General features: G+C 34.7%; 3 protein-coding genes across 3 annotated transcripts in view; 1 reads left to right on the top strand and 2 right to left on the bottom strand.

Annotated features, from left to right (window-relative positions):
• Positions 1 to 5,800, bottom strand: part of LOC129223029 (uncharacterized) — a 20,999-nt gene extending 15,199 nt beyond the window's left edge. Inside the window, exon 1 of the mRNA XM_054857595.1 lies at positions 5,556 to 5,800. Within this exon, the coding sequence (XP_054713570.1) occupies positions 5,556 to 5,601 (46 nt within the window). The 5' untranslated portion in view covers positions 5,602 to 5,800. The remainder of the gene's footprint in view (positions 1 to 5,555) is intronic.
• A 4,168-nt stretch (positions 5,801 to 9,968) lies between these two features.
• On the bottom strand, positions 9,969 to 33,509 carry LOC129217124 (uncharacterized). Its single transcript, XM_054851381.1, has 6 exons — positions 33,437 to 33,509; positions 19,016 to 19,063; positions 18,320 to 18,443; positions 17,742 to 17,869; positions 12,120 to 12,244; positions 9,969 to 10,208 (listed from the first exon to the last, which is right to left on the bottom strand). Exons 1-6 carry the CDS (start codon positions 33,507 to 33,509, stop codon positions 9,969 to 9,971), a joined length of 738 nt encoding a protein of 245 aa, XP_054707356.1.
• Positions 33,510 to 39,403: 5,894 nt separating this feature from the next.
• LOC129217132 (uncharacterized) lies at positions 39,404 to 43,660 on the top strand. Its single transcript, XM_054851394.1, has one exon. It carries the CDS (start codon positions 39,404 to 39,406, stop codon positions 43,658 to 43,660), a length of 4,257 nt encoding a protein of 1,418 aa, XP_054707369.1.
• Positions 43,661 to 60,587: the final 16,927 nt, after the last annotated feature.

A 60,587-nucleotide genomic window follows, 5' to 3' on the forward strand; every position in this document is an offset into this window, starting at 1 on the left:
GGGGAACACTGATATACACAAATTCTGCAAATTCTGAAACATACACTTTTTATGTAGATAGCTCATTTTACCAACTTAATCATATGCAGAAAACTCACAATAAAAACCAAAAAGTAACTTCAACAAATTAATAGCTTTTTATCATTATGTCTTGGAAAGAAATGTTTGAATAAAATTTATAGGTAATAATATGATAATAATCATTTTCTTGAAATGGATCAACGATATAATGACGTTCACTTAAATTTTTTACTACCATAATGCAATTATTTGTTACAAAAGTTTATAATTCGTTTGTGTCGGCGATAGTCTACAAAATAACGTTAATGCTTGGTTAACTATTTAAGCTTTAAATAAATCAGGAAGAATATATTTTAACAGATATTATTTTCTCGCAGCGGATATTACTAACGTTTAATATTACTTTTGGTTATATTTTTAAGTCTTATATAAGGGGCTATCTTCTAATATTTCGTTGGTTTGGTCCGAGCTATTGTTACAGTGCATTCCACTACAGTGTCCACTCTTAGACGTGCAATCGAATCTAGCTTTACGTCAGGTACAGTTTGAAACACATGTTTTCAAATGCAAGATATTAATTGGAGAAGTTCACTTGAAGCAGCTTCATGAACTTAGGAATCAGTCGTCAGTTGCATGAAGTATAATGCCAACCCCACTCTTCTGGGGGACGTTTAAAACCTAACCAAGTTTATATCTAGTGTTGACCCTAAAGACTCTGGTGGAAACCTTAAAAAGATGTTGACGAGTGACGTCTGAAGTTGGTGGAAGTTTTGATAAATCAAAAGTGGACTTAAGGGACATTTTTGCGATTACTTGCTTTTCACAAACTTTTATTCAAACTTGGTTAGGTTTTAAATTTCCAGCAGAAAAATGGGTTTGGAAATATATTTCAAGCAATAGACTGATCCCTAAGATCATGACAATTACCTCTGCTCAAAGTGAAATTTTCCTACTCATATCTTACAACTATAAAACATTATGTTACAAAATGTAGCTATCTTAAAACTGGTTCGATTGTTACAGTATTTCGGACAAAGCCAACAAACTGTTAGATGACCCCTGATAAAAAAAATTGTAGTTATAATAACTTAATGCTTTTTTTTTTTTTTTTGTTGTTGTTGTTGAATGCAACCTGTTTTTCAGAAACCAGTTGCAACATAGTCCTCGAGTTGTTACATTTCGCAAAACAACGGTTCACACTGATCAGTTTAATTTCCCGGATGTGACCTGTGGGCCGTAGGTTCGGCACCACTGTTTTATAATATTGTAAGAAGTGAAATAAAAAAAGGAATACTCCGGTATCATCATTAGTTTTCGAGTTGTAAGCGTATAATCATAATACTGCTCTTGCAATGTTTCGGACGGGGCGGGGGGGGGGGGGGAAGCAATAGGATTAGGGACTTTGTGTTTTTTTAGTGTATACTTTATATATTAACATCGTGAAAAAAAAAATCAGCTTTCCCCTATTTAGTTGGGACACGAAAAGCATATAATCATAGTACTGCTTTTGCAATGTTTCGGAAGGGGTGGGGAAGGGGAGGGGGTTAAAGAGGGGGGGGGGGTCGAGACTGTTTTATTTTAGTGTATACTTTTTGTATTAACATCTTGAAAAACATCCGCTTTCCAAAAAATTAGTTGCGACACGAAAAGCGCATAATCATAGCACTGCTCTAGCAATGTTTCGGAGGGGGTGGGAAAGAAAGCAAGAGGGGTGGAGATCGGGATTTTGTACTTTTTTAAAAGAATACATTACGTACTAACATCCTGCCAAAATTCAGCTTTCCCTTAATTAGCTGCGACACGAAAAGCGTCCAATCATAGTACTGTTCTTGCAGTGTTACGTAGGGGATGATGCGGGGGGGGGAGGAGAAAGAGTGTTGAGGGTCGGGACTTTGTACTGTTTTAAAGAATAAATTATATATTAACATCCTGCCAAAACTCAGCTTTTTCTTAAGTAGTTGCGACACGAAAAGCGTACAATCATAGTAGGGGAGAGGAGGGAGGATTGGGACACTTTTCACATAAATGATTCTTATTCATAATCCTCTAATTATTCATATATGCAAAAGCTCACATAATAAACTTGCATATTATACCTACATTTTAAAAATATACACAATGTTTAAACATTTTATTATTTTTACTTTTGACTAATTACAAATTTCAAGAATTTTGTCCCATTCCTCCCTCCTGGGTGGGAGGAGTGGGATATGAGTATGGGAGGAGTGGGACACAGACTGTGCTCTACTGGTCCCACCAACCATTTGTGGTGGAGGTAATTTCATGATAATATCTGTTTTATCTATAATGCTACAGTCATCCTGTTGAGGAAAATTAAAATTTCCCTTCATGTCCTTTCTCATAAATTTTGCATTGTAGCTTTCAGTATCATAAATGCTCTCCACCCTTGCAACATAGTAAACAATTGACCGTTTGGTAAGGAATTTGACAAGCACAAATTCATTTTCTCCTATGTTTGGTTTGTCCTCCATCCAATCAATCTCTTTTGCTATTTCCACACCATCATGCATATGAGGATAAAATATTTCTTCATCTGAAGTGTCGTGTAAAGAAATTGACCCTTTACTATCACTGGATTCATTTTTAAACTCAAATGTTTTTTAACTTTTAATTTTTTTGCATACAGGTTTTAGTTGATGCTTTTTTTTTCTAGTCTGGCAGCTTCTGCTTCTTCAATTTCTATCTTCTCTGGGGTATCTGTCAATATTTCTTTGTTCGCGCGTTCTTTTTTCTTTCCTTTACTTTTCTTCAGGGGATTCCTGGATTCTGCTTTGGGAAATGGCCGTATGTCTGCACTACTAAGCGACAAAATATGAGATGAGGATGGCATGCAAACAACGATATTAACAGGATTATCAGGTGGGTTAGATGGTGAAGGAAGACAACTACTGTTATTATCATTATTTACCGGCAAGGGATGGTCTGTAACATACGATGTCAAAAACTCTTCATCTCCAAACGGCTCGCTGTTAAATGGATATATTCCAGGTTTTTTAAACCCGGAAGTAATATTTTTTGGTGTAAATGATGCCTGGTAGGAAATCCGAACAAGCTTTGCTGTGTGGTAGATGTTAATAGTTTTTCCCAGATTATTTATCAACCAATCATTGCAAGCTGCATTATACCGGCTTTTAAATGAAGAATATAGCGATGTATCTAGTGGTTGAAGCCTATGACTGCACTGAGGCGGAAACGTTAACATAAAAACACCATTGTCTCTTGCCTTGTTGGTTATTTCAACTGTAACATGGTTGTTCAGTGTTAACAAAATTGGATTATCTTTTGAACTATTGGTTCGGTGAATTATATGGCCCAGTAACCTTTGGAAAGATTTCTGCATTCATCCAGCCCCTGGGATTGGCAAAGCCAATGCTACCAACAGGTGCTCCTTCCATAAAAATATCTTTGAAATTTTTTCGTGGAAAAATAAATACAGGTGGTACTGCATTTCATATTGCATTAATGATGCATAATACAGTTACAAGCTCTCCACGCTCTGCTGAAGTTGCTTGTCCTACTTGCTTATTACCTCTTGCAGCCACAAGTTTTGGTTGCTATTAGCTAATGTTATTATTAAGGGGGGTTTGCGATTTGCTTATTTCTGATGACATGGGGGAGGAGAGGCCAAAAATTGATAAAAACATGCTTACGTAATATTTGAACAGCTCCTTTACAGAAGGGACATATTTATGGGCATGTCCCATTCCTCCCTCTACACATTGCTTCTAAAAAATAACTTGTCACATAAACCATGCTGGTTTTTAGGCTTAATTAAATTGCAGATAAGCATACATTATATATATAAGATTACAATGATAATATATTATGTTAGTTTTACAAATTACATAAATAAAGAAATAAAACTAAAAATAGATTTAAAAACTTTCTTTGGAGGTGAGAAATTTAACTTTTTCCAATTATTAATTGAAACTTCCTGCTGGATAAATTGCAAGTAAGAAACAAAAAGAAGCTATAAACAGGCCCTCTAGGGGTCAAACTGACAACAAAATAAAGTGATTTATTTTGCCATAATTTTAGCTTCCCACTGCTCCCACTGTCCCATTCCTCCCTCCTCCCCCCTACTGTTCTTGCAGTGCTTCGGAAGGGGTGAGGGAGGGAGGAGAAAGAGTGGTGGGGGTCGGGACTTTGTACTTTTTTAAAGAATACATTATGTACTAACATCCTGCCAAAACTCAGCTTTCTCTTAAGTAGTTGCAACACGAAAAGCGTATAATCATAGTGCTGCTCTGGCAATGTTTCGGACGGGGCGGGGGGGGGGGGGGGAGCAATAGGGTTAGGGACTTTGTGTTTTTTTAGTGTATACTTTATGTACTAACAGACTGCAGCCTTCCCTAAATTAGTTGTGACACGAAACCTTTATTGAATGGGCTTAGTCAGAGAATTAGATGTTCATACCTCACAAGGTCAGTTAAGTATTTTTAAAAAGGGCGAAAATACCTTTTAATTTGGTGCTTAAAATGGGGCATAAATTGAGTATAATAAGCAGATTTTTTATATTTTCGATATGAGTTTTTCATTCGTTTCATTTTTGTGTGATAAGTATTCAAGATCAAGGGTCAGTGTTTTCATTTTTTTAAACATAAAATGACGTCACAGTCGACATCTCTCTACTCAATATGAACCTTTTACTCAAACTGAAATTGGTGAGCCATTTAGTGTTTTTGCTCAAAATTTTGAGGCCATCCTTTGCACAGTAGATTTTTTTCAATTTGAAAAAAAAAAAAAAAAAATGTATTGTCCTTGGGGATTGGCCACTTTTGGCAAATATTGCGTTCCGCTCCAAAAAAAAGGGGGGGGGGCAAAACGAGTCATACTATAGTACAGTAACACGAAAACACAGAAGCTATTGCTCTTATGTTTTGTAATTAAGTTTAAAACTTTTTGTATTCTGTGCCTCATGGCTGTTCAATGATTTAAGATATTCATTTCAGATTTTTTAACTATCATTTCTTGTGCTTTTTTCACCCAAGTGTGGTTAGATATATTTATTTTTGATTTGTAAAATATGATTTCTTACATTTCTCTACCTGGCGTGTATGAATGTTATGCACATACAAAAATTTAGAGCCTCAGGCAGAGGTAAGAGAGAATCAATAGGTACCCCCCCCCCCCCCGATAAAAAAATATAAAACACAGTCTTTTAAAATTGAACACAAATACACTGCAACCTTATTAAATTTATTGACTAGTTTTCCGTAAATGTTGCACAAAAAATAAATGTAATAATACTGAAAATGAAAACTTCCCTCGCAAAATGCAAAATGGAAATACAGTTTTTTAAAAACATTTCAGTAATAACATATTGTCTATACATAGGATTTTTATTTATCTGCAATACGGTCTGGGAAATATTGCTCAAATTTTCGCCTGTGGACGTTAAACGACTGAAGAATACTGATAAAATACCGATTACTTATTCAACTAACTTAATGCAAGTAATTTATTGCTGCATTATAAGTGTTTGGAAAAGATTAAAATACATAAAAACTTACCGGAATCTCCAAGTACTATGATATTTAACTTGCAATCCACCGCCATTTGCTTATTAATATTAATAACTAATAAACGAATTTCCGATTACATTTGGAATACTTCTTTACATGAGAATACATCAATGGAGAAACGTTTGACAGTTCGTCTCGCCGTTTGGATGACACACACCTCATGGTATCTGATAAACTGCGAGTTAATTCTTTACTTTACGAATCACGTGGCTGTTGCGGAGATAGGCTTTAGAGATCGCGATTGTCACGCACCAATGAGGAAAATTATCCTTGTATCAAATGAGTTCAGGAAGTTTTAGGGTTACTGTTATTGCTTTCTCGCCAAAGATGACTTAAAAGCATTATCTTATCTGAATCTGATCAAAGCTTTGAAAAGGTACTGGTCCCCAGCGGTACTCAATATTTTCATAGCCGGGGGGGGGGGGGCATTTGCCCCTCCCAAAAAGAGTACCTTAGATTCTTACGCTCCTTCCTAATGTCGGGGGGGGGGGGAGAGGGGGCAACTAAAAAACGCTTTCTTGTTGTACCCACGGGTGTAGAAGTTTTCGTGCATTTTAACTGTTTATAAGTAAACATTGGTACCACAATGAGAAGCATTAGAACTGCGATAAAGGAGCTTGAGAGACACTGCCGGCTGTAACATTTTCAGAATATGGTTATTGGTGGGTATTGCTACTAGGCACTAACCTCTTTTCAAAGACCCTCAAATGCTATTTGTAACTCTTCATTACCTAGCGTACATTTGCAGACGAGTTGTAAAAATACATGAATATTTAAGATTTTTAATATAAAAGAAGACAGCTTAAAAGTCTATGAGAAATGATTTACGGTTATTAAATTTTTTTTCTCTATTTCTTTAAACAAAAATAACTGAAATTTTATTCAGAATCACTGCAGTTTTACTGATTTCTCAGTAGTTTCTTTTTTTTTCTTTACTATCGTTGGTTTCACATAAATACATGGCATAAAATGGTCACAGATAAAATGGTTTTAATTTATCAGGTATATGCTAATGCTAAAATTTTTTGCATTGATAAAAATATCATTAAAGTAATTAGGTAAAAGGAATCCTGTCCATATGGCCATGTTGTACGTTACAAGCTCCTTCCTATCAAGTTTTTTTTTTTTTTTTTTGAAGAAAATCTGTCTGTTAGATCTGGGTTTATTTATATAGCACTCAAACTTCTTGATTAGTTTAATACTAAGTGTTTTTCTGAACTGTTCAAAATTGAACATCTTAATTTTCAATTCGAAACATGAAGTAAAAGGTGTCAAAGCCGAGATCTTTCAAATCATTTTTTTCTCAAATGGAATACTCAAGAGTTCGCTATACCATACTCACACATTTCGCTACATAAAACTCCCCTTTATTTTTTTTTATTTTCCAAAGGTCATTTTTTTTAAATGTTTATTTTAGATATTTTTCTGCTGTGCTAAGCGCAAAAGACGTATCTACAGTTGAGTTCAAAATAAGTAATTGTCGTTTAAAGTTATGTGCCTCCATGTATGAATTTGATTCAAATGCAACTTTTTCAAAATTAAAAAAAAAAAAAAATCACTAAAAAATGATCATAAAACATTGCAATTAGGTTAAGTATATGACAAAGAACCATCTGGCTACCGAACTCAATTTCCATAAAAAGTGCAGATACGAATTCGGGCTTAGTACGACAGTGTAAGCCTTTTTTAAATGCGGTGTTTTACCTTTTCGGAAAATGGTGCAAAAAAGAAGAAAACTCGCCTTAATATATTTTCAAAAAACATTCGTTTCAGAATTTTAGCATGCAATTACTTTCTTCGAGCTACAAATAGTACAATTATTCAGAACCCTCTTACTATATACTCCTGTTTGTGAAAATTGTAACACCACGAAGGACTTACGCGAGTGAGCTGAAAATTGCAGGAAATGTAAAATAGAGCATAATATGCAAATGATTAGAATTGCAGGCCGGTAGCGCATGCGTATGCTGAGCAGCGCCCTCTGAACGGCGGATCGAACCGAATATAAATAGACGGCTGTACCGAGGCGTGTATGATTATCGGTGGTTATATGCTGAAGTAAACGTTAACTGAATTTTTACTATACCTCTTCGACGAAAGGAAGCGAAATTTGAGGAAATTTCGGAGTTTGAACGGGGCAGAATCGTCGGCCCTCGTGAAGCTGGATTGCTTTATCGTGCAGTAGACACTCGAGTGTAGCGTAACAGCAGCACAATCATGCGTGTTTGGAAGCAGTGGATGAAAGAGGATCGGACAGCTCGAAAATCCGGGAGTGGACCCCGAAATGTGACGTCAGCTCGCGATGACAGACACCTGGTGCGTATGGCGCTGACGGACCGCACAGCTTCTTCTAGACAAATGGCAACAGAGTGGTCAACAGCTACAGGTGTTTCATTGCGTGCTTCATCAATTCGGAGACGTTTGCTGCAGCGTGGGCTGCGCGCAAGGATTCCTTTATACAGGATTCCTCTCACGCAAAACCATCGCCGCCTGCGGCTACAATGGGCCAATGTGCATAGGAGCTGGCGTGCTGATTGGCAGCAGGTCGTCTTTTCTGACGATTTCCGCTTCAAGTTGAGGCACCGTTATGGCCAAATTCGTGTCAGGCGCTATGGCGGTGAACGGCACATTCCGGAGTGCATTATCGAACGCCACAGTGGACGAACACCCGGAGTTATGGTTTGGGGTGCCATAGCATATCATGGACGATCACAATTGCTACGAGTTGTGGGCAATTTGAACAGTACCCGATACATAAACGAAGCTTTACAGCCCCAAGCTATTCCTTTCCTGCAAAGATTGCCAGGGGCTGTATTCCAGCAGGATAATGCCCGTCCACATGTCGCCAGGACTGTCAAATCCTACCTTGATTCGCAGCAGGTACAGCTTCTTCCTTGGCCTACATATTCCCCGGATTTGTCACCGATTGAACATGTGTGGGATTTCGTTGGGCCGCGTCTCGCTCGTGATCCTAGTTCTGTTGCTTCGACAGACAAACTTTGGTTGCGCATAGAAACGATATGAAATACTCTTCCGCAGGCAGATATTCAAGCTGTGTTTCACTCCATACCGAGTCGTGTAGCAGTTCTTATTGCAGCGCGTTGTGACTACACAAAAAACTAATTTCTATCTCTTTTTATTGTTTGTTTGGTTTGAAAATGTAATCATTTATTTGTACCATTACCACTCAACTGTGTATTAAATTTCATTCAACTATGATGCTGCCTTCATGGTGTTGCGATTTTCAAACAGGAGTTAACTTTTCAATCAGTTTCGTCAATGAAAATGAAACTAAAAGTAGGAAACAGTTTCCAAGAGAAAAATAATTTATTTTAAACAGACTGCTTAACCACAAACATAACAATACATTTTATAAAAATATATTTTTCACAAACACAACATAAATTAGGAAACATGAAAGTGAATAAAGTTGAAATTATTTACAGAATGAAAATTATGTTTTACCTGAACAAGTGTATAAAGATGAAAGTAAATGTTTTGTATTTTCAGAAGGAAACAATTTATTTATTTTTTGTCACAATATCAGCCAACACACACATCACTTCTCGTGCATTTTCCTGCGTTTTAGAGATTTTCCATGTATAATTAGGTTGAATATTATTTCTCACTTTTCATCTTGTAGTTAACTTTGTTGATAAGTTAAGATGACTAAAGGATCAATTTAGTTATGTTGACCGTTTAACAATGAAAACATGCGAGTATCATAGCGACTGTTATATCTATATAGCATTGAATATAGTTTATAGCAAAAATATAAACTATGGTTTTGAAGTCCTCTCTCTGGGTTTGATATCTTGAGAGCAATATCTGATCTAAGTAAATTATTATGGTTTCAGAAAATTTCTCGTAATTTCAAAATTGGCGCTCTAGTATTACGCCGGTCCCCAAAATTCAGTCACAATAACATAAAACTGCTATGAAATATTACATCATAATCCAACAATGAAGGTGACACAACTTAAAAGTTTGGGAAAACGTACTGATCACTGATTTAAAATCTAAATTTGATGCTTTTTCTTGCCAAACATTTCCTTAAAGTTAGCTATCACTGATGCGTGCTGGAGTAAAAATGATATAATCAAGTTACACAAAATTAACATTTTCTTGGAGATGTTAGGCCTTTGCTTCAGTTTTGTTTTAAAATTTAGCTAGAATAAAACGATATTATTATTTTTCTTTTCCTGAGCAACTTTAATTATAAAACACATCTTACGAGTAGAACTTCTTTCGTTACCTACTGACTTCAGCAAGTGAAATGGAGGGACGTGGAGCGATTCAAAACATCATTTGATCTTATCAATATGTAAAACATATGTTCATAACTTATGTTATAGAAACATCTAATAATTGGTTAAACATAATACTATCATGTTGCTTTTATCAACTACAACATTTTTTTTTAGTTTTATCAGTCTGCATTGCCTTATTTCGCAATTGGACCTTTCTAGTCTTTTTGAAAGACAGTTTCGAAAAGACTTCATCTTTAAACTGCTGAAGTTTAGGAGCTTTATTCACACACTGAACACCAACAGATCTCATCACAACTGACATTTTTGGATTCCTATCGATCTCCAACAAACCGCGTCGCTTTAATATCTTGCACAGAAGTGAGAAAAATACCTAAAAATGAAAAAAAAAAGGATAGCTACAAAAAACATAGTACCATTATATCATTACAAAAACAATACAGCCTATACGAGTACGTTGAGTTCAATTTCAAAGCAGAATTTCATATTCAAATAAATCTTCAAATCTCAAAATGTAAGAAGTAGACAAATACTCAAACCAATTTTTTACGCAAGCGGAGAAAATGTTGTTTTTTTCCTGTTCCTTGTTCTTGAGGAGTTGATTCATACGAAGAGTAATTCCATAATATTCGTTTCTGATTGATTTTAACTAAGAAAAAAGCACACAATTTAGTAGTGATTGCAAAAGCTTTTGGAAACTATGTTCGGAAGAACGTAGAGGTTCTTTTCACTGCCAGTCACAACATAACTTTTTCTCTACAAAAATAACTTTTATAGTGTTTTAACATAACTTAGAAAATAAAAACTGCTGATTAATTTATTAGAGAATGAAAATTGGAGATAGGCTTAGTGGTACTTGAAAATCACTTTTATATCTCCACAAAGTTATATCAGTCATCGGCAGCAAAATTTTTGTAAATCGGTTTTTTTCTTTTATAATTTGTAGTTACACCATCAGAAACTAATTGTTGTTGTTGTTACTAAAACCACTCGAATGACCGAGCCCGAGTAAAATTGCTGGTCGATTTAAGGCATTGAGGGACGGCTTCTGTTTTAACGAGCACCATTGAGATAGAAGTCCGAACTAGCTAAGACATCACGATATATAGAAGCACACTCTATCAGCATTTCGAAATTTAGAACGAAACCAGAAGCCTGGTTCAACTCCCCCAGAGGTACATATTAACGCGGAATTCTTTATGACCACGACACATTTAAAGTGCCCCAGTCACAATCGGTGGACACGGAGGATCTTCGACAGGCTCGCATCGAATCCGGAAACACCAAACACGAGCCTGGTACCTTACTGATCCGGTTACCTCGGGCTCAGAAATTAGTTTTAACCTTATTCTACTTCGTGAGAAAGAGGTGTAAGCTTATGATCACCCTTTTGCCTATAGACAGTAAGCGCAATGCGAGGTAGCATTTGTGTTTTGCTCAAAAGAAGTTACTTCACCCTTCATTTACTTAAAATTTTGTTTTTGACTTGTTTCGATCTCAACGGCTCATATCTGAGTCCAAGAAATTCAGTTTTGTGGTAGGCTTACCTTGAAACGTTTGTTACTTTCAATAGTTTTTATATTATGAGTAAAGCTTATTAATCAGAGAGTTATAGAGAGATGATTAAAGCTTATTATGAATCAGAACTGGTTTATGAGGGATAAGCTAATACTATTCCTCTTTATGCCAGTGAGAAGATTCAATTATAAATGTTATATGACGACTCTCCTTTTAAAAGTTCATAATACTTTTTGTCAATAGAAGCTTGTACTACATTGATTCAAGTTGTAGAGAAATTTCGAAAACCAGTAAGTTAAGTTATAGAAGTGATTTAGGAGTAAGGTTTCACTAAGTCGCAAAGTAATGACTAAACGAAATTTTTTGGAGGTTTTCATTATCCCAAGTTCTCCTCAAGTAATACCTCTCCATTTTCTTACCTAATTTTGTTTCAGTTTTTTTTTCTTTTTTTTTTAATAATAAGGAAACCTTAATGGGCAAGAAGCGGTTTATCAGCTCATTGTCTGAAAAGCATTTATTTCTTGTATTTTCTAGTCAAAATTTGTTTTTACATCAACTTATGTAACATCAAGAAAAAATGCATTGAATCTACCTTTCGACTCGGAAAATTGTTTTTAAGGGGTGAGCGGAATAAAACTTTTAATTTCTTTACAACAAAACGTTTTAACTGAAAATTGTGTATGCTTTCATATTTTTTGGAATGCATAGTGGAGCAATTACGGAAAATAAAGCGTTAGAAGCACCGTGCAATAATTGAAAAACAAACCTTTTCTACATTAATGTCTTCACAAGCACTGGTTTCTATTATTTCATAGCCATTATCTTTTGCAAACGATCTTGCGACTCTTTTGTTGACAGCTTTGGATTCCCTTTCTTCCGCTTTGTTGCCAACTGCAAGAGACAAATAAGGAAAGAAAAATATTTATCAATGCATAAAAGACAACGTTTTATACATTGGTACAGCGAACTAAGTGATTCAAAAGCAATAAACTGGGGATGTTTTTAAATTAGACGCCCGTTCTCTATAAAATAATACTATGGGAAGTAAATGCTATAAATTATGTTATATGTGGATGGATCTTAATACAAAAAAAAAAAAAAAAATTGAATTCTAAAATTTTGAATTCAAATTATGTTCTTCGAAATCACGAGTTGCGACAAGATCCTATTCATTGGAGATATTGTCTAGAAACGGCTCCTGTCCCCCCAAGCCTGCCCCTCCTCTTGGGCGGTTACGTGTGTATAGTTGCGTATGTGTAGGCTTGTGTGTCTTTGCGTAGATCTGTGTGTATGCACGTTTGCGTGTGTGTATGTGTGTGAGTGTGTATGTGTATGACATGGACGCCACCGACCAGGGGAGCAGCGGCTACCGAGAGGAGTCGCGCCTGCAGAGGACGGTGGGGTTGAAAAAGGAATCACAACATCACGGATAGTCAAATGATAACAATTAGCAATCGTGATTGCTCAAAAAAAAAATGAATTTAGAGCTAACACACTGGAGAAAAATGAAATGTACTAGAAAAAACCATTAAACAAAATAATCGTAGGCATCCTCACCGGTATTATGTTTTCATAGCTGTAATTGTAGCATATTATCCTGAAACAAACATTGCATTAAAACTTTCTCAGCTTTTTTGGTTGTAAATTTTATTTAACGGTTCTAATTTTACATAAAGGTTCACAATATTTTCTATTATTAGAAGCTTTATACTACGTAGATTCAAGTTGTAGAGAAATTTTATCAATCTTAAAACAGAGATCTCGAATTAATTTATGAGTAAGGCTTCACTAAGTAGCAAAAGACTGAAAAAGACTGACTGAAAAAGAAAACTCTTTTTGGGATTTAATTATTCCAAGTACCCTCTTCCTTTCCAAGTAATACTCCTCTATTTTCTTAATAATTTTTTTCTCAGTTTTTAATAATAATGAGGAAACAGCGTAATCTATCCCTCGCTTAAACATAACCGAGCTGCAATCAAATAACTTCAAATAAGCTTTGAGTATATCTTCATACTGGTAGCTAAATATAATTAAGAAGCCAGTGAGATACTGCTCCGCTTCGAAAATGTAAAGATAGCAACATCTCTTAATTTCAATTTTTCGATTGACACCACATTTGCGGACTTCGTTAATGTCTTCGTTAATGTTGAACATTTCAGAAATCTGGTAACCCTATTTTTGCAGTATATTCTTCCAGTGTCTTTACTTTGACTTGACTTTTTATTAAAGTTCAAAATGCAAGTTTCAGCTATGGATTCAGTTGTTCTTGCTCTGCTTTTTGCTCTGCCATAGTCCTCAAAATTACACGAAATAAATTGTATTGAATTCTTTCTCTCTTTCTCTTTTTTTGTAATGAAGACAAAAAATTTTCAAAAAAGTATTTTTTCCACATGAAAACAAGATCCTTTTTTTTAAATTTCCAATGCAGCAAGCGGTACAAGCATTATCCTTTCGCCATATAGAAACAAAAACAAGGGGGAAAATACCATCAAACAATGAAAGAAAAGGAACAGTGAACACAATGCAAAGCAAGCAAACACAAGAACGGAAAAAAATTAAGTGTTCAAAAACTAATGCATTTTCCAGAAAATATTATATCAGTGTTCTGGTGATAAAAACATTTTTGAGATCAGAAAACTAACACTTAAGAAAATAAACTCCAGAGTATGTAGGAAATTATCTTTGAAATCAATCTACTTTGAAATAAATATATAGGGGAAGACGGCCTATATTGGACCCACTAAGAACAAGAGGCTCGTGTCGCTAAATGTGAAGCAAAACAAAAATACAAAATAGGGTATCTGAAGTCAAATTTAATTAGGAACCGCCATAGATACTTGCATTTTCTGTAAATATGACGATAATTTAAAGAAAAAAAATATTTTTGACAAAGTTGCAAAAGTTCAATTAAGGAATATATGCGCCTATATTGAACCATGTGCTTCCTAAATTGGACCGTAACAGTAAATGAAAAATAACTTGCATTTGAACTGTGCGTGCAGTCTTTTTACAGGATTTGTAATAGAATTTCCTTTGCTTTAAGCTAACTTGGCGTAGTGTTGATGAGCTCACTGATAGCATTTCATACACTAAATCATGCTTTGCAAATATTGCAATACCAGTTGTTTTGGGGCGGTTTTTTGCTCTTTTTTTTTTTTTTGCGGCTTTTTCTGTTCTGTGTCTTTTTTTTTGTGGCAATGACGTTAGAACGTTTGCCAAAGTATGTTTCCTTCTTCTGCCTTCCATATATTAAGCAAAGGCAATATGTGTGCCACTTTAACAAAATCATCAATAGAATCGACGATCATAATTTCATGAGAACTAACCATTGATTCCTCGAAACTAGTATTAATTTTATCCGTACCTTGTTCTTGTGCATCTTGTACAGCTTGCACCGAACATGTAACATATTTACTTGGGTAGTCTCATCTGGAATACAAACTTCTGACTCGGTTGCTGCAAAGTCGTTGTCATTAAACACAATTGTACTAACAAGTCGAACTCTTGTTTTAGAGAATCCATTCACAGAATATTGACCGCGCTTGCAGTTTGTACATAAGAGTCACTTAACAGTTCTCTTATTTTAAATTGGTAATGGACCACATTGGATGTTCTCGCATCCACGTATCACAGATTCGATTGAAATATGTGGACAGAGGCTTGAAAAAGGCCACGTCTAAGGGCTGTAAACGATGCTTAGTGTGTGCTGGAAGAGGAAGCATTATTACACCGTTATCATTACCCAAGTTTGTAACATAGCCCCATATCATCATTCCTACAAACAGCTAAGGTTCTTTCCATTATTTTTTCCGCCTAAGAACCCCATTTCCCCTTTTATACATCTTCTAAAACCAAGACTGGTAGAAATTAACGCAACTTGTAATTAATAAAGAAATCAGCTAAAGAAAAAAAAAGGTTAACGAGGACAAGTTAAAAAAAAAAAAGGAATTTTATCTAACAAAACTAAAATTGATGCAACTAAAAAGAAAAGAAGGAAAAAAAATGAGGTTGAAGCTTCTAAGCAACTTACTTAACAAAAAACAGTTTAAATGCTTTAATAAACGTTAATTTATATTTTAAGTTATCCTAAATGCGCATTTAAATGCCAACAATAAATTATTTTCTATAAAAGAATTAAAAAATGTTTGTTTAAATTTCATGTTCTTAAACTGGACTACCGGTCCTTGTAAATAATAAAATAACCAGTAACAAGTAACGTGAACTAGCACAAATTTCTGCCAAACTGAAAAACTATACTTATCAAAACTGAAATTGAAGCTTATTGTATAAACACCTAGTTTTATGGGTGGCAGCTTCTAGAAAGAGTGCTTGAAAAAAAAAAAAAAATCAAAATGCATTTCCTGAATCAGTGTTAAAATATACTCAAAATAATCCTAACTACTGAATTAAGTTACACTAATCACTGATTTTATAATGTGATAAGTAAAAAGGCTTGCTTAATTACATACTCTTAAATTGAACCACCGGTCCGATATAGGAAAATATTTTCGGTCCAATAAAGGAAAACACGCCATTTTTTATTCTTTAATGTATACCTTGTCAACAAGTTTTTCAATCGTGCATGTAAATACATTGCTGTAATCCACAATAAATACTGTTTAAAATACTAAAAAAGCAATTTTCTCAGTTCGCAAATTTTAGTATTATTCTATTAGGTACAAGTTCTCAAAATAAGATCGAACAAGTTTTCAACACAAATCACATCGTAACTCAAGCTATGCAGATCGAAATGAGACGAAACTTTATCCTCAAAAGTTTCAGACACAAATCTTCGTATTTTCACCGGTAGAGTGTAACACAGAACTCTACACTAGATTATAAGCCCCCGGTCCAATTTAAGCAGTGGTTCAATATAGGCGGTTTTCCCCTACCTTTGCGATGTAAATTCTAATGAAAAACGCTTTAACGCACAAAATTAGCAGATTACTGCATACACGTATTTCAGCGCTGCAAGGAACTCTTTTTTCAAAACTCAAAACTCACCACTTTCCATTGAAAAAGGAGATTCCGAAAAACGTGTATGCAGTAATCTGCTAATTTTGTGCGTTTAAACGTTGTTCATTACTTTAAACTACTACTTTGAAGTTAAATAAAAGGAAATCTATCATATGTGAGCATTTTCCTTACTGAATATTAATTATCTTGATTAAATGGAAAAACCAACGTGAATAAAGCACAAATTACCGCAGAAATACAAGATATAGCTATTTCAAGGCTACAACGGAGCCTCGTCTTCACTGCAAACCAGCACACAACCAGAAAGTCGTGGGAGAACTGAACGTCAACCACGTGGACACCGGTATTTATTCAAAAAAGGTCAACCAATAGGAATTCACGACAGGAAACGACAACCAACCAATCAGCGAAATGCACGTCCCCCCCCATGGCGCGCAGCAAGGGCAGGGACAACCAATCAGAAGCCTGGAAACAAAAAGAGGTGAAGAAAACGAACAACCCGAAGAAGCAAATTACAAAAACTGCTTCCAAATATCAGGAAAAAATGGAGTGCTGGAAAAATCATTGACTAGAGAATGAGATTTTTTCTAAATATAGTAAGCTTCCCAAAAATCGAGGTTATAGACCGAAGAACATTTACAAATAATTCTGGCAGATGAAAAATCAAAACAGTGGCCAGAAGTCTAACAATGCTGAGCGATGGGAAAACGAGCAAGTTCTTTATATGTTTAACATAATTTTCATGCTCTTTCAGACGGTGCTTGAGAGCACGTTTAGTCTTACCAGCATAACCAAGACCACACCTGCAGGAAATATTATAAATGCCCCAGTTGCTATAGCAATCAATAGGGTGTTTTTTGCACTGATGAAAAGGCTCCATTGTGGTCTTAATAGCTATATACTGTATGTCTGTGTTAATTTGTGCTTTATTCACGTTGGTTTTTCCATTTAATCATATTGTAGTGCAAAGCTTATTTGATCTTTTTTCATTTATTAATTATCGTGTTTGGCTCTTCGAAATTGTTATTATTATTATTATTAATATAATAATAATCATTATTATTACTGTTGTTGTTGTATTAGTATTACTGTTATTATTATTACTATCTTTATGGTTAATACTAGTATTATTATTATTAATCTTACTGTTATTGTTGGTATCATTATTATTACCGTGATTGTTATTATTATTGTCATTGTTATTATTATTATTATTATTTTATTATCGTTAGTAGTAGTAAAATTATTATTATTGCTGAAATACTAAACCCTCAAAACCACTGCTGCCTATATTTTGCTATAGTATGTTCAACTTAAATGTGTAAAAGTCAAGCGTGATATATACAAGTTTAAATTTTTTCTGAGAACATACGGTTTTTATCGCAAAACTTAAAAAAATAAAACATTTTACCAATTAAAACCGACACTTCATCTCCACAGTACAGTTTAATTTCATCAATCCAACTTGTTAAAGAGTTGAAAGTTTGAAAACGTGTAACATCATATACTAAGCAGATCCCTTCCACATCTCTGTAATAACTGTGACGGAAAAATAAATTCAAATGTTAGTTCACAGCATGAAAATACAATAGTGAGTATTTTAAATGAAAAATATTTTGAGTCCTTATACACACTCGCAGAAATGGAAAACCTTAAGGTTTTAACTTTAAACAAAACTCATTCGCAACAGTTCTAACTCATTTAGCAATGGTAGTATTAGTTAAAGTTTCTTTAAAAAATAATCAGTTTGCTGCTTCATTCGTCAATGATAATTGCTCAAAATAAACCAAAACTGTGTTTTAAAATTTTTTGGAAAAACTTCTTCATGTTTTGGCATAAAAGTTTCGACAAGCATTAAACTCTAAAACAGTTTTATTAATTTTATAAAGTACTAGGGAGCTCCATTCGCCGCCTGTTTTTCCAGACGAATAAAGTAAAGGGGAGGCACACAAATTTACCCAAAGAAAAAAAAGAAGAGCGAAATCTTACGTGCGCGTCAAGCATCTGTATTTTTCCAATCCAGCTGTGTCAAAAAGCACCAATTGGACAAGAAAATCATCAACTTCTACGTAAACCACTTCCACATCGATATTGACAGTACATTCCTCAAGTTCTGAGAAAAAATATAATGATAAAGCATCATAAAATGTTAACTTTGGTTTATATACAATTCAAGTTTTCTTATCAACCTATACTGACTCGTAAAACTAATGTTACAATAACGCATTTTTGTTTCCTTTTCTAGAAAAAACTAAACTTGGAACATGTTTTGATACATGCAATTTTGATTGGCATAATTTTTAGTAAAAATTGCGTGCAAGTGCTTTAGAAGTACAGGAAATTCAGCTTGAACTTTCGTGTCCTTTCATAAAACTGAAAAGTTGAGTTTTTTTTTTTTTTGCAAATGTATCAGTGAGAAGTAAAGTGATGTAAGTCGACCTTTTCAAATTTTGAGTAAAACGCGTTTAAAATTGCGGTCCTACGTAGGCTTTCATTGAAAAATTACCATAAATTCATTTAAAATGTAAATGTTTCATACATTATTAATAAAGAGGTATAATAGTGATATAACTTAAAAACGCTATTAAAAATGAAATACTCTATTCGATGTTTGTATTGAATTTTTCTTATCACAACCTTTTTAATAATAATTACTGAACGGGAATAATTCTTAACGAAACTTACGATAAGTTCCAGAGGTGAATCGTTTTATCAGACTAGTTTTGCCCACAGCTGAAAAGAAAGAAAAATTTAAGTGACCAATGGGGGAAAATCGTAGAATGTACAGCACAAATCTCATCTTAGTCATTCGAATTAAAAAGCTATTCAATAAAAATAGTCTAGAATAAAAATAAAATTTTACGACTGGACTAGAAAGACTAGAAAAGTTATTTTCATTGCCGTTTCAATTGTCATTAAGGTAATAATTTAAAAACATCATTTGAACGAAATGGTGTTTCCTCTCAAATCGGCTCACAATGAAATAATTTGATCTAGCAAAGAAGCTTTGTTGTTTTATTTTTGAAGCTCAGTAAAAGTAAAAACTTGTGGTACTAAATAGGTCAGGCGCACTATAACAAACAAGAACCATGCATAAAACATACCGAACGCAGGACTGATGTGCCAAATGCACGCGTACAGAGCTGAAGACTGAAAGATGCGGAACAGGTAAAAAAGATAACACACAGCGATGAATTATTACACAAATATGATTTCACACAACATTTCAGTTTCTAAAAAAGGTTGATTCAGTTGTTCACAGTTACGTGCTCTGCAGCAGGCTCTGTAGCAGGTCCGGCATATCATTGGCGTCGTAAAATATATTTTTTGGAGGGAGGGGGGAGTGAAGTCAAATTTAACACTGCTAATTTCAAGTTGCTTCCAAAAAAAAAAAAAAAAAACAATATATATAAATAATATAAATAATTATTTCTCAGGTATGTTTTCTTGTTCAATTTTCCTCCAAGGCTCTCGGGGAGGGTAGTAAGTTATTGGGACCTTCCCTCTTGCTAAACAGAAAGGGCCTTGTGAACTTAGGAACCGGTCCTCCCCTTGAGAAAGTGTCGGTCCCTGGTTCATCTTTTTTCATTTTGATGTTCTTGCTTTTTGTGTCTTCAATTTTATTTAGATTGTTTATTCATGAATATGTTTGTACTGTTTTTGTTTCTAGCAGCTTTGTGCTTTCATTACAATACACTTTAGTATTTATTCTTTCATCTTTTTCAATGTTTTTGAATTTATATTTAAAATATGTTCTTAAAATGTATCTCGTGTTGTATAGGTGTATATATATATATATATATATATATATATATATATATATATATATATATATATATATATATATATATATATATATATATATATATATATATATATATATATATATATATATATATATATATATATCTGTGTGTGATAAAAATGAATTAATATTATCATATTTAACACTGAAGCCTCTTGATTAGCATATTATTCATAACGCAAACCGAACAAACCATTTCCACCAATGTAAGATACTTTTCCTAGCCAGCACGTGTGATAAAAATAACTATGTTTTATTTTCGTGTTGCAAAGACATTTTAATGAAGCTTTAATGCAAAAAAACATGATTTTATCGTTTTTGTGTATTTTGAGCTTAGTTATTTTATTTTATTTTATTTATTTTATTTTAAACCAATGATACCTTCGTACCTGCCATTTCTAGCTTAACCGGTGAAGGGTGTACCGTGGTGGTTGAGGGGGAGGGAAGGAAACTGAAGGGAAAACTCTTGAAATACATATACATATCGTACATACACACATACCTATACACACATATATACATATATATATATATATACATACATATACATACATACATATACATATACACACACACATATATATATATATATATATATATATTATATATATATATATATATATATATATATATATATATATATATATATATATATATATATATATATATATATATATATATATATATATATATATATATATACATACATATACGCATATACATAGAAAACACACACACACACACATATATATATATATATATATAAGGGGGAAAAGGCTTGAAAAAGTTAATAGGCTCGAGGTGCTATACTGGAACCGAGTTACTAGGAATAAATGACAGAGAATGCTGTTACATATATATCCTCGTATAAAATAAAATAAAAATATTAAATAAAAAGTAAATATACAAAAATACTTATAGTGAAAAGACTCTTGGTTAAAAGGTTGTATACATCCAAGTTGAAATGCCTGGTAACGACCCACTGTAAACATCCCCAGTAACAACATTTTCGAAAAAAAAAAAGAGGAAGAAACGGCTTAGTGAATCCTAATACGCGTATCTGTTTCTTCCTCCGATGTTTACAGAAAAGGATGAGAAGAGCCAAAAATCGGCTTTCATTTTGGAAATTAAGTACAAAAACAGGAATAATATAATATAATAGGGACGAAAAGAGTTACATTAAAAGGCATATTATGTAAAAGAGCAAACCGGTTGTAGCAAGAGTACTCGAGATACTACGACGGGCTTTCTCTTTTTCTCCCTTTTCTTTGAAATATAATAGTAATAACAGTAATAAAGTAAAATATATACATTATATATACAAAATTTAAAAAAAATAGAGGTTAATAATAGGATACCCTAGCTAGAGTGCTTGATAGCACGCATTTTTGAGACACACAATCATGTAAAGCAATGAAAAGGAAATGTCTTAGTGGGTTCAGCTTGAACAGAAACGCAAGTCCACATCCTTTACCAAAATACACCTGGAAGAGTTGAAAACAGACTGGAAAATCAGCTAACTTCTTGGAACTCGTAGTTGCGGGTAGTCAGTTTGCTAATTAAATTATGGATGGAATTTGAACCAGATGGGTGCGAAAGAGAGCTTGACGAATATTGTCGGGTATTGTGATACTATTGTTCAGCTTTAGGTGAAATTGAGATGTCAGAGGGAAGGAGTAAAGATAATGATCTGGAGTACCTATGAGACCACATGCACAGTTGGGAGATGGAATTATTTTGAATCGAGAGAGGTATGCTGGAAAGGGCCCATGCCCAGTTACAAAGAGGGTGTCAGATCTGTTCTTGATCCTGGTTTTTAAAGAAGGGTTTGGGAAGATGGCGTGTACCCTTCTGCCTGTTGTTTCACTTTGCCAACGTGTGTTCCAACTATCTTTTAGATGTTCTAGTAATTTTTGTTTTATGAAGGATTTTGGCACTGGCATATTTAGAATAATGGGAGCACATGGGTTGTTTGCTGCTTGTTTGGCTAAGAAGTCTGCCGCTTCATTCCCCACCTGTCCTGCGTGACCCTTAATCCAACTTAATGAGATATCATTCTGGCCTCTGAGTATTTTTGAATTTCTCTTACTAGGGGGTTTCGATGTATGGGGTTCAGCAGTGCTTCCAAGCAGGAGAGACTATCAGAGTATAGATCTGCGGCGGAAGAAGGGTGATTTGTTTGCAGATATGACAAGCCTTGAAAAATAGCCATAAGCTCTGCCTGGAATACTGTGTTTGAAGGATTGAGTCTTGCGGACCAGTTATGGATGCGGATCCCATCCCGTAGCACAGCATAGCCTGCTCCTACTTCACACTTTGTTTTGGAGACATCCGTGTATATCTCCAAATTCTGCAGTGAGGGAGTTTTTCCTTTCAAGCATATCTTGGGAAGGGTACACTGGATGCTTGGATGGCTATCCCACTTCTAGGCAGTTTCTTCTAAGTCGATAGGGCTGAAATTGTGGCCAGGAATTCGAATCGATTTGCTTGGGAGGGAAATTTTTGACATTAGAGCTTTTGACTTGATCGTCAGGTCTATTGGAGGGACTCCAGCGATAACATGGAGTGCAGCGTGGGAGGTTGTGCAGTATGCTCCAGTCACTGTTAGGAGAAGAAGTCTTTGTATTGTTTGTATCTTCTTTAACGCTCTGCAGTGCATCCAATTCGTCCAGACTGCCGATCCGTACAGAATTGAAGATTCTACAACATTTAAATAGATCAGCTTCCGTTGTTATTTGTTCATGCCCCAAGTGGGGCCAGCAAGACGTTGTAGAAGTGCTCTCTTCCTCAGTGCTCTCTTTTTTAAAAATTCAGCGTGTGGCACAAAAGACAGATTTTTGTCAACGATGATTCCTAAGTATTTGACTTCGTCCGCACGTTTTATAAAAATTTTTTTCCAAATTTTAGACTAGGTTTTTTCACTAAATTCCTTGGTTTATTGAAAATAACTGCTCTTGTTTTGCCCTCCGATGCCTTTAAGCGATGTTCAGTCAGCCATACGTGGAGAATTTGAAGAGATTCTCTAGCTGAGTTTGTAATTGAGCTGTTGTTGAACCGTGTACAACGAAGGCTAAGTCATCTGCAAAAGCCTGAACAAAAATGTGATCCGGCCATGGTTTTGCAAGTAAAGATGATATAACCAAATTCCATAGTTGTGGGCCACTGCAGGAGCCCTGCGGGCATCCCTTAAACTGTGAGGTAGAAAGGACTTCGTTTTGGGTTATCAAGGTAGTTTTTCTATTATTCAGGAAGCTGCTGCAAAGATTATAGACGCCCTTTTCGCATTCAGTTGCTGCTAGAGAAGACGAAATATCTCGCCACTGCGAATTTTCAAAGGCTGATTTTATGTCTATGGAGATAAAAATGGTTAAGAAACCGGAATTTATCCTCTGGTCTATTTCTGTTAAAAGGGAATGAAGTGCATGTTCAGTTGAAATTCTTGGTGTGAATCCGAATTGAAGGGGATGTAAAAGATTGTTAACCGAAAGAAAGCTTTGAAGTCTGTTAACAATGAGCTTTTCCAGGATTTTTGACAGAGTTGGAAGTAGCACTATAGGACGATATGAATAGAATGACGTCAGCGGTTTAGAATGTTTGTGAAAAAGAATTAAGACTCCTTCTTTAAGGCAAGTTGGGAAAAAACCCAGTCTGTAACACTTGTTCATGAAGCTTAAAAGAAAATTTGGGTGAAATTCGAAGAAATATTTCCAAATGTAGTTGTCCAATCCGTCTCTTCCGGGAGCTTTTTTCAATGAAACGTTTTTCATGACGAAGCTGAGTTCTGAGGAGGTAAAATCTGCATTTTTTACAGAGTAAGAGTAAGTGGATACATGGTTATCAGTGGCTGTGGGAAAATCTAGTGGATAAAAATGATGTAGGAGTTTAGTGTAAAAAGTTTTAGCGTCGTCATCGGTTGCCGTTCTTTCGTAAAGAAGAGAAGGGTGCACAGTGTTTCCAAACGCAACTTTGTACGGCTTGGAATAAGTGGAGCTAGAGGCTGAGCAAAATTTTCTCCAGGAGGCTCTTTTGGCTGTTCGGATGTGTTTTTTATACAAGGTAAGTTCCCTCTTATAGGAAATGTAGAAGCTTTGACGAGTGTCTGTCGCTTTGCATCGCTGGTACCGTCGTCTTTTGGAGAGCACTAGCTTCTTATGCTTTGATAGGTTATGGTCCCACCAAGAAAGGGAAGGTTTGGGAGAGTGAAACATTAATTTGAAGGACTGGAGTGCACATGATTGTAATATTCTAATAAATGATTCAGTGAAAATTTCTAAAGAGGCACAGTCATTGATAGGTGGGAGATTGGTGAAAAAAGAGGGTATTTGCGCTTTAATTTTTCGCTTGAATTTTTCTGGATTATACTTTGATGTAAAGCGGATAAAGCGGTGGAATGTCAATGGTGCTGAGAGATTCAATTGAATGTACTTATGGTCGCTGAGTGATTCATCGGCCAGAACTTCCCAGGTAAGCGTCAATGGCAAATTCCTAATAATAGTTATATCTGGCCAGCCTTCTGCTTTGTCTTTGGTGTAAGTGGGAGGAGCATTAGATGTATTAGCAATGCTTAGATTATGCGAAGAAATAGAATCTAAAAGTTCTCGGCCTCTAGAGTCTTCATTCCTGTAACCCCAGACTCGGCTGTGCGCGTTTAAGTCTGCTGCTATAATAATTGGAGTAAGAGCTACTTTCTGTAGGAGATCACTCAGAGGAGTAAGTAACAATGAAATATTTTCATTAGGTGAAGCTATGCAGAGATAGTAGTAGTTGTCGAGTTATTAATGCTGAGTTTTAGGGCTATAAAGTCCATGCCAACTTGTGTGACAAAGGAGGAAGGCAAGAAGGAGGGGAACACGATTGCTGCTCTGGAGCTGTCTATCACGGTTTGCGTCCAACTCCCTGGAATGCCTGCCACTGCTCCGTGTAATGCATACGGTTCCTGAAGGGCGAACAGTCCTATGTCGTGCTCTTTTGCCAAAAGCTCTAGAACTGACATGGCTGCGTAGCTACGGTGCAAATTTATTTGTATAATTTTAAAGTTGTTTACAACAGAAGAGCAAACATCATTGGCCTGAGTAGATACTGAATACATAACTAAGCTGTAGAAAAATAATGAGAGGAGATGAAATGGGATATTGCCTAAGATTCGTATTGGGTTATCATTCGGATTGTTTCAACTTTTTGCTTGTAAACTGAACAATTTGTATCATTAGCTGAGTGATCAGTGGGAAAATTAGCTTTGTAGACGTTGTTTGCCTTATGACAATTGCTGCACATCAGATGTTGACTATTGCAGTCACTGCCGTGATGGTTTTTTGCACAGTTTGGGCATGATGTTTTTCCCGTTTGACAGTTTTTTGTTATGTGGCCAAATTCTTGGTACTTGTAGCATCTTGTTATGCTCAGAAATTTTTTAATAGGGTGCATTTTCCAACCGAGACTCAAAGAACGACCTGAGATGAACTTGTGAAACGCTGAAGGTTGACATTGAACGACCCAATTTATCTTTCCTTTACGTCCTGTTAGACGAAACTGAATTTCAAAGTCTTCGTTTCCAAGGTCATATTCCGTTTGAATTGCTCTTGTTAATTCTTCTTTGGAAGCCTCTGTGTGCATTCCGTAGACAATTATCCTGGGCAATCTCCGACTCGGGATCCGAGTAATTATTTTTTCAGCGAGATACTTGTTAGAGTTGAGGGAAGTTAAGAGCTTAGAATGTTGCTCTTTGTTTGCAACGTCTACTGCTAGACCTCCGTTCCTTATAAATCTGGTCCGTTTAATACTAAGGCCATATTCAGAAGGATCGTGATTGGACGTCAATAAATTCATAAGGTCATGTGAGCTGATTTTTTCCTCAGTTGGGTACAAAAGAACTGTGTGCTTAGAATGGGCGGTTTCAGGTGAACTCCTCTGAAGGTATTCTGCATAGCTTGGCTCCTTAGAAGAGACTTGGTGAGTAACACATGGAGCATTGGAACCGTGTATGTAGTTTACTATTGTAGGAAGATCGAAAGTTGACGTATTTGCGTCTTTGATAGCAGGAGTTTTGTCATTTGACAGCTTAAAGGTTTCTGTTGTCATCGTGGAGGCATCGGTATGCGCTTGTGAAGGATGTGACTTGTCGTACTTATCCATTCTCTTGCGTAGGACTTCTACAATGGAAGTAGCTATTTTTCTCAGATCTTCGGGGAAAAAATTCTTTGTTCTTCTGCCTGCAGGTGTCCCCATCATCATCTGATGGAGACATTTCAGAAGTTGCAGAAAAGAGTGTTCCGCTGTAGGAAAATCTAAGGAAGGCTTAGTGGAATCAGAGAAGAGCTCTGATAAAGCAATAGGTTGGGCGAGAGTGTCTTGTAACATAGGAAGAACGTTTCTCGAGGAAGCTAAAATAGGTGATAAAGTTCTATTTAATTTAACCTTTCCTAAAGAAGTATAATTGGACTTGATTGGGGTCAATTTGGGCATAGCGGAGAACAAATTTTATAACCAACAGAATATCACTGTTTTTACTGTAGCGAGGGAAAAAACCGCAGGGAGCGCTGTCAACGTCAACAATAGAGGGGTCGCAATGAAAGGTGGAATTCAACGATCCCTTATCTGATGAGTGAAGAGGGAAAGATTCGTTGCGATGCGCTTCGGGGGTGGTGGGGGATGAGAAAACGTTACTCTGCTATAGCCTTAGGAAGGATAACGCTACGACTTCTGAAAACTTTCAAGAGGGTGGCGAAAACTAGCTGCAGCTGTGTGCGAAACTATGCTTGGAGATAGTAGGCTTAGCAAAGAGGAAACGCTGGCAAACCGTTTGCTTAGTTAGGCCTAGGTGCATGGAACGTTTATGGCCTGTTATGCTGGCTGAAATCAAAAATTTTCAAAATTTTTCTCACCAAAACGATGTATCCGTCGAACACCTCCAAAGATCTCAGAAACTTCACAGATTGCGGCACAAAATCGGTTAAATATAACAAAAAAGCAGGAGTTCTTCCGATACGCGTCTGCACTCGCTGGTGCCCTGAGTGGGAATCTTTGAGCTTAGTTAGCCAACTGAAGCATAATATTGATCCATTTCGAAATTATTGTTCAATAAACGTAGTTTTAGACAATTTTTGGTGATGTCTGGGAGAACTTCTCAGAAAAGAGATTCGGGGGGCATCAGGATGACGGATCTGCTTGCGAGGTAGTTAAGCTAATAACTAGCACCGCTTCAGCAGCTTCTTTGTAAAGTACATTCTTTGCTTCTTAGATTTCATTGTAGACATTTGCTTTCTTTTTGTGCTATTGAAGTTCATTTTGATAATAAATTATGTGTTATACGTGCATTATAGTCTTTTTTTTTTTGGAATTAAAACAGTAATAAGTTTCCCCAAAACAACGGATTTTATCTTAACAAATTCCATTTTTTGTGGGGGTTCGACTCTCAACTATTGGGGGGGGGGACGAACCCTCGGACCCCCCTGCCCGCGACGCCCATGCGGTATATCAACCTCCGGTATTTGGAGAGGACGCTATGTGAGTTGTGGTAGGGATAAATTGGTGCAGGTGGTACCAATTAATACCGGAATACGTGCCATTGCCTGCCATTGCCGCAGTTGCATTGAGGTGACGCGGTGAGCAACGCCTAGTTCGTAGAGGAGTATTTTCATAATGGAAGTTTTATTTAATTGCTTATAATCTGAACGCATTTCACTGTTGATTCCAACTTGGTCCGGCGTGATCCTGCTTGGCTCGAAAAAACTATTCGTGCTGTGTAGATTACTGTGGGGTCATTCCATGTCAAGTGATTCAAAATTAGTGAAATTTTTTCACTCACATTTTTGTATATCTTTGAAATTTGGCTCATCGAGTGTACCCTTCTAGATAATCAAATGTCCAAATTTTTAGATTTTTATCTCTTTTATTTTTTTTTTATTTATGAGACTGACTTTTTGGAAAAACCCTCTTTTTTTCATGGATACTAGAACATCAAATAAACGATAACTCAGCATCAAATATAGATAGAAAGACTTTGTGAAAAGCATTTTAAACTACATTAGTTGCTGTTTAATATGATGTGCAACATGACTAATTTCATAAAAAATTTCATTTTTGAAAAATTTAATTTAAATTTAAAATTTAAATTTCTTGAAAAACATATAATGATTTTTTTTTAATTCTCAAAAATTCTTGTATATTTTATCTTGGTTTGTGCAAAATTTCAAGTTAGAATCTCAGTGGGATCTTTTTTTTACGAATTTTTGAATAAAATTTGACTTAAGAAATAATGTTATTTTTCAGATTCTATTTAGTTAAATGTGTGGTTCTCTTACTGGTGATGATCTAGTGAGTAGTAAGTAAACATAACTATGCTTGAAATGAGCTGACATGAACTTGTACATTATTAAGTGCCCCCCTCCCGACACCACTAATTGTTAACCTTTTTTGTTTTTAACTGTTTTCAAAATGTAAAAAAAAAAAAAAAAAGTAAACTTTTTAAAAGGTAGTAAATGTTTTTCTTTTAAACAGGACGAAGCATACTCTCCTCCCGTTCCCACCCAAACAAACATACTGATTACTTTTAGCCCCCCCCCCTTTTTTTCAGACCAAGTGTTTGTTTTTCTATTCTAACTTCACAAAGTGCACTTGATTAATTCAATATCTAACAAGGAAAGTTATGATTCATTTCATCCCCTACCCGAGCACCAACCTTCAATTTTGGAGGGGGGAAAAAAGTGATTTGCCCCTAGATCATAGCCTTGTTGTTTTAATGTCTTTCCATTATTTTCGCATAAAACTGCAAATAAATCAAGGTATCTGATCACGTGTCTGTCACCACATAACTGTCTTTCTACAATACTGGAGTGCAGCTGTTTTTTTTCTTTTTTCTTTATTGCTTGTTTTCTTTTTGATTTCTGCTGCAAAGGAGAGTAATGCAACGAGATCTATCTATATTTATATTAAAAGCAGTTGTAGATCAAACAAACTTTGCTCTTTTGAGCATACCCTTCCATGTCGTTAAGATTCATTCAAGATTGCTCCCTCCTCACTCTATCGTCCCAAAGTTGCAAATGAGTGTGGCTCTATTCAGTGATGTTCCCATCAATTTTTCTGAGGGTAACTCCTAGTAATCCATTATACACAATATGTGTATGCGATCATATACACAATATGTCTAAAAAATGTTTGAGTGTATACGGCGTATATGGAGTGCATCTCTGGTTCTATTTACCTGTTACAGTTTTCCCTACTTTTAGTGTTTATACTTTTAGTGTTTAGTGTTTTAGTACAGTAGTGTTATAGTGTTGGCCTCCACTTTGTTTATGATTCCCCCTCTACGTTTATAAGCCTCAGTCACTACTGATGTTTTGCAGCGTTTGTTATGGGTACCAGCTTTTTTTTTTTGAAAACAATATTGAAAAAAAAAAAAAAAAAATGGTGGTGTGGTAGGGGGAGGGGAGGGGGGATTCTGACCAATCTACAAGTTTATGCCAGCTAATTTCAAGCATAGTCATGTTTACTTACTACTCACTAGACAAACGCCAGAAAAAGAACTAAATAGAATCTGAAAAATAACATTATTTCTTAAATCAAATTTTGTTTAAAAATTCATAAAAATATGATCCTAACTTGAAATTTTGCACAAACCCAGATAAAATACATAAGAATTTTTGAGAATTAAAAAAAAATCATTATATGTTTTCTTAGAAATTTAAGTTTTAAATTTAAATTTAATTTTTCAAAAATGAAATTTTTTATGAAATTAGTCATGTTACAAATCATATAAAGCCGCATCTGATGTACTTTGAAATTCTTTTTACCAAATCTTTCTACCTATTTTTGGTACTGAGTTATCGTCCATTTTATGTACAAGTATCCATGAAAAAAAAGGGGTTTTCTAAAATTAAAAGTCGCATAAATAAAAAAAATAAAAGAGATAAAAATCTAAAAATTTGAATTTCTGATTACCTGGAAGGATGCAATCGATGAGTCAAATTTCAAAGAAATACAAAAATGTAATGAATATAAAAACTTTGGATCACTTGACATGGAATGACCCTGTGTTGGATTTCTCTTACACTCCTATCAGACCAGTAGCTGTATACCTAGTTCGCTAACGGTTTGGTTGTTCTCACACTCTCCACATTTTCCAATGTTGTTAAGGTTTGTGGTCGACCAGGCATTTTTGTTTTCGGAGCAGTACCTTTGGCTTTAAAGTTTCATAACCAAAATTGAAAAATAGCTCTCATATCTGACGAAAGGTTATATCGATCAAAGCAGTTACCGAATTCGAAGTACTAGCCCAGTTGTGATTAAGAACCATCCTAACAAATATACTGCCATGAACAGGTAAAGAGCAGAAACTAAAAACATTTCCTTTTTCCTTTTTTTGGATTTTTGTCATCTATTGCATGTTCGCTTTTCTGTACGAGCTTGCTCATTTGGTTTTCGCAGAAAAAAAGCACGAAAATAGAAGTTTTTTTTAAAAAAAAGTAAAAAAGTCCATCATTTCCTTATTGTTAGCATTGAGTCCAAAATGCGTTTCTTCAAAGGTCTCGAATATTTATTTCTGTAGATACTGCCGTTTACTTGTCCACGAATCCTCCACAACATACGCCGATGCTCGAAGCGCCATGTCATTGATGCTTCTGCTAATGGCACATATACTGCTCTCGATCGATACTACCTCCACCACCGTATCCCCACCACAACTCACACTATGCCCTCTCTAAATACGAGAACTGGAGATACTGGATCTTGCACGTGCACAGCAGTAACAACTCACAGATTCTCATAAGAATGAGCCGTTCTCAAATGCTTTCATCGGTCATTGCATTTGTCGTTGCGACGCACAGTGGTTCAAAATGATAAAAAAGCGGAAAAAAATTCAATAACCTTGTATGTTCTCAAAAAATGCTTTGGAAAATTGTTAAAATTGTTGCATGGTAATATTTATCTTCATGCTTGCTGATCGTCTTCACTGCGAAACCCCGATTTTACGTCCCTCGAATCTACGTTATCCCCACATTTTACGTTTTTTGTCATCTAGTCCCAGTTTTTCCGTACACTAATAATATTAATTTAACCCGGATGAAAAGTTTGTTATTTATGAATTTCCCGCATTTTACGTTTTCCTTGGCAGTTAAAAAAAAAGAAAAAATGTTTTAAAATTAAGAAAAGTGTTTCCATGTGTGCATTTTTAAACATAATCCACTCTGTTGAAAGTTAATCCATGAAAACAGAAACGTTTCTGCTCCATCCGTAGCTGACCTTATGGACTTTTCGACCTCCAATGAAGATGAACAAGAAGAGGAAACACAACTCGTCTCTTATTTCAATACTGCATTTAATAGTTTAATAATAGTGAAAAACTATTTTCTTTATCATAAAGACCAGGAAAAAACTTTGCAAAGTGTTCCAATCCTGGAGGATGCTGTATTTACTTTGGATTCAATATCTCATTATTACTGACTATTTTCAACCTAAACGCCTGAATTCGTAACTTAATGTGTTAGAATATCTAAACTAATTATGTTTGATTCAGGCCTCTGAGAAACGTGAAATCGGGTTTTCTCTGCAGTTCAAATTCATTTCTTTTTTAGTGAAAAATATAAATTAAATCAGTAATATGCCTCACGCAAGAGTTATTTATTGCAATTGATACCCTCGAACAATATTTTCTGGCAATGTTGACAAACTGAGAACAGCTTTATACTAGAATGATTTCGAAAGGAAATCGAAATTTCAAACGCTTAATGATTTTCTACTTTCATTGTTTCATGGACAGAATGGTTATTTAACTTTTTATATAGAATTCTGTATGAGTTTTAAAAAATTCTTTCTCATATGTATCTTCTTTAAAGCCAAACGGGCCCAAAAATTGTTATTTTCAAGTTACTACTTCATTGCATGTAGAATAATGCTCCGCATTAAGCCATAGCAACGTAAGTCTATTTTTTTTTAAATCCTCTATATTTATTGATCAATGTTTCAAAAGCTCCAACAGTAAACAAACGTTTTTAGGCTCTCCTGCAAAGTAGTGAAACTATGTCATACGTTAGTCTGGTGCATGTCAAATTTGATGACTAATTTCTTTGATAAAAAAGCAATTTACCCCCAACACATCGTTACGAGTTATTTCATAACTTACTATATTGGTATTCGTAAATAGCGAAGATCAAACAAAAACATCTGCCACGACTGCAGTCGCAGGTGGTCGCAGCTAAAATGTTGTTGTTTATTTACAGGAAGGATTAAACTATTGATATATGTACATTTTAGCGCACCGGAAGCCGCCGATAAAAGTATATATCACGATACTTTTCATTATATTTTAAAGAAAATAATGTTTTTTTATTTCAAGTAGTTTTCAATTTTAATGAATTTTGAATTTTTAATTTCGATGTAATATGTATCCTAGAAGTGTGAAAAACCAATCAGAAATGACTTTTATTAAATTTTAGTCCTCCTTATTGAACGAATGAATTAAAACTGAAGTATAAGGCGTATGTCCGAAAAAAGTAAAAACATAATAGTTCAACAATCTCGGCTTATTTTTGTAAAAACGATTTTTTTTTCAAAAAACTCCCATGGAGTAAGTTATTACAACTCAAGGGCTAAGTAATTACGGCATGAAATATTTTTTATCTTAAAACTTAAAAATGGCTATTTTTTCCGCCCTTGAACCACTGTGCTAGTCGGTGCTACAGGTCAAAACTTTAAAATGTTGTGCGGCAGCTTTAAATCTTTCTTATGAGCTAAAATGTTGTGAAAATCCTCTTCGTGTCTAAAAATATGCTCAAAATGTGTCATTTATTTTGCATCCCTTAATCTCTGGCTTTGTGTGCATGAAGAGCGTTAGCAAAACGTTTGTAACGATATGCTCATAATATGGTTCATGTTTGCCCCCACATTTCTACTAATATTATCTTATGCACATTTTGCATAATCATTGCAGATCTAAAATGAAATAATATGAAACAGATTCAATATTTTATTAAATGGTTCAGTTAAACTATTATTTGAAAATTTAAGGTTTTGGGTGTGCATCTGTAGTACCTTTTCGTAAAATGTTGTTCCATTAACATTGTGGCTCTAAATCATGCGAAACTGTTCAGTAGTGTTTCATTGTCTCCTGAAATTCGACCCATTTCATTTTATATCCTAGTTTTACAAAAATTTTCACCAAATAAGTTTTGAGTTTCATAGTTATTAGTTGCTTAAACTAATTAATATAAAAAATAATTTTTCTTTTGAGAGCTTTTTTTAAAAAGCGTCTAGCTGAGGATAATATGATAGCTTTCGACTTGGAAAGAAAAATCGGAATCACTCACTTGAATCTCCAATGAGTATAACGTTAACACTCACGACGTCCTCTTCTGTGTATCCAGTTTGAAGCATTTCCATTTTTAGAATGAAAGCTTTATCAGTGCTAGGGAACCTTATCTTGGATGTTTAGATAGTCATACTTTTGATTTATCTTAGCGCGTAAATTCCCAGATCATTTTGCTTTATTACGCGTTTCGACTGAATTAAACTCTTTAAGAGTCATTTTTTTTTTTAAGCTGCACACTTTTAATAGTTGATGTCTTCAATTTTCGTAAAAATTTCAGGATTTGTTAGTGGTGCTGTGATAAGAAAAAGTGAAGTTTCTTTCTTTTTTTTTTAACTGATTTGTTTGTCCTTAAGTAGGGATCAAAGTTTAGGGTCGTGAGAAAAAAGAGCCAAATATATTATTGAATTGTTCCAAAAGCAATGAGTGAACCGAGCCAAATCCTTTAAATAAGGTTACTACTTGATACTAGGTACATTCTAGTAAAAATATTTTGGTGACTCACTCATGGCTTTGAGGGAAAAGGTCAACTGAAAATGCAATTTTTTAAACTTTTTTTTGCCTTGTTTGGACCTGGATATCTGCTAAAGCCGTGAGTAACCTTCGGAAATAAGTATATGATTAACTACTCCCCACAGTATAGTACTAAGAAAAATATAAAACAGCTTTCGTTTCGCTTGGATTTAGTAGCTAAGTGGTCTCAAAGTCGATGATTTTTTCAAAAAAATGGCCAAGTTTAGAGTCAATAACTTTGATTACGACTTGTCAACAACTTTGGGACACAGCTGTAGTTATAGTCTGAGTGGTGTAGTTTAAGGTCCAGGTTAGAAACCCATGACAACTAATCAACTTTTTCAATTACGCGGTCTCAAAGTTGATAATTTGAATCAACAAGAATAAAAGTTTTACATCAATTACTCTATAACTCCTGAGTCAATAACTTTGAGCAAGAGCTGTAATTATGCTCTACGTAGTGTAGTTCTGGACTCATGTCAGAAAACCAGGAGATCTAATCATCTTATTTAATTAAACGGTCTCACATATGATTATTTCAGTATAAAAGAGCGTTTTTTCACGAGTTTATATGCATGTTACTCAAAATCTTAAGAGCTCAAACTCACATAAATACTAGAACGAATCAACAGCCAAATGTACTTTAAGCTCCCAAAATTTCATGCTTCCAGTGTAATAAAATGTTCTGTAACCTTGACCACAACATGGTAATTTTTCTCTCAAAGCTGATCCGCCATTTTGGAGAACTATATTTTGGAGATCCTAGATCCTCAGGATTCCGATCTCGGAAGCTGAAAATTAGCTTCAGGTTAGTTTCAAAGACATCTCTACTCCTCTATAAAATTTCATCCCATTCGGGGATGATCAAGCGGGGACAGTTTGAAAAATCAGGTCAGCTGACGTGGAATCACTCTGATATAAATACTGTTACAAATTCTCATCCAGGATCTCCAGGCCCAGTTGGAAGACGTTCATAACTTTGCACGAGAGCGAATGAACATCGCGGCGGAGAAGATGAAGACCCGATACGACACAAGGGATACTGGACAGGAATTCAACGAATGCGACAAGGTTTGGTTATGGAATTTCATCCGACGTAAAGGTCTTTCACCCAAATTGCAGTCGCATTGGGATGGACCCTATAACGTCCTTAACCGACTGAATGACGTCGTAGTGAAGATCAAAAAATCCCCTAATGCAAAACCTAGGGTTGTACATTACGATCGGTTAGCCCCATATAATGGCCATAGTTCATGAATATTACGTATCAACCATGGTTGATAACATAAAAGTTGTAGCTAATTTTTACTTTTAATGTTTAGTAATATTTCTTGGTATTATTGTGTTTTCTGTGTATTATTGGTTATTATTTAATGTGTGTATTTGTGAACTTGTTATCAAAGTTTGGCACCCTTTTTGGGGATTGTACTGCCCGGGACGTGCAGTCCTTGGGAAGGGGGCAATGTTACAAATTCTGTAGATAGTAATTATTTTTGTGATTAATTTGTCGTAATCTAGCTAAATTTGACGTTCATTAAATTATCTTTCATGTAAAATTATTGTAGTAACGTAACCTGTAAATAGTTTCTTGTAATGAATATACAGCCCCCGTACATTCGACTGAAGTATACGTTCCCCTCATTTCTGAATGATAAAATTTGTGAATGGAAAAGAAATAAAATAACGGTCTACGATTTTCGAGAAGCATTTGGAATCTTGTGGAATATTTGAGAGTTCTCTTTCGGTGTGTATAAAAAGCCGTTACGCATGATAAAGAGTGAGTTTCGATTGAGAATTTGTACTGAGAGTGTATTAACTCTGTTTATTGCGAGGCATTTTGCTGTGTTGTTTTACGTATTTGGATGTAAATACGTGTGTAACCGTTGAGTTTACGGTGTTGATTGATATTTGCTTAATTGCTGATGATTAATTTAGCAGTTGTTACCGATCTTTCCTGTACATAGTGTAAATAAATTTCCTGTGTTTCCCTTAAAAACTGTTTCTTCATTTCAAGAAAGTGGAAGTCGCACCGGAACCTTTAACAATACTATGCACATTTCTCCGGTATCTTTTGTTATTGCCAAACTAAACATCTTTTGTTATTGTGTGTTTCTTTTTTCCTTGTTTTTTTGAGCAATCACATTGCTTATTGTTCTCACTTGATTGTTTTGAATTTGTATGATTTTTTCACCCTACCTCCCTCTGCAGCACCACCATCGACCGGCTCCTTCCGATGCTGCTCCTGTAGCGAAAACCGTCTCCAAGTTGCGTCCATATTCAACATACACACGCATACATATACAGACATATACACACACACTCATGCCTGCAAACAGACACAAACACACACGCACACACACATACAGACACACTCATGCCTGCACACAGACACAAGCACCCACGCATACATACACACACTTACATACAGACACTCATGCATGCATACAGACACAAACACACACGCATACATACACATACTTATACACACATATACTCATGCCTGCTCACAGACACGCACACACAAGCACGCACATACACACACTCATGCCTGCACACAGACACAAACACCCACGCATACATACACACTTACATACATACACACTCATGCCTGCATACAGATACAAACACACACGCATACATACACATACCTATACACACACACAGAAACTCATATACACACACTCATGCCTCGACACAGACACACACACACATACACTCGTGATTACAAAAAACATATTTTGAATTCAAAAAGCCATAAGTCCAATTATTATTATTATTTTTATTTTTTTGACTTTTTATTTATGTTTTTACCTTTGAGCCAAATTTAATAATTTGTTTATTTATAAAAGTTTATTACTAAGTAGTGTAAATGCTAATTGTACTGTAATTATGAACTCAATCTCCCCAATTGCAATCCTCTTTCTAAAATATAGCATTGACTTATGATCAGTATAAAGTCAAAATAACCAAAGATGCATGTAAATTGTCACAATGACAATTACATGCATCTTTGGATCTCAATCAGAGTGATTCCACGTCAACTGACTTAAATTTTTAAAATTTTCCCTGCTCGATCTCCCCGAATGGAATGAAATTTTATAGAGGTGTAGAGATGTCTTTGAAACTAACCTTTGCGAATTTTCAGTTTCCGAGATCCGAATCCTGAGGATCTGGGATCTCCAAAATGGCGGATCAGCTTTGTGAGAAGAACTGCCATGTTGTGGTCAAGGTTACAGAAAATTTTATTACACTGAAAGCATGAAATTTTGGGAGCTTAAAGCACATTTGGCTGTTGATTTGTTCTAGTATTTATGTGAGTTTGAGCTTAGAAGATTGTGAGTAGCATGCATATAAACTCATGAAAAAACGCTCTTTTATACTGAAATCATCATTTTTGAGACCGTTTTATTAAGTAAGATGATAAGATCTCATGGTTTTCTGACATGAGTCTAACACTACACCACGTAGAGCATAATTACAGCTCTTGCTCGAAGTTACTGACTCAGGAGTTATAGAGTAATTGATGTAAAACTTTTATTCTTATTGATTAAAATTATCAATTTTGAGACCGCGTAATTAAAAAAGTTGATTAGTTGCCATGGGGTTTCTAACCTGGACCTTAAACTACACCACTCGTACTATGACAAGAGCTGTGTCCCAAAATTATTGACCCATCGTGATCAAAGTTATTTACCTCTAAACTTGGCCATTTTTTAAAAAATCATCGACTTTGAGACCGTTTAACTACTAAAGCCAAGAGAAACGAAAGCTATTTTATTTATATTTTTCTTAGTACTATACTGTGGTGAGTTTAATCATTTTCTTATTTTCGAGGGTTACTTACGGCTTTAGCAGATATCCGGGCCCAAACAAGGCAAATTTTTTTTTTGAAAATTACTTATATTACTTAAATCAGAAATATTTTATTTTTTATATTCAAACGTTTTCGAATTCCTATACCAGCGAGAGTATATAAAACACCAAAATTGTTTATTTTTTTAAAAACTTACTGGTGGGTTTGGAGGTTAAATTATTGACAACACAAAAAATTGGGTTTCATTTTAACTGTTGCCTCCAATGACTTTGAAGTGACATTATTTACTCACCAAAAACCGACTTCAGTTAAACTAAGTGTAGTTTTAAAGGATTTTTGGAGGAAAGCGGTCCTATTGTACTTAGAATCTTTCGCACAATTGTCGATATAGTTTATATGTACATTTTAGATTGGTTATAATTCCCCAAACTCATAGCTTTCTTCCTCCAAATTTTCATTCATATCGCTATAAATATTTTATAATGTTTGAGTACATTTCACTTTTGAATAATATTTTCGCAAATCCAGTGCTAGATCAATAAATCCGCTAGAACACCTGTTTGTTCTTTTAATTTTTGAAGATTCTAATAGTTATATACATTACCAATGTATCTAATAACTTCTCATTAATTATTAAATGTATCACTTTTAGTTTTCGTATCATTCAGGTGGAAAATGAAAATATGTTAAAAAATTATTCCGATTAATTTCTATCCCTCTTTTGCAATTTTCAATACATCATGAGTTGTTTACTGCATGCTAAACACATGGGAGTACAAGGTTGTCGAACGCTACACAAAATCAAATATTAAACAAATAAAGTCTGGTCTTACTTTGTTAAGCAATGCAACAAACAACAATTAAAATCTTTTTAATCCAACAATGAAAACTTTTGTTTTAGATAACAACAAATAAATTTTAATAAATATTGTCAATAGAATGTAACATTAACTCAGTCCAGTCACAGTCACATAACATTAAATTCCTATGTAAATCTATAGTACTTCACATTGATTCATTTTTAAGGCATCTCCTGTGACTTCCACGATGGAGTCTGAAGGCATGAATTACTATGATATATTAAGAATTACCCCCGGAGCATGTCAGTCAGAAATAGAAGAAGCGGGAAGAAAACAAATGGAATATTGGAATCCAAGAAAAATTGAAATTCGCAGAGATCGCTTGCTTGCTGCTGCAGTTTTATTGGAAATAAGTAATGCTGTGAAAATATTAACAAATAAATCATTACGTCAGAAATATGATTTATTTTTAAAGACAGAAGCAAAAAGTGAAATAGGGGTTGAGAAAGAGAGTTTTAGATTAGTCTGTGGTGATGACGAGGATGTTTTGCTGATAACTGATCAGAAGGTACGGAGATCAGAACACACTGATATAAGAAAATTAAGTCATATAATCTTGGAAAGAGATGAGGAAGGATTTAGATCGACAAGAAGTGTTGGTTCACAGATCGGTTCTGCGTGTCAGTCAACACATGAAAGTGAAAGAAGACGAGACTATTCAAGGAAACGAATAATGAAAACAGGTGATAGGGAGAAAACATTAGAGCCAGAAATGCACCATAAATGTTATAGATCTTCTTCAAGCGACAAAGAGTTAGACGCTGCGACCCACAAAGAGAAAATGTCTCTGAAGAAAACCGCATCAGAATCTTTCACTGTATCCGATAGACATAAAGAAATGTTCAGAACTGGAGTTTTGGCTTATCAAGTACCGGATAAATCTCTGTATCCAAGGGATGGTAAATTGGAAAAAGACGAAATGAAACAAGTTTCAACTGATCTAAGGAAAGAAACTGATTACGTGCCACAATCAAGCAGTTCTAGTATGAGAAAAGTAGAAAAGGAAACTAGTTCTGAGCTAAAAGCAGAAAATAGTGTTTTAAAAGCGATCACAAAATATAGAAAGCATATAGAAGAGGCAAAGCAAAAAGAAACTGGTGACGTTCCAAAATTTATTAAATATTCTTTGAGTGATTATGAAGAAAACATTTTAGCAAATGGGGGGAAAAGAAAATCAGAAGAAACATTGAAGAAGCACTTTATCGAAGAATTAAAGAAAGGCGATAAAATAAAAACTGAGATTAATGATATAGTTTCAGATGATTCAATAGTTCAGGAGAGATCATCGTCATTACTAAAATCACACATAGAAATTCCTGAACGACACTTTGAGAGCACAAAACGATTAGAAACAATAAAAGATAGTGCTTTTCGTTCAGAAATACTAGCGTCTGACTCCCTTATTGATGAGGAAACCACCAAGTATCCATTACACATTGGCATTACAGATAAGCCTAGCGGTTTAACGTTGCTTGAAAAAGAAGCTCCCATATTTTCAAACGAAGCAGTTGATGAATCTATCACTTTCAAAGATAAGAAAAAAATTATGAATGGTACGAGAAGTGAGGAAGAATATTCGGAGAACGGCAAAATTTGTTCAAGGGATGAAGATAAAAAATATTTTCCTCTAAAATCTGCAGTTCGAAGTTGTTCAATTGAAAAAGGAACTTTAGACATTATGATTGCTAGAAGGGAGCAAAAAAGAAGTTCTGATCTGAACCTTAATAAAGACGTAAGTGGAGTGGATAAAGGGACTGTTTCCGATGGTGAACTAATACCAGAAGGAAAAGCTGGGTCAAAAGAACAAGAGTTTTCAAATGTAAGAAAACGCATGAAAGTTAAGACACAAGTGCCTGCAAAAATGAAGGTTATGACCATATATGAAGCTGGTAAAGTGAAAGATCGGGAAAATTTGGAACAACCAAAAGGAAAAATGGCACATTCTGAAGAATCTGAATTGTTACCACAAAAAGACACTGCAATCAAAGATATTGAATATAATGGGCAACATATTCGAAGGGACAGAGATAAAAGTTTTGGGAAAGACATACCTTGCACACTTAGTGATAGATTCATGGATGAAAAAGTATTTGATAAGACAAAAACAGATGAGAAATTCAAAAAGCCTGTTTATTTAAAAGAAAAAGGTTCGAGTGCAAGAGATTACACTATATCAGAATTTTACAAACCAGAAGAAGTGAAATTCTTAGACTATGAAAGTAGTAATTACAGGACGAAAGAATTTGATAAAGAATTTGAGGTTAAAGACACGAAGAAAAGAAGTGTTGCTGCAAAAGCTGCTGAAAAATCCGATTATGACATTAGATACAAACTAGATGAAAAATTATTGGTTTCTAAACACAAACTAAAGGATAAGATTGAAACTGATTCTGCTTTAAAAGATAAATATCGTCAAAAAATTGGTTTCTCTGGAAAAATTCAAGCAACTAAAGTTCCAAAGTCAAAAAGTGACTACAACATACTTTACGATGAGGGCAAATCCAAAACTAAAGTTCTTCCAGATGAAAAACAGTTGGAAAAAAAAACTATTGATTCAAGCAAGATCATGTGCAAAGACATACAAAAAATAAAATCCTATGATCCAAAACTACTAGAAATTGAAAAAGATGTTGACTCTGGAATCGATGAAATAATTTCAAGCACCGACTCTTTATCATCAAAATCGTATGTAAATGGAAAGAAATCCAGTATTTTTGAGGACTCCGTTTGGAAAAATGTTCATGAAAAAGTAATACCACCCAAATCAATCAAAGGAAAGGGTGTGCCTTTAGAGGAATGTAGTGGTAAGACAAAACATTCTGTTTCTTTGCAAAAAGTTGGAAAAGAGAAAGAAAAGCGGTTAATTTTAAGAAAAGAACGAGTGAGAGATTCTGAAAGTCCTAGCCAGTTAAAAATGCCTCCAGAGGTAGAAAGACAGATTGTAATAGATAAACGAATAGCAAAGGACGAAAAACAACCAAATGCTTCTAGGCTACCTTTCTTGTGGCCAGAAAAGTCTCCAAGTAGATTGACCCAGGAAAGAAAGTCGTTCTTGCCAGAACGAGGACGAGATCCTATTAACGTAGAAAGCTTTGTTGATTTTACACGTGAAAACTCTAAACATAAATTTGGGTATAAGATAAAACCGGAAGGAATATTAGTTGAACAATATTCGGATTTAGTGCAGTCATTAAGCGTGGAAGGCCCAAGATCGGTTAAAAGTTTTGAGACGGTGAAAGGTGGCATAACTGTGGCTACAGATGATCCTCATCAGCGGTTTTATGTAGATGATCATGTTGATGAAATAAGGAAAGATGAAGGAACTAAATTTGGTCCAACAGTAAGCCCTAGAGGCAGCAGAAAATGTGAAGAAGGTGTAATTAGGAAAGACACAAGCATGGAAAAGCTGAAACCGTCATCGAGAATAATGAAAAAGCATGAAATTCTGGAGCATGTTTCAGATGGGATAAGAAAAACTGTTTCGTCAGAAGGACTCGATAATGAAGTTAAAGAAGAAATTTTACGTAAGCTGAAAGATGAAGGTTTGCATGATGTGGAGAAAGATGATTTGCGTCGGGTGAAGAAAGAAGACTTTCAAAGAGAGGAGGACGACATGCATGGGAAGAAGGAAAGATTTCACAAGAAGGAAGATTTGCATAGAGAGAAAAAATATTTCGATTTAGAAATGCCAGAGTGCAAAGAAAATACTCGTTTATCAAAAGGAGTTAGTTATATAAAAAAGAAGAAAGACACAGAAAGATATGGAGATGACATTAAAACACCAGTTTCAGGGACTGAATTAGGTTATAAGAAGAAAACTAGATCAGAGGAAATAAAGGAATATAATGGGGATAAAACGATCGCGCTTAATTTATCAAAAGAAAAGGAACATATGAGACAGAATGATATTTTACATGATACGGATTTTAAGAAGGGAATAAGTAGGGACTTAACAAATATTGGTAAACATAAAGCAAAAGTACCCATAAAGAAAAATTCTCTTCAGAAAATGGCAAAAATAGATTTTTCAGAGGCCCATAAACACGCTAAAAAACTTGATATTGAACAAGATATTGACTACAAAAAACAGCAGGTTGATTCTGAGGAAGAGTCTTATGACCAGGAGAGAGATATTTTCTCTGGCGAAGATCATCATAAGAAGAAAGTGAAAGATTCGCAAACTTGGAACAAGAAAGAATTTTTGCGAGATCCTGGTACGAGTAAGACTTATTTCTTCAAAAAGCCTCGAGTTAAGAAAACGATAACAAAAGAATCTGAAGGCACCCTGAAAAACTTAGTTTTACTGAAAACACCACTATCTGAAGAAAATGTTAACTCAAAAGATATAACAGCAAAAAAAGATTGTTTGAAACAAATTAGGTCTGAAAGTCATGTAGATTCCCCAGATGAAGCTATACTTATTATTAAAAGAGCAGATAAGTTTAAAGAAAACAAATTTGATAATACATTAGATTCACCTAAAGATCATAAAGATACGATGCTTAGATTCAGCGGATACAAACGTGGGGAGGTGACTGACAGTCCAAGGAAATATGAGGAGAAGAAGCAAGAAAAAAAGGAGGTAATAGAATCTGAAGCTTCAGACTCGCCAATACCATCAAGTGAACAATATGAAAGGCTACATCGTCCTTTATCAATAGAAATATTTACTGGCACATTCAAAGAAAGAGGAGTTGACGAAAAACCTGTTCCTCTTCTTGAAACAAAATCAGAGAATGTTCTACTTTCACTTAGCAAAAAAGATTTAGGTAGTAAAAAATCTATTGTTACATCAAGAACATCTCACCCATGTGAATCAGGAGAATTTGAAGTTGGAAGTACTAAAGTTATCAAAATGGAAGGGAAAAAGCAGACGAAAAAATATAGTGAGCGGTTTAAAGTCGAAATGGTTCCTGAGGAAGAAAACAGAGACTTACACAAACATAGAAAACGAAAAAAATATTTGAAGAAAAATTACTTGGATGTAGATAGAGACCTACAAAAACAACTAAAAACGAGAGAAATAAGGTACTTGTAAAAACAAATATAAATTTTTTATTTATAGAGATTTATTCTTCGGTTTTACTCGTTGAGTTTAAAATTATATTATTTAAATTACGGAATTGTTTAGGTCAAGCTATAAAAAACTTGATTTTTAGTGGAACAGAGTTAATATTTCTCTATTAAGAGTATTTTTGTTTCTATAAAACTATTATCCTTTAAACTTCTAAATTTCAGACGTAGGGTGGGCCGAAATAAGCCGAAAAAAAGTTTTTTTCGAAATCAATTTTTGGATAGCGCGCAAAAGTTGCGTGATGAGCTAGTTAGCACTCACAAAAAATTTCTTGGACATTAAAAAATATCTAGCCGGCGCTATTTAACACTAAAAAACCAAAAAAAATGAGAAAAATGAATTTTTGTCGAAATTTTTTTAAAAAAACTAAATTCCAAATATTTTGCTGGAATGCACCGAAAATGTTAGATAATGAGCCAGTTCAAGCCCATAAAATGTTTCATTGATTTTAATGAGCATTTAACCGCTCCTTTCGAACATCAAAAAATTGGAGAAAAATGAAAAAATATTGAATTTTTTTAAAAACCATTGTGAAAATTATTTTTCAAAATTAAATCATAGACTAATTAATTAAATAACACTATTAATCATAGTAATTATTATCACGCAATAATATCATATAAATTTTCTAGAATTACATATAAAGATAGTAAAATTTTGAAAAAGAAATCTTCAAATTTGATTTATAATACTTCATGCATAATGAATATTATTTTTTGGAATAATATTGTCCCTTGTTATCAAATGATGGAAGTTCTTTCCTAGCTTGAAGTTTGGCACGAATGTATCCATCTTGTGCAGTTTCACCACGAACTTATATATTGCAGCTTCGGTTATTAGTTTCACACAACGTTTCACAGCTTCCGTGTGACAGGTAAATTTCTCGAAACAGCTGTAGGCTGTTCTTTGCGCATTTCTATCGATTGTTGGTCTTTAAGATGCATTGTAAGAGGTGGCTCTGTTGCAACACAGTTTGCCCAATGAACTAAATCAACATAATCAATGGCTTCAAAATTGAGTTTAGGACGCTTAAAAAATCGTAACCATCCGAGCTCTTCGTCTTCTTCTTTCTGGAGTTCAGAATGCACCTAACAGCGAATTCCCGAATGTATTTTCTTGAGTCAAACAACATTGTCAACAGTAGCTGTTCAGGATGAGCGAAATATGCATTACTTGTTACATTATCCACTTTTCCAATAGCCATTTTTCTTACTGTCCTTTGATCAATTAGAAATTGTTTTTCTCTATCAGGGACTTTTGCTTTTTTTCTGCAATTACACGAATATAAATCTGCGCATTTGCAGGCACAAACGTCAAAGTCGTAGCCTCTGCTTTAAATTTGCCTAGCTTTGATTGTAAAAGTTGCGTCTTTATATTTTTAGCATTTTTTGTTGCGCTATTATATTTAGAATAATAAGATAAAATCATGGCGATCACTCTTCTTATCGAAACAAGGGGAAGGGAAGCACGCCCCCAAATATCAATAACTTTTTTTTACAACTACAGCGGCCACACTTGCTGAAGATGGTTGCTTACTTCCTTCTCCCTTTACTTGCATCTTAGTGATTTGATAACATCTGACAATGTCCTCATATGTTGGAAGAAATAAAGCATCGGGAGGAGACAAATCTCTTCCAGGTCCAAATAGAAGACTACTTGTGCTTGCTCGCGTTACTTTCTTTTTCGCGCGTTTCTACATAACAGTCGTGTTGTATACCAAAACAAAGATAATAATGCAATGACATTCGAAATGTCCGGCTACCGTTTAAAATACTTTAGAGGATTCACATTTTTTTAATACTCAAGGGCTCTATTTGCCAAACATATATAAAATAGTTATAACATAATCTTAGGAATAATAGAAGCAGTTGAGCGCCGTTTATTATCCAGGAGAAACAATTGGAACCGAAGATTAAAAAATTAGCATCTTATGTAACTATTTTTTATTTGAGTGTGTGCATTTTTTAAAATTGGCGTACAAATGTCGCATAAAATTGATTGAATTTTCACTGTTTTTTTCTAAGTAACGTATTGCGTAACATTTCAGTATTTACTTATTTTGAGACTACTTAAAATTTTTTTTTTTTTTTTTCATTTTTCCCATGTGTCAGTCTTAAAGGAGCGTAGCTAAATATTCTACGAAATGTATCAAAGTCTTTGAGGATTTCAACTAATTCACTGACAGATACTTCTAATGTTTGCTGAAACTAGCTCCAAACTTTTATTTTTAACCTCCCCCCCCCCCCCCATTTTCTTTTTTTTTTTTTTTTGAAAAAAGTGCATTTTTGCCCTTTTTTTCAGTTTTTCAAGGTCAAATAGCGTCGGCTAAATATTAAACAAATTTAGCGAAATTTTTTATGGGTAATAACGGACCCATATAGCAACTTTTCCGCACTATCCAAAAACAGATTTCCAAAAAAAGTTTTTTCGGCCCACCCTAACATACAGCCGCAGGTGGAGTAAGAGGGTTGACGAGTGCAAGGTTTAGGGGGAGGAACCACTGAGTATTTGTAATATTTTTGCACATAAGTGCAACGTTAAAAGTTCTTGATAACAAGAACCAAGTCAAATCAACATTTTTAAATACTTTAAATTCTCTCTTCAGTCTAATGATAACATTTCAATGGCTCAAAACTGTTTATTGCTGGGTTTTATGATAGTGGCTGATCATAACGAACAATTAATTATAATTTGTTCTTTATGGTGTAAAATTACTAAAAAAAATAGATTTGCATTTTTTGGAATATTTTAATTTTTATTTTTTAAATCCAAGTGATTGATTTTGGAAATGAGCTTAAGGTCAAATTTTTAGCAAAACAAGAAGAAGGTTCAAGACTAAGTGAGCCTACTTGCTGTATGTCAACATAGATTAGTTGCAATCAGTTATGTTTCTCTCTTGTTTCTTGGATCCAAAATAGTTTATGTTTGCCTCTTTAACAATTGAGGGATTTTAATGTGAAAGTAAACAACTACACTACTGGCCATTAAAATTGCTACACCAGGAAGAAATGCAGATAACAAAATGATATTTATTGGATACATATATTATGTTAGAAATAACAAATGATTAAATTTTCAAGAAATTTGGGGAAAAGATCCCGAGAAATTAGCACCCAGAACTACCACCTCTGGCAGCAATAACAACGCTTATACGCCTGGACATTGAGTCATACAGAGATTGGATGGCATGTACAGGTACAGACACCCATGCAGCTTGAACACGATACCACAGTGCATCGACTGTAGTGGCCAGCGTTAGCTGACGAGCCAGTTGTTTAGCAACCATTGACCAGACGTTTTCTATTGGTGAGAGATCTGGAGAACGTGCTGGCCAGGGCATCAGTCGAACATTTTCCGTATCAAGGAAAGTCTGCACAATACTGGCCACTGCAGTCCTTCCACTGCACATTGTCCTTTTGAAACGTAGAGTTTCGCATTGCTCGAATAAAGGGTAGTGCCATGGGTCGTAACTCATCAGAAATGTAACGCCTACTGTTCATAGTGCCGTCAATTTGAACAAGAGGTGACCGAAATGTGTATCCAATAGCATTCCATATTATCACGGCAGGAGATGGCCCAGTATGACGATGGCGAACGCACGCTGCCAGAGTGCGTTCACCACGATGCCGCCAAACACGGATGTGACCATCATGATGTTGTAAGCAGAACCTGGATTCATCAGAAATAATGACGTCTCGCCATTGGTACATCCAGGTGCGTCGCTGATCACAAAATTGAAGGCACTCCTGTCTGTGATGCAGCGTTAATAGTAGCCGCAGCCATGGTCTCCGAGCTCACAGTACATGCTTCTGTAAACGTCGCCGAACTGTTCGTGCAGACACTTATTATCTTGCAAATGACCCCATTCCTTGACCCTGGGCTCGTCATGTGGCTGTACGATCAATTAAGGTCATGCAGATAACATGCCTGTCCTCTCGGTTTCTAGTGATTACTGGCCGTTAAGAACCAGCACGGCGACCTGTGTTTCCATCCTGAACCCATCGAATCCATATTCTGCTAACTGTCATTGGATCTCGACCGACGCTAGCAGCAATACTGCGATCGGATAAATCGCGATCCCGGTAGGCTACAATTCGACCTCTAATGAAAGGCAGAAACGTCCTGGTACGCATTTCTTCTTCTTACACAAGGCATCACAGCAACTTTCCACCACGCAACAACGTTCAAATTGAACTTGCACGTGGGAAATTGGCTATACAATTTCCTCATTTAAACACATTGTAGGTGTCGCTGTGGGCGCCTCCTTTGTCGCGCTGAAAAGTTAATCATTTGCATATCACACCATCTTCTTCCTGCCGTTTAAATTTCATGTCTGTACTATGTCGCCTTCTTGGTGTAGCAATTTTAATGGCCATTAGTGTAGTTATTATCTTGCAGTACTTTACACTCCAAGGTCGCTGTACCTACTAATATACGTGGTTACCTCATACGTCTAATAACGAGAGAAATAAGGTACTTGAAAAAGTGAACAGAAGTTTCTTATTAATGTTTTAAACTCAACCAGGGTGAGTACAGGGTGGGTGTACTACCCACTTGAATGAGTCCCTGAAAGCAGCTTTTTTTTAAACCTAGACAAAGAGACGAGCCACCTCAGATCTTGCAGTTTTAGTGATATTGCAACTGTGTCAAACGCATTCTTTCACAAATTGTTAAGTATTAAACTTTTGTTAGTTTCAACTATTGAATGTATTTTTAAAGAAGCGCTTTAAATCTAAACACTTATTTTTACTTTAATCAAAAATGCACGCAATAAACATTTTGAAAACAAAGAAATTTGTTTACGTATAAACTCAAATGAGAATAAGTTATCTTATTTATCAATAAAATGGGAGTTATTACTTCATAATTTCTGTGATAAAACTTTCTTCCTCTTTATGATGTAGCACAGCAACTTGACACGCTTTGACACTTAAAACCATGCGTCAAGATAAAAGTTTCAGCTATAGTGACACTATTCCATAAATATTTTTTCCATAAATTAAAATTATTTACAAGACAGTCGTAATGCTGTCTTTAAGCCTAAAGTACTTGGTTTATTGAATACTCCTTAAAATACTGAAATAATCCGAACTAATATTGCTCATTTATAGACTTTCAATTACAGGATTCCACTCACGCATCAAAGATCTTTGGAATCCAGGCATGGATATCAAGAAGTTTTGAAAACAGTTTCCGCAGAATCAAATGTTTCTGGAACACGATTGCAAACTTTTTATCACTTTGGAATGTGCCAAGAGCGAATAGAAGTGTACGTGGATGGCATAAGACGGTTGAAGATCTACAAGAGTTCCTGTAAAGATTTATACAACACAGATATGGCAACCGCAGAGATTCCTCCTCGTAGTAGAATCTTCGCGGAATGTATCATTGTTGCAAATGGTGTAGAACTAAAGACCGTATTTATACGGGGAAACAATCAAGAGACCATTACCATTCGGAAGAATGATATGCTACTTTGTAACACAACAACTAAAATTCTCGAATAAATGGTTTCTTAACCTATAAAGCCAATTTTAAGGAATAGTTTATTTGTTGAATTTGTACAATCTATTAAAGATAGTAGCATGGCTGAGGGTGGTAGGTGGCATTTGTGCAGGGTGACACCATTTCGAAGGATGACATCGAAATGAATTTAAAAGCTTTTGAAAAATTTATATATTTAATACCTGAGCTGAGGCATACCCCCAATATTTTAAATCTCTGCATAGTATAAAATGATGTCTCCAAAAAAGCGTCTGTGTGTTTGAACTCGCAAAACTCGAGAACTACCCGGCCAATTTTGCTGAAATTTTCACAGTTTGTTCCTTTAAGTACTGAGAAGGTTTGCAGACCAGTTCGAAAACAATTCGATGAATAGATCTTATTTTATTCCAATTTAGGCCCGATTTTCACATAAATTCCCGAAAGTGGGGATGAAAAATTACTCGCAAATAATAATATTTTATATCGTTGGAAAGTGAAGAATTTTCCGCGTTCTACGCAATTTGTTCCAATGCTTTAACTTAATTGCGGCGGGAGTTTTTTACGTTTTTAGCTCGAATTTTTTTAGGCTTACCTAAAATTTAGGCACTTCTTTCTTCATTAAATCCATCAATAAAAAGTGAAGGAATTGTCCCACAGTTTTCTTTTTGACAGCATCGGGTAGAGCTGCTTTTTTTACTCCAGATCTAAGTCGACCTAAAGTCGAAAGTTTAACCCTCCATCTCCATTAGAAAAAAAGTTACAAGCGAATTAAATGAAGTTCAAAACCTGTTCTCTATTCAAGTTTTTAACCATTTTATTTTGCGTTTCCACGGTAACGCTTTTTGAATTCATTGTTTATTTTCATCTTTCTCATTTTCAATTCTTAAACTTATTTTATTTTGTGTTTTCATGGTTATATACACCTTTTAAATCCATCTTTCTCATTTTATTTTAATTCCTTAAAAGTATTTTAGTATCTGTCGTCATTGTTTGGCGAGAAAATTTTGCATGATGTTTTTTTCTTTCATTTAATCCTGGTTATTGAAGATACTTCACTTGACGCAATGGTTTTTTTGAAGGTAGACCGTGCAAAGTCGGGCAACGCAGCTAGTTATGTATAATCCATTAAAACCAGTAGCATCACTAAGGGTAGGGAGGCGGGTATTTTCACAGGATGATACCCGTCCGGGGTCCAAGTCTGATCGGCGCCGTCGTGCGAATGTCTTTTGCGCGCCTTTTGCCTTTGTGGGGTTCGTGGAAAGCATAGTCAACACCCGGTGTGAAGTTTTGTAGACAAATATAGTATGGGAAAATAAGTTATTTTATGTTAATTTATTAAAAACTAGCGGTTCCCGCACGGCTTCGTCCGTTGTTGAATATTAAAAGGTAATGTGGTTTCGATTGTATATTTACAAATAACAGATGATGAATTTCTCGCCAATATGGCTAAGTTAATTTGCTCGTTCATGTTATGATAATTTACTCGTCCATGTTATGGTAATTTGCTTGGTAAAATAGGCTTGAAATTTGAATAGAAAAAGAACAAAATCGAATTTTTGAAAAATTGCTTCGAGGTGCTCACACTTATGCAACGAACTAATTTTGTGCCAAATTTCATGAAAATCGGCCCAACGGTCTAGGCGCTATGCGCGTAACAAACATCCAGAGGTCCAGACATACAGGCTTTCAGCTTTATTATTAGTAAAAAAAACAATGTAACTATTTGGTTACATTGTAGTGTACATTCATAATGTAGTGTACATTTTTACTTCATACCTCGAAGTTATTTCGAGTTCAGTAGCTATTCTGACATGCTAATGCATTTTGAAAAGAGAAAATATTTTAAATATCAAAGCTCTTTTTTTAGTTTAATACACAAATAGTTGAATAAAAGGGGGGCGGGGGGGGGGGGAGGGGGTTGCATCGTATGATTATGATAAAGTAGTTACTTTTCGGAGCTAAAACATTAATTTATTTTATATATGATACCATGAAGCAGTCGAATTACCAAGAACAATAGTTACAAATCACAAAAAATACGTATTATACTAATTATAATACAACATATGTAAAAGAAGCAGTCGAAAACTTTGTACAATGAAATAAAGAAAATGTGACAACGTGTACTATATATGTACAAATAAAAACATTTAAAAAGAGTTGAAAAACTCTGCAAACAGCTGTTTCGGGGTTATAAAATCAAACCCCTTCTTCAGTGCTGACTTGACTGTCCACAAGAACAAAATTGGGGAATTGCAAATTTCTTGCGTGTCAAACGCTCGACCATGTGTACTATAGACATACCGAAATTGCATTCACGGTTCCACATTACAAAGAAAAATATTAATATTTGCATTTATTAGCGTCACGTGTTCTCAGTGCAAAAGACAGAGCTTTTGAATCGCATGTTTAGACAAAACAAGCAAATAATTTTTTTTAGATAAGCAGCGAGAAGGATTACTTGTTTTAATGATCAGTATAATTTCACCACCACCATTAGATAAAATGAAAAGTTCAATTATATTTTTTTGGATGGATATTTTTTTTCGCTGAAGCACTTTTGATTGGTGGAGTTCGGCGCCTTTTTGACTTTGGCGCCCTTTGTGTGCGGCACGACCTCGCACATAGGGACGGTGCGGCCCTGTCTGAGGGTGATATCCGAATGTATTTAAGAATTGATAACGAAGCATAAATATTCCCTTTCTTAATTTTCACCAACGTTTCAAACTATGTATATAATCTATCAAACCCCGTAGCATCACTTCGGATCGGAAGGCGGCATTTGTGCTAAGAGTCACTCTTCTGGGAGGTAACACCCAAACGAATATCAGAATTTAAACTAATGTATCAATACTTCAATTCTGGAAAAAGATCTCCGAATATTTAAAAACATGTTTAGTTTATGAGATAATATCCTCAAACGATGTCAAGCTTTGAGCTCGAAATTGGGACAGTTTGCGTCAAGAAGGAGGGAGGAGTATCGATAATTGTGACATCACGCCCTTATTAAAAGAATATGTAATAAAAAATAGCGTGATATGGGATAAAGGGGGTAGTGTGAATCATTATGAAAAAGGGGGCGGTGGAACGGTTCAAAATGTCGGAGGAAAGGTGTGACGTCATTCATGGACAGCCCCTAGGAAACGTTAGATATTTTCTTTTTTATAGTAAATTCATCACACAACTGCTCTGAAAATCACTTCATAGCAATTTCTTCTGTTAAATTTATTCAAGCAAAATACGCGTGATCTTTAAATGGAGACGGCAAGACAGAAACCAACGTTTCATAGAAAGTTGATTTACTTTTTGATATTTAACAGACTTTGCAAACATTTAAGATAGTGAGATGCGTTATAAATATTTATGTATACATGTGGCAAAGCTTTTTTCTTTCGTTTGAGGTGGGAAAAAAGACTAGAAAACGTAACGAATTCATTTCTCATTTAAAAAAAAAATAATAATGAATAAAACTCAGTGTAAGATTAGTTTGAAAAAAATATTTTGCGATTAATCCACTTTGTTTGAGTAAATAGAAAATCGTTAGTAAACAGAAATCAATTGGTAAGCACCTTTGACTTGTTTTTTTTTCCTTTATTTAGAGCCCGAATTATATGCACTAAAAAGTCATTAAAATATACATACATGATAAGCATTAAACTTCCTTGTGAAAATCCAACTAACGCGAGAGAAAACGTGAACGATATTGATTGTAAAAAAACTTTGTTACTTCAAATGTTAATTTCAAATGTTTCTCCGTTAATTCAAAACTCGGTTACTTCTTAACTAATAGACGCATTCTTAACATGCATGATAACAGCATAATAGAAAGTTGCTTACGTGCAATATTTTCCCAAAGCAAAAGATAAATAAATAAATGAAAACCGTTTTTAAGACGTTGAAAAAAAAAGAGATTTTTTTTTTAAAGTAAAGCAATGCAACGAAAAATAGTAAGATCACGAAGCACGCGCAAACGAATCAGTGAGAAAAAAAAAAGGAAAATCACTTGCAGAAACTAATAAATGAGTCTCTAAAATTATTAAAAAGAAATGATTAAAATAACAGGGTAGAAATGGTTTTCAACGAAAATGAAGCTCATATGCGTCTAGGGCAAATTTTACATAAAATGCGTTCATAATTCATATTTGTCTTTTATTTATTATCTAACTTAAAACTTTTGTTTGCAACATACATAAGAAAAAGTTGTTTCTAAAAATTATATGAACTACCTGGTTTTTTCTTTTCGGGAGGATGGAGGACTACATCACAAATTACCGCCCCAGATGTCACTCGTGCTAGATACACCACTGGTACATGACATCAGTTCAGTGATTGAAACCAGTTCCCACTAATGTCTCAGTTGTGCAATGACTCAGATGATGATTCATATGATTTGTTAAAGATACGATCGATAAAGAAACTAAAAATCAAGATAATAGGGTATGCCATAATTTTTTTTTTTGAATATTGACTTGCGTTAATATATCAATCATTTCCAATATTATTTTTGAAAAATATTAAGGTTTAGCTACGGAGAAACGAGCTACAAATATTGAAAAAAGGTAAAAAATGGTCAATTTCCAAAAATTTTTAAGAAAATAAAATGTTTAAAATTCTTGTTCTGATACCTTTCAAATACTTCCTTTTAACACTCTTTACACATGTCTTTATGATTAACTACATTCCTTTAAAGTTTTTAGTTCGCGAATAAGTAGTACATTTTCGTGAAATTAACCAAAATTCAATTTTTTCAGCTTTTGTTATACATATAGCAGTATTTTGGCATAAAAAGACGCGAAATACTTATTTCTCAATAAATGTGCACTATTCATAATCTTTCCTGTTGAAACCGATAACCGGTCTATTGACAACAGTGTCTTCGTTACGCAGCACGCCGATCTGCGGGGGTATTTTGAAGCCACCCGCATCTCGGGCAGCGACACCATTTTACGCCCCCATGATAATCTTTGACCAGCGGGATCGACTTAGTAATAATTTTCTCATCCTTCTCAAGCTTTAATGCCAGCTGCATTTTTCGAGAAAAAGCATTATGGCGTTACTTTTGTGTTTTGTCAAAGGGAGGGGTTGATTTCCACTAAAAATCCGGATAGCGAAAGACACTAGCGATTTTAAACTTCGGAGAATTCGGACAATAGTCTCTCCCGAAATCTACTGTCATCGTGTTATATCATGATCCCAAAATATCCTGTGAACTTTTGTGAGATACCGGTTCAAAGTATTTCAATTTATTTCAGTAAGTTTTACCCCTGATAAATTTCCTGCTCAGCTGAACACTCATCTGTACCACTTCAGTATGCTACACTGTGAATTTCAAACTTCAGGTACTCAAGACGCCTAGGAAACTTCATAAACTATTTTTATAATTATTTATAGTCACAATGGCATCTTCTGCTGTCAAAAAAAAAAAAAAAAAAAAAAAAACAGACATGTTTTTAAGCACTAAGTTGAGTGAATATCTAGGAAGCTCCAAATATTTCCTCCTAACTGAGTTTCCAACTTTACGTGACTATTTGCAGAGATGCCTCGAGTTACAGTGCTCATGAGCAATCAAGACCTGGGCAATGTTTCAAAGAGAAATATGTTTTCCCGTGTTGCTGCTGAGATTGCAGAACGATGGTCAAGTTGTAAATGCGAGTTAAAGGAACCTATTGTTTATAGCACAAAAGTTCTAGGTCGAAAACTTTGCCGGAGTTGGTCAGTATACTCTGAGATAGCTCGAAACAAAGCACGGAAAACTATTAAAGAACAGCATGAGCTTAAACTTGATAAACTTTTCAATAGCTTTGTTCACATATAAAATTGTACTATGCGGTGAGGGTGATGCTTCATGCAAACAAACTTGTTATGCCGAGGTCCATTGTCTTTGCAATTGCGATATAAAAGTAAGGCTGCTCTTCTCTGCTTTCATGACACAAACGAAAGAGCTTTTGCAGTTGACAAATTAATGTCAATTAGGGTAGGAAATGAAAAGGGATGAACATCAGTACGGTCTTTTAGAGTTCCGCAGTCGATAAACCTTGATGCTTGCAATCTTACTGAACTGATCGACTGGGACGCAGATATCCTCACTGAACCAATTTTCACAGTAAATTTATCTTTAGAACAGCTTAAAGCATTGAATGTTCTTCCATTGAAACTTCCTCCATATTCAATACACACTCAAATTGGCGAGAGAGCGGTGAAATTATTGACCGAGGCTGCAGAATCAGTATGTGAGTGGGCCAAGAGAGATATATCATACAAACGCAGTTGCGTAATCGCGAAGCAAAGTTTTCTTCGACAACAAATAAAGACTTCCTAAAAGTGTTCAAAATTTGATGGAAAAATAACTGTATTAGTGACTGATTGCAGTATTGTGATTGGGCACCTGAGTGAAAGGTTGACATATGGTACGTAAACTTTTCAATGTATTCAAATTGTCGTAATTATTTGGTATTTCACTTCTTGCAGTAGATTAAGTATGTTTTGTTTCACATATACCATACTTTTAACTTATTTAAATAAATGAGTTAATTAATGATAAATGTTTGTAGCTATTAAATAAAAGGCCAAAGCATATACTGGTTAACACGTTCATCATCGAGCATTTTTAACTGTCAGAAATAATATCAGAAAGGAATATCTCATGTGTAAGTACATTAGATCCTAAATGTGCAAGTCAATACTCGAAAAGAAATTTCTTGTTTTCATTTGTGCAGGGCATACTCTATGTACATAGTGCACATTTATTGAGAAATAAAACTATACTCTTCGGAGGACTTTTTTCTGCCGAAATATTGCTATGTACAACAAGAGCTGAAAAAAATCGAATTTTGATTAATTTCACGAAAATGTGCGACTTATTCGTGAACTAAACACTTTAAAGGAATGTAGTTAATCATAGAGGACCTGTGTAAAGAGTGTTAAAAGGAAGCATTTGAATGGTATCAGAACAAAATTTTTAACCATTTTATTTTCATAAAAGTTTTTGGAAATTGACCATTTTTTTACCCTTTTTTTCAAACTTTGCAGCTTGTTTCCCGGGAGCTAAATCTTAATATTTTTCAAAATAATATTAGAAATGAATTTCTAGGGGGCAAATACAGTACATCCAAATTGCGCAAGTCAAAATAAAAAAAAATGACATACCCTAATCGATAAAGAAACATGATCTCGCTGTAGGTACTCAATCTATGGAAAGTGGCCGCAAAAAGGCTTATGTACTGGTCATACACATATTCAGGGGTGTGAAGAGCTCATACAACTACGTGTGTGACTTTTGTCGTACTTTAATATTGTGTTTAAACTTGGAGGCGTAATTAACATACCATGTCGGGCATTACCGCTCAATGCCCTGGTGTAATTAAATAAACGATTTAAAAAAAGTTCCTAAAACTTTAATGCAAATTGTTAAAAAATATGTTAATGTTTTGTGCGCATTCGACAAGTCACGTTTTCCATTGAGTAAGTTATAGTGTTGTGATGCAAATAATTGCATATGTTTTCCAGACACACTGTATTATTGGTTTAAACTTAACGCAACAATGTCAAAGAAAAATAAATAATATTATTTTAAATCAGATTGAAAGTGTTTTTAACAATGAAACATATAAGTGATTGTTTGATATGAACGAGTAAAAACCAGCAGCTGCAGTCATATTTAAAGAAAAAAAATATTAAATTTGCTGAAATAACAGACAAGTATCAAGGCATTTCAAGTTCCCTTATGTTAAAGAATATTTTCATAGATACCTTTCTCGAATGGATTATTACAAAATATTGAAAGTCAGTTCTGATGCTTCGCTTATAGACATTGAAAAAGCTTATAATATACTGATTGATGTATGGAACCCCGATAAATTTGATAAGCACAAAGAAATAGCTATTAAAGCCTTCAATGAAATTGAGGAGGCTAAGAATATTTTGTCTAATCCAGAAAAAAGGATGCATTATGACACTATAAGGCTCAAAAGAGAAAGTAGAAAAGAAGAACTTTATTGCAAACTTAACATCTTTAACCCTTCAGATATTTTGGAGTCAAATACATCATTGAAGACAACAAAAGAAAGGGATTTTGTCAGACTAAATTCGACGCGTTCCCCGGTTTTATCAGATAATTTAAGTAACACAGAAAATTTTGACTGGTCCACAAATAATTCGTTTGATACATCTATCAGCACTGATGCAAAACTCACTACAGAATCTGAGTCAAGTGGAAAAGAAACCGCTGAATTTTTAGATTACAGTAGCATAAAAACTAGTGATTTATTTTCTGGAACTAGTTCTTCAGATACGACGTCTGGTACTGAGTTGGCAGAATTGGAAGTTGAAAGCCAAGAATTTGAGGTACAATCTTCTAGTGGGTTTTTGCCTAAAACTGCTTCTTCGATAGATTGTGAAGACCAACAATGTAACCTGAATAAAACGTATACAATAGGAAGCAATAAAATGCAAAAGATTGATGACGAAGATCATTTGAAAGAGAATTCAAAAAATGTGGATCCTTCAAATATCAAATGTACTAAAAGTGATTCAAATGCATGCACTTCAAATAGTACAAAAAATAACTCAGACTATAAACCTAATGCTTTAGAGACTGATAAAAATAATTTGGAATCTATATCTGAGGAAAAGACATCAGCAGACATTACAAAAAATAATTTCCTTTATAAGAAATGATTTTCTGCAGTTTTGGAAAGCATATAATGCGTTCAAAAAGAATAAAAATGTAATCTCGCAACATTCCGATTCCATACTTGAAATTTCACGCAAATATTACCATTCAAGACAGTTAAAAGAAGTATTTTCAGATATCATTGGAAACGAGAAACAACTGATTAATTATTATTTGAAAACAATTCAAATGAAAGACGAAGGATCAGATGAGGAAGCAATTTTGAATTCTAGTGGAAATGCGCATGGCCGACAGAAAAATGGTCTATCAAGTGATGAAATAACAAAAGAGCTCGTAGGCGAGTCAAAACTTCAAATAAAAGAGACCGAAGCATTGGAAAATAATAATTGTGAAAATGATGAGTTCGAGACTCTAGCTCTATTATATTTCCCGAACCAAGTTTTTCCAAAACAAATGCAATGGCCAATTAAAAAATCAAGAAGTTATTCTAAAGAAAAAGAGGATTGTAAAAGAGAACAATGTGATTTTAACATTTCTCTGCAAGACAGAAAAAATAACAGCTCTCATCCAAATGCAAAAACAGAATCTCAAGATGATATGACTTGCGACCGAATTTCAAGTTGTTCAGTGGATAACAACAGTTATGGAGAATGCGAGGAATATTTTTCTAGCGCAAAAAACTTACAACCTCAAAAAGCTATCAGTTTTGAAAGTAACATCAAAATGAGAAGAAATCCAATTTTTTCAAGCATGGGTGTGATGCTAACCGCTCCACGGTCTTTTAAGTCAGATTCACACATTTTAGAAAACACCGGTATCAGATATACCTTTTAATGAAGTGGAAAAATGTGAAAAAGGTTTGAACCGATTCTCTGAATTAGAAAATGTGTCAGAGTTTCAAAATGTGATTCATAACGATGTAGATAACAAGCAACTTAACAAAAAAATCAGAGTTTAAATTATCTGGGGATGAATCAAAAGCCAAGGATAGTGATCACGGAACCAGCAGTCACGAAACTTCCCAACAAGATTCTAGCAAAGAAACTGATAATTTTTCATCTCTCTCCTACGATAAATCGGAAACCAACATGGGGGCAATTTGCACTTGGAAGCAAAGAAAGGATTTCTGTGGAGGTGTGTAGAACAACAACTACACGAGTGTATCAAAACTGGATTTTAAATTGCTTGTCATCATTAAAAGCGATTAAGATAGCCGATCAACTAGGGGAAGTCGACGTGTACAAGTGGAAGGGAAAAGCTGACGTTCTATTTACTGAAACCACTGATTGGAAGAGAGTAACTTCAATTTTGCATTTAAAATGCTTTGAAACGATTACTCATTATAGCTTTCAGGAACACCATGACGTTGTAGAAGTGCATTGTGAGGGAGTATTAGTTTGCAAAATCTCAAATGATATTCCAAGCAGTATAAGAGAGGAATTTTCGGAAATTGGTTTTTATACAGGTATACCTTTACGAATGACTGCTAAACTTGAAGCAAATAACAATTTTATAATGACAGTCAGATTGATTGAAAATGATAGTGAGATAGTTGAAGTATACAAAAACGGAATTTTGCTCCAAAAAATCGAAAGTAAGGTTTCATTGCGAAAGAATGATGCTTGAGATGGTTGAACTGAACAAAAAAGATGAAAGATGCATGAGATAATTGAAGTATACAAAAACAGAATTGCTCTTTGAAAAGTCGAAAGTCAACGCGGAAGCCTAGAAATTGATCAGTGCAAGCAAAGTTAAACTATTTAAATTAAAAGCATTTTTTTTAAACCTCTATTTAAGTTTTATTGATATTTAATCTGTATGAAGCACTTATATTCTATAGATTTCTATAATTTCATATAAAAATGCTGAAAATATTTAAATGTCCAGAAAAACGATAACATTTTCATGCTTTAATTTAGTATGCATTAAACACATGTAATGTTACGGCGTGTATTGTAACATACAAAAGGTTCTTTGAAGAATAACGTCTATTGATTCATTTTAACACATATTATCTTTTTTAACCGACTTCAAAAAGGAGGTGGTTATCAGTTCATACCGTATGTATGTTTTTTTTTTTGTTTGTCCACTCACAGCGTCTCACCTAGTGAACCGATTTTGATGATTCTTTTTTTAATGGATAGGGGATGGCTCATCTTAGGTCCCATTACTTTGTTTGACCATATTTGTTCCTTAGAAAAAAAGTTATGGGCAAAAAAACAGTAAATTTTATGCAATTTCCCTATTAAATGATTAAAATGATATGAAACCCATTGTTATAAAAGTTTGGTGCCATATAACAGTAACATTAATAGTAATTGTAATGATAATTTTGAATAAAGGCTTCTCTGAAGCAATACAGTGATACAGAGCCGAACTTCTTACTAGGTAACTTCTTACTTTTATTCGGAACTCCAGCGCTCGAATACGCTACCTTGCGGTGATTTACAAAACTGCCGATGAAACTAAAACATTGCCACGTTGCGTTCCACGTGTGTCTGTTGACGTAAACACAGGCAGTTTGTTCTGAGTATTTATTAACGCAATCTATGAGTCTTAGTTTGCTTTCAGCTACAGAAATTAATTCGTCCCTTAGCAGTATTCTCGAGCTTCTCAAAATAATGTTAGGTTTCCTTCTTTCCTTCTAAAACATGAGTTGATTGAAAATGGTGAAAGCGAAAACTAGATTAACAAACTTGGATAACGTTATACAAGGTAAAAATTTTTATTGTTTTGTATGAATGTGTAAGAATATGAGTTTTTTTTAATCTGAAA

This window comes from Uloborus diversus, chromosome 1 (assembly GCF_026930045.1).
Source record: "Uloborus diversus isolate 005 chromosome 1, Udiv.v.3.1, whole genome shotgun sequence".
Classification (NCBI taxonomy): domain Eukaryota; kingdom Metazoa; phylum Arthropoda; class Arachnida; order Araneae; family Uloboridae; genus Uloborus; species Uloborus diversus.

Excerpts from the sequence above, each read along its gene's own strand:
- LOC129217132 (XM_054851394.1), top strand. The coding sequence starts at position 39,404 with ATGTCTCTGAAGAAAACCGCATCAGAATCTTTCACTGTATCCGATAGA.
- LOC129217124 (XM_054851381.1), bottom strand. The coding sequence starts at position 33,509 with ATGGAAATGCTTCAAACTGGATACACAGAAGAGGACGTCGTGAGTGTT. Across the intron at positions 12,245-17,741 it reads TGAAGTGTCGGTTTTAATTG|TTGGCAACAAAGCGGAAGAA; the intron begins GTAAAATGTTTT and ends TGTCTCTTGCAG. Across the intron at positions 10,209-12,119 it reads AAGACATTAATGTAGAAAAG|GTATTTTTCTCACTTCTGTG; the intron begins GTTTGTTTTTCA and ends TTTCATTTTTAG.